Source organism: Sarcophilus harrisii, chromosome 3, assembly GCF_902635505.1.
Source record: "Sarcophilus harrisii chromosome 3, mSarHar1.11, whole genome shotgun sequence".
NCBI classification, from domain to species: Eukaryota; Metazoa; Chordata; class Mammalia; order Dasyuromorphia; family Dasyuridae; genus Sarcophilus; species Sarcophilus harrisii.
Window position 1 is genome coordinate 610,701,033 of NC_045428.1, and position 72,089 is coordinate 610,773,121.

Sequence of the window (72,089 nt, forward strand, 5' to 3'; positions counted from 1 at the left end):
ATTTTAATATCTATTTTTTCCAATTACATGGGTTTTTTTTAATTGAGTTCCCAATTCTATTTCTCCCTCCCTCTTTTGTCTTTTACCTAAAAAGGATAAGGGATTTTATATAGACTATACATTTATAGTCATACAAAAAGTATTTCCATATTAGCCATTTTGTGAAAGAAAATGGAGAATAAAAAGAAACAACAACCACACACACATACACGCACAAACAAGAAAAAAAAGCTTAAAAAATAAGCTTCATTTTGCATCAGATTTTACCAATATTTTCCTTTGGAGATGGATAACATTTTTCATTATAACTCCAATGGAACTGTTTTGAATAATTGTATTGTTGAGAAGAACTAAGTCATTCCTGATCTTTCACTGTGAAATATTTACTTTACTATACTCAATGCTCCCTTGGTTCTGTTCATTTCATTTTATATCAGTTCATGTAAATGTTTTCAGGCAAAACTATATGTGTTTCAAAGGAGGAATTTAGTAGACTCTTTCTTTCCTTTTTTTCAAATAGTTTACACAGTATTGGATTAATTGTTCCTTAAACATTTCAGAGAATTTACTTGTATCCATCTGGTCCTAGCAATTTTTCTTATTTAGCTCATTTGTTGCTTGTTTAATTTCCTTTTCTAATACAGAATTATTTAAATGTTGTAATTAGTTTTTTAATTTGAGAAATTTAGATGGTCAATTTTCTTAGTATAAAATTAGGCTAAATAACTTCCAATAATTATACTAATTTTATCTTCATTGGAGGTGAATTTACCTTTCCCATCTTTGATACTGATCTTTTTTTTTGAAAAAATCAAATCAATCAATCATTTATACATCTTATTTGCTTTTTCATAAAACAAGTTCCAAGTTTTAAAGTTCAATTACTTTTTTTTTTATTTTCCGTTTTATTTATCTCTCTCTTTTAATTTTTAGGATTTCATGAGGATATTTAATTCATTATTTTTCAAGGCTTTTTAGGTACATGACCAATTCATCAGTTTGTTCTTTTTATCTTATTGATGTACACATTAAAAGATATAAATTTCCCCATAAATACTCTATTCTTCCATGGCATTTGGGTTTTTTTTGAACCACACATTCTTTGGGATGCCATTTCATTGACTTTTAATTTATGTTTACGTGACCTGCTACTGAAAGTAATTTTATTGCATTATAGGTCTGAAAAGGCACATTCAATATTTCACCTTTTTTGAATTTGTTTTGTGAGTGGTTATACCATAATACATGCCCTTTTTGTTTTGCAAAAAATTCTTGAATAACTGTGAAAATGGTACAATCTTTTGCATTCCTATTCAGTTTTCTACATATGCATATCATATTCACTTTTTATAAAATTCTATTCATCTTGGGGGCAGTTGGTAGTGGTACAGATCGAATACGGTGTCTAGAGCCAAGATGATTTCTATTAATGAGTTCAACTCTGTCCTCAGACACTTCCTAGCTGTATAATCTTGGGTAAATCATTAATTCTATTAATCCTATTCACTTTAATTCATCTGTAAATTTAGCTGGAGAATGAGATGGCTTTTAAAACCATTTAAAACCAAGCCAGTATATGTGCCAAAATAACCATGAAGGGAGTTACCAGAAATCAGACATAATTGAAAAACAACATTTTTTCAACTTTTTAAAAAATTTATTTTCTGGTTGGATATATCTGCTTGTAGGGTTAGGATTTTCTCTTTTACCTGGGAGCTCATAAACTTAGTTATTATAGTCTTAGAAATTTTATTTTGGGATCTCTTTCAGGTGGTGACCAGTAGATTCTATTAATTTCCATTTTACCTTTTGGTTTTAAGATATCAGGGAAATTCTTCTTTATATTTTCGTAAAATATGATGTCTATATTCTTTCTTTCAAAGTGGCTTTTGGGTAATCTAATAATTCTCAAATTTTCTCTCCTTGGTTTATTTTCCAATTTAGTTGTTTTTCTGAAACATATTTTTCTCATTTTCTGTTATGTTTTCATTTTATTTTATCATTATTTGACAATTCATGGAGTCATTAGCTTCCACTTGCTCACTTCTAGTTTTTAAGGAATTATTTTCTTCTGTGAATTTTTGTACTTCCTCTTCTATTTGACAATTTTTAGGTAGTTGTTGATGTCAGGGAACTTTTGTACTTTCTTTTCGTTCCAGCCAATTCTATTTTTAAGGAGTTGTTTTCTTTTGTAAATCTTTGTACAGCTTTTTCTATTTTCAGTATTTTCAGCTGTTTTCTTTTTGATTGTCTTCCTTTCTATAATTTTTCTTCTTCTTCTCTTATTTGCTTTTCAAACCATTTTTTGAACTCTTCCAAGAGTGAGCTTTTTTTTTCCTGACTGAGATCAATTCACATTTTTCTTTGTAGCTTATCTTGTAGCCATTATCACATTGAAATCCTCTTCTAACTTTGTGTCTCAATCTTCCCACTCATCAGAGTAACTTTCTATGGTCAGGTTCTTCTTTTTTTTTTTTTTTTTTTTGTACTTTGCACATTTTCTGTTTATTTTGTGGATGTGTTTTATATGTAAAAACTGGAAACTCAAGCTTCTTGTGCTAGGGCTCAGGGCCTTGACTTGCACTGACTTATACTGTATGGTATACTTCCTGTTGGCATGCTTTAGGGGGAGTCTCTTTGCTAACCTGTCCATGGGTTGGAGTCTCACTATTGGCTTGAACAAGGGGTAGGGATTTGCTTCTTGTTTATTCTGAGGGCGGAGCCTCACTGCTGGTCTCTCCCAGGACAAAATCTTGCTACTGACTAGCATTGGTTATGGAACTTTCTTCTTGTGCTCACTGAGGGTGAGACATTGTTGCTGGCTTGTTCCAAGACTCAGGTCATTGCTGTAGACCCTTGGAGTGTGACGTGCCACTGGATATTTCATCTACTGTGTTTCCCTCCCACTCCAAGGAGACAGGCATTTCCTGCTGACCTTCCAAGCCATACTGAACTAATAAGCTGCTTCACAAGTCCAAAAATAATTCTAAGGCATTATTGTAAGGTTTTTTGTAGAAGAATTTGGGAGAACTCAGGCAGGTTCCTGTCTTATTCCACCATCTTGACATAAGAAGCTATAAGCATGCATTTCTAATTCAATATTGAATAAGTGGCAATAACTTGCAGGCTTGCTTCACTTCTAATCTTAGTAGGACTTCTAGTTTATTCCATTAAAGATCATGGTTGTTCTTGGTTTCAGATAGAAATTACATATCATTTGAAGAGAGGCTCCATTCCTATGATTTCTAGTGTTTTAAATAGAAATGGATGTTTTATGTTCCCAAAAGCTTTTTCTGCATCTCTTGTCTTTGCTATTTATGTGACCAATTATGCTGAGAGTTTTCCTGATATTGAACCATCCCTGGTCATAGTGCATAGTATTTGCAATACATTGTATAGTTTTCTTTTGCATTATTATTTCATTTAGAAATTTGCTTATCATTTTTCTTCCTCTGAGTTTTGTTCTGCCTAGGTTTAAGTGTCAAAACCATATTTGTGCCATAAAGGAAAATAGTATGAACCCAGAAGTTTGGATTTTTTTAGTTAAGACTCAAGGCACCCATAAAATGTCAGTAGCTGGAACAGAGGCAGAGCATTCCAGGCATGGAAATAGCAAGATGCCCAGATATAGAGTGTCTTGTTTCTTAGAATAGCCAAAAGTGGTAGTATCATTGGACGTAAGTAGTATATACTGTTGAAGTGAGGTAAAGGCCTGGAAGGTAGGAGTGGCAGGGTTATGGAGGGCTTTCAATGCCAAACTGAGTGGTTCACATTTTATCCTAATGGTAATAACGAGTAAGTGAGGGTTTATTTAGAAACGAAGTGTCAGAGTCAGATCTACCTTTAGGAAAAGTAAGGTTTTTAGTTGGAAGAAGAATGGAGTGGAAGGGAGAGATCTGAGGAAGGCAGACACCTACCCCAGGTACTGCAATAGCCAGACTGGGGTGATGATGCTTATGAGAGTGTCATTTGTTCTCTTCAGCCAGGATAATAGAGTAACGGCAGGGGCTCAAACTCATCAGCTCTCCCCAAACCTTCAAAATACCTTTAAATAATGAATCTAATCACATTTTGAGTGTCAGAAGCCAAAAAGATGGAACAGGGCAATTTTTAGCTGAAGACAACTTGGAGGATCGGCAAGAAAGACTCATTGGATGCAGTCCTGGCTACAGCCTTCTAGCACATCCAGGGACCCACCAACCCAGAGGTATCCTTTTGAGGATCTTAATCAGCAGGCATGGTGGTCATCAGAGTAGTCCACGATTACCAGGGACTCTGAAAGTTTGTCAGAAAGGATTTATCACACTAGGGTGGAGGGCCCCAGAAAACTAAGCATTGAGCCTTGGAAGCCACTGATTAACAGTCGTGGTGGCACAGCAGAGGCAGATTCCAGAGCTTTCACTCTCATAGATTGCTAATGGTGACTCACAGTCTTGTCTAGACAGATCCTTGAAGACAGCTGCATAAAACCACTTGAAGCTCAGGAGTTAACTTTTCACTCTGGAAACAGAGTCCTATTTTAGAAAGGTTAAAAGCTGAGTAGAGGCTGGGGAAAATGAGCAAACAATGAAAAGATCTATCTTAGTCCTGGAGGAAAGTAGGAAAGGAAAGGGATTACAAGAAGCAGAGAAGGCTGATAAAAGAGAGCATGGAAATGAGGGTGATCAGGATGAAATATTTGAGGAGGGACAGGATGAAAGGAGAAGAGAATAGAATTCAACAAGGGTGGCATGCAGTTACAATAGTACTCATGAAATGATTTTGCAAGCTAGTTTCTCTGATGAAGGTCTCACTTCTCAAATGCATAAGGAACTTATCCACATTTATATATATATAGGTGTGTGTGTGTTGTGTAGTGTGTATTTACAGATATGCATATAATCAGCTCTTTTCTCAGAGCAAAGAATTGAAAATTGAGAGGAATGTCCATCCAATTGGGAATGGATGAATAAATTGTGGTATATGGTTATGAAGATATTATTTTCTGTTGGATGCTATCAGAGTAGGATGCTATCAGAAAACCTAGAAATCCTCCACTTTTAAATAGGAGCTGAGGCTTAGTTGATGCACTGTAGTCCCAAAGCCACATGAGGCTAAATAGTCATTGGACTATACTCTATTAATATAATGCCTGGAGAAAGAATGGAGCCTCCTCCACTCTCTGTGCAAGTCCTGATGTATAGGACAATGACAATTTTGGTGAGGTGGAGGCAGAGAGCAGGAAGAGGCAGCAGAGAGAAGAAGACGGACTGAGCTGGAGTTCTGTTCTGGTGGCTGCTGGTCTCATGAGCTTCTGGTCTGCTAGCTTCTTGACTCAGCTGCACACATGTATTGCATTCCCTTCTACCTCTGAGTCTTTCTTCACTCTCTACTGAGAATAAGATTGAAAATTTTCCCCTAACTTAGATTCTTGACTCGGCTGATTTTAAAATACACAGTCATCACATCCTCAAGAACAGACATTAGTATAGAGGAGAAACACAGATATTAAGATGCTCCTCCAAAAACAAAGAAAGGGAGCAACAGAGTAACCTAGAGAACTTCTAAATCTAACCTTATACTATGAACTTGATTTTTGACAAAGATGCACTGGCTCTGGCAGACAGGTTTTATAACCCACTGGAAGGGCAGTGTCCAGTACGGACAGCTCCACTATCTTTAGATAATCGCCTAGTGATGTGAATCCAGAAAGTTGTGGAATGGAAGGACCAGATAGGCTTAACTGCTTGGGGAGAGGGTTTGCTTGTATCTCTACAGTGGAGAAGGAATCAGATGGGTGCCAATAAGCCATATTCACCATGTCCATCACACAGAGAGGAGCAGACCCTTGAAACAAAGGAAGAGCCAAGAAATATTGGGTGGTTCTGTTGCATGATCGTGCTCACCGATTGAAAGAGCGTGCAGTTATGGTGTTTGACTCATGGACATCAAAATTGATATGGACTTCAAACCCTCAGGAATCACTGGATTCTCTGATACATGATAAGACTGTTACAGGACTTCAAAATCTGCTGGAATCATTGGATTCCTAACACATAAAAGACTTTTCAGGACTTCAAAAACTTAGGAGGATCATTGGATTCTGACATGTGAAGCAATGGACAATAGATTGGTTTTGGACTATCTCTTGGCTGCTGAAGAAGGCGAATGTGTGACTGTTGTTTCATACCCTCCTTCTAGGACTTCTGAGCGATCTTTACAACAACATGTTGATTTATATTGTTTGCTATTCTACTACTTGTGTGCTACAATTCATGTTTGTTACATCACATCGAGCTTGCATTGACTGAGGGAGGGTCATCCCTAATAGCCTCTGTGTTATTGCTATGTGCTTGTGTAAGACCTACCATGCTGATGGGTTTGTGCATATAAGACCCTTCAGCCCAGAAACCCACTAAACCCCACTTCCCTTTGGTGCTTTTCATCTCCTTCCTGTGACTGTCAGGAGGGCATGATCATCTCCTTTTAGTGCTTATCACCTCCCTTCCTGAGAAGTCAGTGGGGTCACGATCACCTACTTTTCAGTGCTTTCACCTCCTTTCCTGAGAAGTCAGGAGGGTGGGATCACCTCCCTAGGGCCTCTGACCTCCCTGAGGAGTCAGGGATGGCATGACCACCTGTGTTCTAAAACAAAAGAAAGCAGGAGATGTAATGGGCTGAGTCTTGAGTTGATGCACTGAGGTCCCTAGCACGTGAGGCAAAATAGTAATTGGACTATACTCTATTAATATATATGCTTGGAGAAAGAATGGCTCCCTCCATTTTCTGTGCAAGTCCTAATGTGTTGTATAGGAAATGACAATTTTGTAGGGTGGAGGCAGAGGAACAGGAAATGAGATGGAGAGAGAGATGGCTGGCTGGGTTCTGTTCAGGTGGCTGCTGGTCTCATGGCTTCTGGTCTGGCTAGCTTCTTGACTCAGCTACACATTGCTATTGCCAATTCCTTTTCCTCTGATCTTTCTTCATCTCTACTGAGAATAAAAGATTGAAGATTTTCCCTAACTTCCTGACTCCAGATGTTGTTTTTAAAATGCACGGTGATACACTCCATGAGCCAAAGCAAAGTAAATGTACTGTGTATATAATAATAGAAAAGTTGCTGGATGATCACATAGCTATGAATGAGCTTCACTATTCTCAGCAATACAATGATCTAAGACGACTCTGAAGGATTTTGATGAAAAATCTTCTCACCAATGAGAAAAGAAATGATTGTGTCTGAATACAGATTGAAGAATAGTTTTTTAAAATTTTATTTTTAATATAACTTTTATTTACAAGATATATGCGTGGGTAATTTTCAGCATTGAGAATCGCTAAAACCTTTTTCCAACTTATCACTCTCCTTGTCACACCTTCCCCAGATGGCCGGTTGACCAATGCATGTTAAATATGTTAAAGTATAAGTTAAATACAATATATGTACACATGTCAAACAGTTATTTTGTCTGTACAAAAAGAATCGGACTTTGAAATAGTGTACAATTAGCCTGTGAAGGAAATCAAAGATGCAGGTGGACAAAAATAGAGGAATTGGGAAGTCTATGTAGTGGTTCATAGTTATCTCCCAGATTCTTTTGATGGGTGGAGCTGGTTCAATTCATTACTACTCTGGTGGAACTGATTTGGTTCATCTCAATTTTGAAGAGAGCCATGTCCATCAAAATTAATCATCATATAGTATTGTTGTTGAAGTATATAATGATCTTCTGGTCCTGATCATTTCACTTAGCATCAGTTTATATAAATCTCTCCAGGCTTTTCTGAAATTATCCTGCTGGTCATTTCTTACAGAACAATAATATTCCATAATATTCATATACTACAATTTATTCAGCCACTCTTCAATTGATAGGCATCCACTTAGTTTCCAGTTTCTGGCCACTACAAAGAGGGCTGCCACAAACAAAGAATAGTTTTTAAAAGAAAAACTACTTATCTTGATAGTTTTTTGTTGGGGGGTGGGGGGAGAATGTAATGGGCTAGACCTTGGAAAAATATATTTGAGGCAAGGATTCTTACAAAAAGGTGTTAAGTCAGTGGAATTGATGAGACAATGGTTATCTAGTTTAGAATGGTGATTAATAGTTCTCTAGTTCAGTATGATTGATTCAATCTTACAACAAATAATCGTTCCCTAGTGATATAATGATTGGCTTATACTCAGTATGATGAAGGGATTTATGTAATAGAGTATTTAAGAGGTCAGAGTCAGACCTAGAGGAGGACTTGAAGAAACATGAAGACAGAGACCCTTGTTGTGGCTGGCCTGTCCTCCTTCACTTCTCCACTAAGTGGACCAAGTAAGACCAAAGTCAATCTGAAGGTCCCTCAGAAAGTTAGCCTGGTCCCAGGCAAAAGAGACAGACTGTGAAGGAGCAAATAAAGATGTTGGACTTTATTCCTGACTATTCTTGTGATGATTATTCTGCTGAATCCAAGGCTTGTTCAGAGGACCACCCAAAAGCTAGCCAGAACATTACAGGGGAAGATCTGTTTTCTTTTGCAACATGATTTCTATGGCAAAGTTTTATGTAACTTCTTATGTGCCTTCTCAATGAGGAGGGAAAGGAGGGAGAATGGGAAAGAATTTGGAACTCAAAGTTTTAAAACAAATGTAAAAAATATTTTTTATATGTAAGTGGGAAAGAAAATATTTTTAAAAAAGGAAAATAAAGACAACAAAGAAAAAGTGACTTAGATCTGCCTCCAGGCTCTATCAGTTCTTTCTCTGGTGTATCTGGTGATACATCATGTCCTTTATTCTAAGTTTTTTAGAATGGTCTTGGATCATTATATGGCTGAAAATAGCGGAATTATTCACAGCTGATCAACATACAATATTGCTATTTCTGTGTGTAATCTTCTCCTGGTTTTCATTTCACCTTGCATCAATTCATGTAAGTTTCAAAGTTGTCCTTAAAACAAAATCACTGTTACTATATGCAATATTCTCTTGGTTCTGCTCCCTTTGCTCTTCATTATTTGATGCAAGTCAACCCATGTTTTTCTAAGGTCACTGAACTCATCATTTCTTATAGCACAGTAGTATTCCATTAGAATAACATATGACAATTTGTTCAATCATTTCCCAATTTTTAGGTGTCTATAAATTCCAGTTCTTTGCACCACACAAAGAGTACTCTAAATACTTTGGTAGATAGGGGGTCTTTTCCTTTTTTTTCCTGATCATTTGAAAAAATAGACAAAGCAGTGGTATTGTTGGGTCAAAGGGAATTCTCTCTCTCTCTTTCTATTTCTCTCTCTCTCTCTCTCTCTCTCTCTCTCTGTGATATGACCTTCTTCTGAGAACTGTCTATAATATTCCTCCTCCCAATTTTCAGCTTTACTTCTGATTTTTGATACATTTGTTTTATTTATACCATCCCTTTTTAATTGAATGTAATTACAACGATCCATTTTACACTTTACTGTGTTTTCTCTCCCTTATTTGTTCATAAATTGTTGCCTATCCATCAGTCTGATAAGTGACATTTTTCATACTCTTCAAAATTTCTGGTAATATATATTTTTATAGCTAGGTCATATATACATTTTTAATCTTTTCTGGGTAAATGGAATAAGACAATAGTCTGTGCCCATTATTATGCCATATTGCTTTTCAGTTTTTCCCAAAATTTTTATCGGAAAATAACTTCTTATCCTGAAATCTTAAGTTTTCACATTTGTCAATTACCAAGTAACATAATTATTTGCTGCTATAAATTGTGTCTACTTTCTGTCACTGATCTGCATTTCTATTTCTTAGTCATACCAGATAGTTTTTACAATTACTGTCTTATAAGATACTAGTACTATTAACCTGCCCTCCTTACTTTTTTTTATTAGTTCCTTTGAGATTCTTGACTGGTCCTACAAATGAATTTTGTTATTTTTTCTAATTCAGTAAAATGATTTTTTGGTAATTTGATTAGGATGGCATTGAATTTGTCAATTAGTTTGGGTAAAATTATCATTTTTATTATATTGCTTCTGTCTACCCATGAACATTTAATACTTCTCCAATTTAGATTTGATTTTATTTTTATAAAATGTTTTTAATGTAATTTTGTTATATACTTCTTGGGTTTGTGTTGACAGACATACTTCCAGGTATTTTATACTATTTAGAGCTATTTTAAATGGGGTATTTCTTACCATTTCTTCTTCCAGAATTTTGTTTGTGATATATAGGAATGCTGATGAATAATATGGATTTACTTCACATCCTGCTACTTTCCTAAAGTTATTGTTTCTAATAACTTTTTAGTTGAGCTTTTGGGATTTTCCAGGTGTACCATATTTCTGTAAAGACAGAGAGAATTTTACCACTTTGTTTTCTATTCAGATCCCTTTTATGTCTTTTTGAGATAGTTCACTGTGAGTTAGGTGGTCTGCAGGCATTTGTACATCTAACTTAGTCTCTGCTTACAGAGCAGCAGGGCTCAGGGGCTCAAGGCCCATTAAGAGGGGCAACACTCTCCATGAGAGAAGAGTGAGGCTTGGAGTAGCTTCACCTGTCCCTGCCCAGAGGAACAAACAAGGCTGCAGAAAGGAGCAGATTGGAGAGCAGATTGTGCACAGGTAGACCATCAAGACAGGCAAATACCAAACTTTTAGGTGCCTGATTTCAAATTACAAGCATCTTTGAGATTGCTGAAATCCTAATTAATGAACTGGAGTTATAGGACTGGAAAAAACAGATCAGAGAGACTGCCAGTCCCAAGACAGGTGTCTGATTTCTGCTATAATCTGGATAATAATCCCCCAAACTGAATTCACCAGGGCAATTCTGACAGAATAAGGTGTTCCTATTAGAAAAATATACCAGTTTTCCCCAATGTTCTATTTCTTCCTCCCTTTTTCTTTCATGGAAAGGAATTGTCAAATGACCATTCCACATATAAATACCAAGAGTGAATCAAAATCCCTATACACAACAGACTAGTGCAATAGCATTTCCTAAAAATCCCTCAAACATAACAGCAACAGTTACATAGTTTTAACAATTTCCATCCCAAATCTTAAACACACAGTAATAGATGACCCAGTCGAGGGTTAACAGTCAGCTATCAACCATTCCCAAAGTCCTCCATAACAGTCCAAAGTTCACTAGAAGCAGGGTCCATAGTTTCATTTAAAAACTACTGCAGGTTGAGAAATGGTCAGAGGCTCTCATTCCATGCAGAGGGTGGGTGTGCCATGCTGACATTCAAAGTTGATCAAGGTCCCAGAAGCGAGTCAATATTCATGATTTGACACAAATCTAACAAATAAAGGTTAGAACAGTCTGAGATAAAAAGACGGGTCCACAAGACAGCTGCAAAATGTGAAGAGCCAGCAGCTTCCTATGGGAAGAGATGACTGCTTTACAGGACAGGCACCAGCTGTAGTTTCAAGTCTTAACAGCAGTTAGATCTCACAAACCACTCTTAAGGTTTAGAAACATTAAAAAACAAAACACAAATACCCAATAATAGACAGATGACCGGGCTAAATACTGATTTGCCTAAGCATTTAGGATGCAATGATTATATATAATCAGGCTGAAAACAGCAAGGTATAACATAATTGAATTGCATTAACAATACCATTGATCATTGCTCTGACTATAGAGATCAGTTATGGGAGGAAAAATTGCAAGAACTTAACATAAACAGTCAAAACTCAACCTTTAGCACATATAGGATAAAATAGCTTTACCCCAGTTTTATTCCAATAAATTGTCCCACTAACTGTCAGAGAGTGGAGTTTTAAAACTCCCATAAAGCATTAACTAATTAACTTATTAGCCCAAGAAATTTTACCTCCAATAACAGGTTCCATTAATCAAATTTCAGACAAATGTTAAAGAGTTATTTACCATAAGCTTATAGTGATAATAGTAAAAAAAAAATTTCCCAATAAGTTCACAACTGAAACAATTATCCAAGTAGATGTTTCATAAGTGAACATCATACATACAAATCAGTTTGCTTTGAAAATACCCAAACATAGAAAAATCTTCCAAATTGCATATTGTCCATAAGAGAAACATTTTCATAAGGAAAAAGAAAAACTATTAATTTCAGAGGCCCTTTAAATAACCTCAGGATGACCCAATAGAATCAATTTAAAACTCATACAGAATGTCCAAATACCACGTAAGAGAATCTGAAAGATTCTTTCAACTTTTAGACACAATCCTACCAAAGTATGGATCACATTTATGACCATATTCCTCAAACAAGAAAACCATTATGTACCAAGAAACAAATATTTAGTCAATTAACCTAAAAGTAAGCCTGTCCCTTTAAATCAGTTTGCTGCACTGGCAGTAACTTGATTAAAGTAAAAAGGGCTGGGACACACTTAGAGGGGTGAGGGGAGGAGAGGATTCCATGTGGCCACCCTTCCCCCACTCCTGCACTCCTGGACAAAAATTTTCTCAATTTTTTACACAGGAAAACCTCTCAAGATGTAGTCCATCAGTTTCTTCCCAAGTCTACCAGATTCCCAACTTTCTCCTTCTTTCATGCTCCAACAACTTTAACTAGATGCTCCCCTGCTAAGATAGCAGAAAGCAGTGGGGGTGGGGCAGGTGAGTCGAATCTTTATCTTTGAAGACAAAAGATCCTTTTCCCATTTCTCTCTTCCCCACCTCTTCTTCCTGCTGCCAAAATCCTTTCTCTTACTTCCTAAAATCATGCAAACGTTTAATTGATCCTCCAAATGAATCCTTCATAAATCACCTGCATTCCGGTTCTCTTCCAAACTTTTAAGATTCACAATATAGAGAATAGCTAGATAACTCCATAAAACACAACTTACAATGATAAGAAATAAACTGAATCAAACCAAACTTCTTCTTCTTCTTCTTTTTTTTTTCTTCCTGAGTGTTTGTCTGACCACAATTAGCATGTCTCTTATGTGTGCAGGCAGAGCTTGAATTCTATTGCTCTTTCCCTTCCTCCTTAACTAAATTAGACTGCCTTTTTTTTTTTTTTTTTAGTAATAAACGTATCAATATTTAAACAAATTCCAAGATAAACAATCTAGCATGCAAAGGCAATACCAAAATTCTGTTTCCCATAATTTCAGAATCCTCCCAATATTTCTAATCAAATGTTTTCTCCTAGCCTCAGTTTCTATCAGATAAGGTTTTATTGTCCTCTACTCTAGCAGGCTCTGAAAACTGATTTAAGGGAAAAACTTTCCTGTCAGTTTAAAATGGCCAAGTTCCATTTACTTACAAATTAGTACAATAGGTTATAAAGTTTAAAATCACAAGCAAAATTTTAAATAGCCAATTCCCAAATTTTTTAATCATTATTCTTCAAATTTAACAGAGCTCTTAAATGAACAAAACAGACAAATCACACAGAACACATACATCTAGAAGAATGCCTCCAAAAGAATCAGATCAGACCAGATGTGTCCAGATTTAGATACCCATGACCATCACACAGCATCCTGTGGAGGTTGGCAAGGGGGCTTTTTTGCTGCATCCCGTTTACCCCACTTGCTAAGATACAGGAGTACTCACCAGACTAGACAGGTAGCTGCAAGATAGTTAGGCAGTTGCAGGGGCCCCTCAAAATCTTATTAACCAGAACTGGCTTTTAGGATGCTCTGTACCAATTTTGAACCAAATTCAAAAATTTGGGTCTCACTCTCCTGGTCCTCAGAAACTGGGGCCAAGGAACATCTATCTCTTGGTGGCCACTCCCTAGGATCCATAACTTCTTTAGCCGTCCAGGGAGAGAGACTGTCTGTCATTCTGAGCCATATTTTATCTCGGTGGAACCTCCAAATGAAATGGATAGACATGAGATAGACAGCTCAGACCAGATTATTTAATGTAAAGCATCCTTTATCGGCTGGCCAGCCAGTGACTGACCCCACTAGAACAGGCTAGTAGAGATCAGCCCCAAACCTTTAGTGAGGTACACTTTTAAGTGCATTTGCCACATCCTGGTACAGCCTTGTGGTTACAAATTTCGGAAATCACTGACAGTTTCTCCTTTACAATAGGGAAATGTCTGGATATGAGTGAGCACACAGCAGAACCTGTTGACAGAGTGTGAGCATCCGTGGCAGAAGTAGTCTTAAACTTAGATCATAATACTAGTGGACAAGGTTGTAAGAAATATGTGTGGCAACGTTTGACTCACATTGTCTTCTCTGGAATTTCTCTCTGTGTAGAGACTTCATGTGGTATCCTTGTGATTTTTGTTAGTCCTTCTTTCTCAAAGAGGTCACCCCCCCCCAGGGAGTTTGCCCCAAAATCACTCTGTCTCATCAAATTAGATGTAGAGTTTACTCAGGGAACAAATTTGAATGGAGCTCTTGGTATGGGATAGCCTGTAGTTTATTTCATATAGTCTTTCCCGGTGACCACAGCAGTGACCACATTTCACAGTCCCTAGATATCCCCCAAATTAGCAAAGCCACAAGCAACAAATGGGAGAGTTGGAAGAGGTCAGTTCTAAACAAGACTAACCTCTCTCTGTCTCTCTCTCTTTCACACACACACACACAAACACACACATAAACACACATGCTTACACTGTCTCCAAGGTTTGCCATATGGCAGAAAAATTAAACATATGATTGCTTTTCTGACTACTTCTTATGGAATCTATGGACACTAACTGGTTCAATTACTCCTTATTCAGGATATGTCCAGGTTACAATAGTGAGTCTAGTTTGGTTCACTGGGCCCCAGTTATAAAGATTTCCCTTTTGGGCTTCAGTTCTGAATTAAGCAGCACATTAACCTCTCCAGGATAACTACTTTCTGTGTCCTTCTGGTTGTGAGTGAACTAGCTTTCATTCATTTACATTATGTAAATGTCATCAGAATGTGATCATATCCTTTATGTTTAATGATGAATTTTTTTTCTATCAGAATATGCTAAACAAATTACAAGAAAAAAATAAAAACACATGAAAAATTTTTAGTGGCAATCATTATTGACTGGGACCTTACTCCTTTTGCTGTTAAACTGAAAACAACTGTGGCTTGCCCTGAGATGCAGCAAGGAATTTGTGATACATGGTAAAGGCTCTTAAAAGAGCCTTTGACTTGTTTCCAGTGATAGATCCAAGTATACGAGGTCTGTACTTACAGAAGGATAAGAGTGTTCGCTTAAAGCTACATCGGTCTTATATATATCCAGTCATAAGGCAAAGTTGTCCAAAGCAAGGTTCTCCTTCTCCTTTGAGTTAAATGCTCACAGTCCCAGTTGCTAGTCTTGCAATGAATGACCAGAGTTAGGAGCTAATCGAGCAGCTCAATAGTGGGAAATTCCTAAGAGACAACCTTAAAGGGTTCAGTTTCCAACATGGCTTCCCCTTAGCTTCTGTGCTACTCAAAGGCAGATTCTCATGTCGTTGTTATTTCGTAATGGATGGTCTCTGTGAACTAGCAGAATGTACCAGGTTTGTTCAAGGATGAAGCTCTAAGTCCATTAAGGGAGGACAGCCTGTAGGGACTTCCTAGTATAACCACTTCACAAACATAGGGTTGTAGGACAATAACCTGTCACAGTAGTCAGAAAGTCAGTGTCTTCCTCTTCTATGCTCTATCGAACTTTGCATTGCAAACAGAGACAGATTTTCATTATACCTGACCCAGAGTTGCTAAAGTTTATGGATGCTGAGAATAATGTTAGTGCGTCTCATCTGTACATTGAAGCTAAAAGAAGCAGATCTGTTTCTCACACATGCCTTCACAAGTCTTAAAGCTCTCATTCATAAGTGAACATGGTGTTGCTACTTCAGTTCTAGTAAATCTATGGATGCCAGGTAACTTCAGTCAAACATCAGGGTTAAGTGATAGAATCATATGTCATCAGTTATGGAGAATTCAATTCTGTTCTTACTGCTCTTCCTATATCTTAATCAGAACGTTGGTCATTGCAAAACTAATGACAGAGTTGTTTTCATAATAACACTGTAACCACAAGTCAGATAGTTCAGTAGAAAACGTGTTCATATGAGACACTGTGAGATCCACAATTCCTTTCAGTATCTCCCTTCTCAATCATGTCCTTGAACTCAAAGAACAAGAGATTCTGATTCTCTCAGGTGGACATGCCTGTCAGTGACCAGTCTTAAGTACATGTACAGGAAAAGCTGACTAAGAATATCTCTTAGTCAGCAAATCGTTATTGTGTCCCATGTTTCTTAATTCAGCTGACTCTCGAGAAAGACGTGATCCTTGTTAGATCATGCTTATATCAACCATTGCTCATGGATCCCAGTTAAAGGAATAATTGCAGATGGAAAACAAGAGACATGGGAGCTACAAAGTATCAGAGAAAAAGTGTCACCCTAAGTGACAACTGTCCCCATGGAGTTCAAACTTAAATTCCTGCTAGGTAATTCATGATGTGGTAAATCATATTCAAAACAAGTATTTGAGTTTCAGGTGAAATATGTAGTGATCCACCCCAGTTAGGAGTCATCTGGTAAAATCAGTGAGATGAGTGCTAGAACATTCAGCTTCTGTTTCTCATCTTATAGGCCAAGAACCTCAGAACAAGAGACTTTGTGCAGGAATTGTAAGAACGAAGTGTTCAAAAATGAATAACAACTCAAAAGGATCTCTGAGAAACTAAGAGACTCTGCAGGACCAAAAATCCAAGGCCACAAAAGAGACTTAACTAGGAAGACTGATAATCACTGATCAATCTCACCGTCCTCTGTTGTGTAAGCTTTCCCTCAGATTCTCCTACATCTTAAAGGAAAAGTGTTGAGACCCATGGGTAGCAATTCACCATTCCGAGGATCTGTGCCTGGTAGACTCAGGAAGAGATTGCAGGAGAGTGAAAGGACTATAACTCAAAAACTAGAAGTGAGACTGATGACATCTTCAAGAAGGCATACAGGAGAAGACATTCCAACGACTTCCTGACTCCACGTCCCTACACTCTTCCATTAACACAACACTCTAGAGATCTCGGAGAGGTCACCTAGGCTTGCATGCAATCTACAACTGGGATTAGAACTCAGTCAGTCCTCAGACCTAGACAGAGGCATGTATCATGCCTTGCGGTAGCGCTCCACACACCACATCCAGAAGGCCAGGGAAGCAGCTTCAGCACAGGCCCTGATTAACCATGTCTAAACACTCTCTGCTGGCTCCTCCTATGTGTATTCAACTGATAGCACAGACCTCAAATAGATATGGCACTTCCATGCCCATCTTCATGGCAGGCCTAGGTGGTAAGAGCACTAGCTCACCAGCCCTGAATTAATGAAAGCTGCTGAGTTCAAATTGCTGCCACAGACACTAATATCTATAGTGAGAATGTCACTTCAGCCCATTCTCAGTGGAAGAACAGCTAGAGAACTAAGTTCTGTGATAGTCTTACCAGCCTGAATTAAGAGTCCGAGTTCAAATCTCTAGCAGACTAACTACTAATCCTAGCTTGTGACCTTGGAGTCACTAACCCCAGTTCTCTCAGGAATCAAAAAATCTAATTCTCTAGGTGTAGTGCATGTATACACTCACTTTGCTGGACCAGAATCTCATGCCTTAATTCTGTAACACATCAGGAATGGAGCTGTGTCTCTATCTGAACTCTTTCTCTCTGTACATCTCTCATACAGATCTTTCAGGCAGTGCTCTCCATGCTGAGGTTGCATTGTTCTCACGAACTGCACCTGCCTGGGTCCACCTCAAGCCATGATTGTAAGCAACATGATCACCTTCCTGGGACCACATCTTGTGTCTCTAATTCTGATCACTGATATTCACTTATCATCTACATAGCTTAGACTTTGTACTGCTGTCTCTCCCATGGCTGAAATGGTTTTCTTCCTCATCTTGGTCTCATACCTTCCCTGGTTCCTGCAAGACCTGAGGCTCAAATATCACCTTCCTGCACCCATTCTTTTGTCACTTATATAACTGGATTATTCACATTTCTCCTCTACCTTAGATTATGAGCACCTTGTGGTAGAGAATGAGTTTCTGCCTCCTTTGATCCTAACATTTCAGCACAGATGCAACTGGCAACTGTAGAGTGCTCTCAACCAGATGCATTCTGGAATCACATAGTCTCTTTGGTGTAGCCACCCACCTCTCAGGCATATTATTTCATCTCAACTTAGTCAATCCATGCAGCCTGTCAGGTAGAGCTGGGGAGACCTTGCTTATCTCCCTCCTGATTGAAGATTCTTCCACTGGCTTGACTAAAATGGTTCAACGACTGAAATTCATGAGGTCTCATCTCTCAAGTGTCTGATTCTGTGAATAAAATAATCATGAGACCCTAATCCTATCTCTTTATTTTATTCTATACAGGAACCATTGGTGATACATATCCTCAGCTGATCTACTCAAAGGAGACATACTTGGAGTTGGAGAAATCTGTCCCTATTGGAAACGATTTCTCCTATTTCTGGATAGAGATTAGGCAAATCTTAACATGGACAATGGCCTCAATAATCTCACTTAACTTCCTCTCTATTCACTTCCATCTCTATCCATCTTGTACTAAGGTCTATTTCAGCAAATGCCAAGGTGAGCATGAGGACCCCAATTAAAAGAGAAAGAACATCAGATATCTGAGGAGTTTGGGTTAAAGAAGATGTGAGGCAGATTGGAAGCTGGACCAAATTCTGTTACTCATATTTCATAGGAATTCAGGGATTCGAGGAGGAGATGGAGGCTTCTTCTCCTCCATCATTTACACATGCCTCATATATTCTCATGCTTTGTTCCTTCTGACTATGTTCTGTCACTTCTGACCTCTGGTCGAGGAAGGGTAAAGGTTATTTGAGAACATTCAGGATTGAGCATGGACTGAAGGAAGTAAATGAACATGGAAGCATAGTAAGAGGATTGTGCAGATAGGCTTCCCTAAAGAAATGCTGAAAATCTTATTGAATGGGAATTTAGTAAAGTGAATTAGCCAAGGTTCTTGGAGAATGATTCATAGTGGAAGGTATCTTTTCAAGAGACAGAGGAATACAGTCTTAATATTGAATATTTTAAAGGCCTAATATATATAAGTGCTTAGTGGGTTTTTTTTAATGAACGTTGTTTGTATTTATCTCTCGAATCAATAGGCAAAACTTTCAGAGCAATGTTAAGATTTGCTCCTGAAAGTACATCTATTTCTGTAGACTAGAATGTCAGGATAGCAATTCTAATAACAGGATCTGTCAACTGGATGAATGACAGGTCTTCCCAGAAGAGATGGTTACAGAATTTAATACACCTGGAAGGTTTTCAAATAAAGTTGAGGAGGATCCAATTTTTTCCTATGGAATGCTTCAAGGGAATTTCTCTGCTTGATTCTTATAAACATTGCATGAAAATCAATGTCCTTAATGGTATATGATATTACTTTTTTCCTAGAATTGATCCAGATTCTAATAATAAAGTGAAACAAGTAGATGACAGATTATTAGGAACTATTTAAGATGATTATTCTTCAGAGATAATTCATGCATAGTCTTTTTCTGTATCAAATGTTAGATAATACCATCTTCTTTTGCTCCTTAGTTATCAATCTTATACTTCATTTCTTGTAATAAGAATGCAGGCATAGTTATCTGGTGAGTTCTGAGAGCGAGCTCAGTTGTCAACTCCTGATCTGAAAAATGCCTGAGCGTATCTCGAAGAATTTATTTTTCTAGTCCAAATTTAGGATAAACTTATTGGTTCAAAATAACAGTGGAATGCAATGACTCACTCTCTCTGAAGAGTTCTCAATGATTAGCTCATCCATGATCTCACTCTGTCATTTCCAAAGGGAGATCCTAGTGCTCTTTGACATCTTTAGGGAAATATCTATTAAAATTTGTACTAGAAAATCTATGTCCTGAACTGGTTCTTCAAAATTCATTTTATCTTTTTTTCTTTCCATTTAGCAAAATTGATTCCTTGATTCTAGCATAGAAAATACAAAACATTGGTAATGAAAAATTTTATTGGAGTCTTATTTAAATGCTGAATTCTCCAGGCTGACATCCTCACTGCTTTAGGTTACTTCTTCAGTTCAATTTCTAGATAATTTTCTGCATCAGATTTCTCATTTGCTTCCTTGTTATTGATGCTTATACTGTTCTCTTCTTTTTTATAATATATGATGGTTCTCTGGGAGCAGGTTTCTTGGGGAGGTTTTCTGGAGGCAGCCTTAGTTTCAGCTCAAAGTACTAGTCATCTCAAACACAGCCAGCTGATAAAAATTCAAATCTTTTATTTTCTCTTCCAAAATAGGCCAGTAAGTTTTCTTTGGTTCAGAGAGATCTTATTGCTAACTTCAGCCTCCAGCTCTCTCTGAATCTTGGTTCTGCCATACTGCAGATTAGCTTCTCAATCTCCTTAACCGACTTCTCACTCTGTCAATGTTCCAAACTGAGTGACTCCACTGAGTCAGCTCCTTTTGAAGCTCTTTTAGAGGTATAAACTCAAAGGTTGACTCCTCCTCCAAGAATGGGATTATGGGAGGTGTAATTTGTGAATCTCCCTGACTTGTGAACTCTAATGTGTGAGCTCTAATGTGTAAACTCTCTTAAAGGTGTGAGCTCTAATGTGTGAACCAATTACCTAAGCATTGTTTCTATCAACTCTAGTGAGTTAACACTTTATTTCAAGTTCTGGCTCATAACAGATGTTTTTCAAATTCTCCTCCTGCTCCTCTTCTTCCTCCTCATTTTCCTCTTCCTCAACCTCCTTTTCTTTCTTCTTCTCTTTTCTCCTCCTCCTTTTTCACTGTCATCATTATCATTTTCATCATCCTCCTTTCTCTTATGGAATATAACATTGGTTATTCAGTCATGCAGTCACGATGGCCTTGTCATAACCTGTCATAATCCTATGGACCATAACATACTAAATTCTTCTATCCTCTACTATCCCTTAAGGTCTGTCCAAGTTTATGTTCATTGTTTCCTCGATTCTACATATTCATCTCATCCCTTGCTGCTTCCTTTTCCTTTGCCTTCAGTCTTTCTCAAAACCAGGTTATTTTCTAACAAGTCCCATCTTTCCATCAGATGATCAGAGTATTTAAGCTTCAGCTTCAGTATTTAACCACCTGGTGAATAACCTGAATTATTTTTTAAATGTGGAATGATTTGATCTCCTTGCTGTCCGAGAGACTCGAAAGTCTTCTTCAGGACCACATTTCAAAATCATTGATTCTGCAACACTCAGGTTTTTTTTTTAATCTCCAAATCTCATAGCTATACATTGCTATTAGAAAACCATAATTTTGACAGTACATACCTTTGTTGATGTCTCTGCTCTTTTGCATACAGCTTAGATTTGCTATAGGTTTTCTTCCAAGGAGCAAGCATCTTTTATTTGCATGACTGCAGTTACTGCCTATAATGATCTTTGAGTCCAAGAATACAAAATCTGTCACTGCTTCCATTTCTTCTCCTTCTGTTGCCAGGAAGGGATAGGACCAGTTGCCAAGATATTAATTACTTTTATGCTACGCTTCAAGTCAGTCTTTACATTCTCTTCTGTCACCTCATCAAGAGGTTGAATAATTCTGCTTTACTTTCTGTCATCAGAGAAGTATTGTTTGCATATCTGAAATTGCATATCTTCCCCAGGAACCTTAATTCCAGCTTTTCATTCATATAGCTTGGCTATGTACTCTGGCTATGATTTATGTAAACAGGTGATAATAGACAGCTTTGTTGTACTCCTTTTCCAATCTTAACCAATTAGTTGTTCAGTGTTCACTTCTATCTTGCTTCTTAGACAACACAGAGTTTCTTCATGAGACAAGTAATATGGTCTGGTAATTCCATCTCTTTGTGAACTTGCCAAATTTTGTTTTGATTCACACAATGAGAAGTTTTGGGAAGTTGTCAAAGCAGAAGTAGATTTCTTTTTTCTAGAACTCCCTTTCTTTCTTCATAATACAGTGAATTTTGGTCTATATTTTTGAAAACCTGTCTTTGCTTCTGGTAATTCTCATTATACTTACTATTAAAGCCTCCTTTGTAGAATATTAAGCATAATTTGATGGTATGTAAAATAAGTGCTATTGTTTGATACTTAGGACATCTCTTGACACTGATCTTCTCTAGGATGGGCTATAAATTGATCTTACCTCCACTAGCCTTATTTTTTTGTTTTTAAAAATTGATCTAAATTCAAAATAAAAAATGACAGAATAGGAAAAAAAATCAGAAAAGGAAAATAAAAAAGCAAACACACAAAAAACATTATCATGTGTTGAGGACCATGCTTAAGGAAACTGTGCCTTTAAGGAGCAGCTCAGTTTTCCAAACCCCCTTTCCCCCCAGTTGTGAATGCCAGCCCCCCACAGCTGTGACTCACAGCACACTAGAGAAACTAAAGGAATGTTTTGGTAATCTTTATCTAACTCTGAGCAGAGCTGACAAACTTAAGGAAAGACCACATTACCCAGAGAAGTCAGAGATACTTGTTTGGAGGTCATAAAACAAATTTCCTGCTGCAGATGTTTGTGAAAGAATGTATGCTTTTATTTTAATAATCATACTGTACTTAAAATACTTTTATATATTCTGTATTAATAATGGAATAAAGAAAGAGGTTCAGAGATTTTCACTGCAGCTGCCTCTCCATCTCCTTGTTTCATTATTGTCCTTTCACATGACATGATCTATTCTCCTGGTCAGAATTAGATCCCCAACAGCCACTAACAGGTGGCTTCGATAGCAATCATGTGCCCAGCAGAACATCAGAGAGGATTCAAAATATATAACAACTAATTTCTATTTCAAGAGAGTATATATAATAATAGAAGAGATTATATTCATGAGTGTCCATCTTTTCTTTGTTTCCTTGTAGGTTATTCTTTTGTTTTCCACTATGTACTTTTACTTTATTCTTTTTTTCCCCTTTCATTCCTCCCATCTCCCCTAGGCAGACTATAGTTAAATATACACACATATTCACAAATATCCTCATATATATATGTATACATAATAATATATGTATATGAATATGTATCTATACATGAATATAAAAATGTATATATACATACATATTTGCATCTATCTATATGTAAAAATGTATCTAAAACAATATTAATGTGTCTGGTCGTTTTGTGGAGTTTGTATATATTTCTTATTCTCTATGTCTGATAACTTTTCTATTTTAATTCTGCTCCTTAACTTCCCTTGCTATTGGTTAACTTTCTCCTATTTCTGGATCCCTTTCTATCTTCTTTCCCCATCCTTACAGTCCTTCTTTATCCATCTACACACTTTGGCTTACCCCGTTAAACTAAATACCCTTCAGTAGCCTACCTTATCTCTATGCTACTCTTTCTTCCCTCTTTATAATCTTTTCATTAATCTACACATCCTATTCCACTTCACACCCTTCTATACCCCACCTTATCTTTTATTCCTTGCCCATTAATCTGTACATCTTGTTCTACTGCCATAAATCTACACATTCTTCTGTATCCCATCTTTATCTTATTTCCTCCACCCTTTTTTCTTCATTTCTGTGGTGTGGTGGTTTTCCTGGAGGCAGCCTTAGTCTCAGTTGAAATAAATAATTACTCCAAAATCCCAGCCAGCTGGCAAAAATGCAAGACGTTTATTTCTCCTTCCAAATTAGCCTGGTTAGTTCAGAGACCTATCTCTCTGCTTGAGCTCTTGCAGCTTTGTCCTTGGCTTCTGCCTCTGCTTTCTTCAGCCTCCAGCCAGCACCAAGTTGGAAGATGCAATGGATCTCTCTTGCCCCAAAGATAGGGCTTGTAGGCTTTTCTTCCAGAGTGTTCTGTCTCAGAGCCCTGTCGATGTTCCGGAGAAATTCTTTTGAGTCGCTCACTGGAACTGTATTTATGCTACTTCTCTGAGAGTGAGATTGTGGGATATCTCCCAGCATGCTCTCTGAAATCTCCCAAACATGTGAACTCCATTGAGTTCTTAGATACTTATGAGCTTTCTAAAGGTGTGAACACAAGCATTGTTTCCATCAGTTGTACTTAGTACCTAGTTCAAGTTCTGGCCCAAAATAACTCTTTCTAAGATTAAATCAACTCCAATGGCTTAACACTTTGTAAAGATTCCAACACTGTAGTGCTTTACCCTTCATGGAAGTGTGTGTGTGTGTGTGTGTGTGTGTGTGTGTGTATGTGTGTATTCCCTATTTAACCCATTCTTGATGGGAATAGCTTTTCAGAACTATGAACACTCCTTCCCCTTCTAATGCTTCTGTGTCTGTTTTTCTTTCTCTGCACCTCATTTATGTTATTTCCTGTTTTACTTATTACTATTTTATCTTTCCCTAGAGGGTTTTGTTTTTTTAGAATCAGATCATACTCAACTCTGCCATAATCTTTCTTTTGGACTACTCACTTATTGATGTTAATCTTAAACATAAGCTATACATTTCCATGTACAAAACATAGAGGCTTTGTCCATGTTGAATTCCGTTAACTCACCGGGGAGAGTTCTGACAAAAGGTGATCCACTAGAGAAAGAAATGGCAAATCACTTTAGTATCCCTGCTAAGGAAACATCATGGACAATACTAACACAATAAAAGAGATTTTAAATAAATTAATGTAAATAATCATTTTTGAAATCTGAACTCATTATAATACAAGATTTCATTATGAGTCAATTCAGGAGGGGGAAAATGGAGAAAAAAATTGGGAAGCAGGTTTTTCTCAGTTCAAGCTGTCTAATATCCCTTCTGTTTCTATTTTTTAAAATAATATTTTATTTTCCCTCAACTGTGTATAAACAATATGTAGAAATAATATTTTAACATTCTTTTTATTAAAATTTTAAGTTCCAAATTTTATCCCTCCTCTTCCTCTCCCTCCTCCCTGAGACAGAAAGCAATCTGAACAGGTCATATATACAAACATGTAAAATATTTCCTTTTTATTTATTTAGTGCAATAAGAGAAATGAAAGAAAGAAAAAAAAGAAATAAAAAGAAGCAAGATAAAAGAAGGAAGGAAGGCAGAAAAAAGAGAGAAAGAAAAAAGAAAAAGAAAGAAAGAAAGGAAAGGAAATAAACATGAAATGAATGAAAGAAGAAATGGAGGGAGGAATAGCATCTTTTAGTCTGCTTTCAGAAAACATCAGGATTTCTCTAGAGATTGATTTTTTTTTTTTATCACTAGTCCTTTTGTAATTGTCTTGAGTTGTCATGTTGCTGAGAAGCAATGTCAGTTCTTCATCATACTATATTGTTGTGACTGTATACAATGTTCTCTTGGTTCTACTCACTTCGATTTCTACCAGTTCATGTAAATCTTTCCTGGTTTTCTAAAATTATCCTGCTTGGCATGTCTTATACCACATAATGTGCCATTACAATCAGATGTAACATTCTGTTCAGCCTTTCTCCAATTCAGGGGCAAACCCTTACCACTTCTTAGCCATCACAAAAGAGCTATTATAAATAATTTTATGGAAATAGGTTCTTCCCCCTGCCCTTTTTATCTCTATTGGATACAAGCCTAATAGTGTTACTATCAGATCAAATGATGCAAAGTTTTTTATTCTATTGGGCATAGTTCCAAATTGCTCTTCAGAATAGTTGGATCAGTTCACAACTCTACCAACAATGTGTTAGTGTCCTAGTTTTCCCACATCCCCTCCAACATTTATTATTTTCCTAATTTTTTTGTCATATCAGACAATCTAATAGGTGTCAAGTGGTACCTCAGAGATGTTTTAATTTGCATTTTTCTGATCAGTAGTGATTTAGAACAGTTTATATGAGTACAGATAGCTTTGATTTCTTTGTTTGAAAACTGCCTGTTCATATCCTTTGACCATTTATCAACTGAGGAATTACTAGTATTCTTATAAATTAGTTATTTTTATATATGACTAATGAGGTCTTTATCATAGATGGTATAAGTTTTTATCCTAGTTTTGTGTTTTTCTTTTAATGTTGGTTGCATTGATTTTGTTTGTATAAAAACTTTTGATTTTTGTAGAATCAAAATCATGCATTTTACATTTTGTAATGCTTTCTATATCTTGTTTCATGTTCAATTCTTGCATTATCCATAGATTTGATAGACAAATTATTCCATGCTCTTCAAATTTGCTTATAGCATCACCATTTTTTGTATAAATCATGTATACATTTTGACCTTCTCTTGGTATACAGTGTGAAATGTTGGGCTATAGCTAGTTTCTGCCATTTTGTTTTCCAGTCTTCCCAGCAGTTTTTATCAAATAATGACTTTATGTCCAAAAAGCTTAAATCTTTGGGTTCATTAAACATTAAATTACTATGGTCATTTACTACAATGTCTTGTATACCTAATCTATTCTACTGATCCACCAGTTCATTTCTTAGCTAGGGCCAAAGTGTTTTGATAAGTACCACTTCATCATAAAATTGAAGATCAAGTATGATTCATCAAGATAGATGAAGCCATCTATCTTCACATTTTTTCCCATTGATTTCCTGAATATTCTTGACCTTTCATTCTTCCAACTGACTTTTATTTTTTCCAGCTCTATTAAATAATTGCTGGTATGGCAATAAATAAATTAATTTAGATAGAAATGTCAGTTTTGTTCTATTGGCTCAGCTCTTAATAAAAGATCATTAAAGTGATCTTTGTTTCCCAAGCTTTTCAGCACTCTGGGCAACCCCTAATTTCTGCTTCATCAGACAAAAAGTGATCTGCAAGATCTGGCTCAGGCCACTAATATTTTATTCATCAACAATTCCTTTGTGATTCCATGGTTCAAAATAAAATTATAATGTTAGGCTTATCAGGGTAAGCAGCTGAGAAATTCACTTAAAGACTTTTCAAGTAACTTAGAATAAATTTATCATATACTAGAATCATATTTGTGTGCAGGCTGTGAATCAGACAACTGGAAGCAGGAGAGGAAGAGGGAAGAGGAGCAGCAGGAGGACGAGAAGGATGCAGGACCCAGAGAACAGGCACTAAAATAACAAATATTCCATTAATGTATGGGTTTGATTGGATGGCTGCTTCTCTTCCCTTCTGCCTCTCTTATTTTGCAATGCTAGAGCTTTCTGAAGAACATCTTGACTTAAAGCAAGAAGAGAAGAAGGAATTAAGAAAAAATTCTCAAGAACAGAAGATGAGCAACATATAAATGGAAAAATAGAAAGTTTCAGGCTGAAGCTGGAAAAAAAAGTACATCAAGGCTGTGACATATTGTGTCCAACCACTCCTCTAAGAGAACCCTGAATGTCTGGGATATCTGAGGAGATGCTCACATTTTTACTGTGTGGAACAACACACTTGCTGGAAGATGTCTGAATAAATTGTCCAGTCATATTGAAGATATTAGAATATCCTAACTCTTTCCTTTATTGCCTTTCCCCTCCATTTTCCCTAAGTCATCTGGGCCCATTTTCAGTTTTAGTGTACATTCTCTGTGTTGTGTCCTTATTTGCATTGTCTGCACTTTTTGTTAATTAGTATATTTCCAGAGCACTTTCATCTGCTTCTTCTGATCATAATCCCTTTACTTCTTCTAGTCAATCAAATGAAACATTTGATAAGCATTCAATCTGTCCCTAGAATTGTTTCCCTCTGTGTCTTTTCTTTATACAGAATTTCCACTCCCTCCAGAATAGACATCTCTTCTATTGTTTACTACCTAATTCCCTTTCCCATACTTTTCAGTTGAAAACTATTTTAATTTAAGTTACAACAATTTAAGATAATTTAAGTTACAAGTTAATTTGTTACTCCTGCCATACACATTATTATCTGTTCTTTTTTTGAAAGCCTTCTTCAGCCAGGATATTGTCATGCCTTTATTCTAAGCTATTGTCTAATAAATGCTTATTTCCTTTATTTCCCTTTTTTTCCCTTATTGCTAAGTAAATGACTATATTTGACATCTAACAGTGTCATTATTGTGAATAGCTACTTTGTATTAATAGATAGACATTGGCGAGGACTCAAAAAACTAAAGTCATGAAAGAGGAAATTATTTTTCCCACAAAAGAATCACAGGTAGAATTTTGACAAAATCTAAGTGTAACTCTAATTTTGAGGTGGTTTTTCTATGAGAACCAGGACCTGATATTATGAGAGCACTTAGGAAGAGCAATCTAGTCCATGGGGTGAGTAGATGTTCTCATGACTATAGCAGAAGTATGCAAAGTTACCAACATGACTGATCCACTCTACTGAGTAATTACATACAGCTGGGGAAATAATCAGTAGAAACAGTTTACTCAGTAGCAGCAACTGACAGAGATAATTAAGTCAGCCATCCAAAAAGCATTAAGTACTACTACATGCAAGCACAGTAGTAAAGATTAGCGATATAAGAAATGGATGGAGAAAGCAGCTGCCAAAAAAATGGTTCAAAAGTTCTCCCTGCTTCAAGAGGAAGGAAAATGGATGTGCTAGCCACCCAAAATTCCAATTTCTCTTTCAGATTCTGTATGTTGCCAGGAATCCAAAGGATATCCTCGTATCTGCATTACATTTTAGAAATCATTTCCCAATTTTTCCATCATATTCAACTTTTGAGCATTTCTTTGAGGACTTCCTGCAGGGAAATGGTGAGTGAAGAAGAAATGATGGAACTGCATCCTACTTCCCATCCTTATCACTTTTCCCTATATTTATTCCACATCCTTTTGCCATCATAATGAAGATCCCTATTTTATTGATGTTCTTCCATTTCCCGGGAGGCACATTCCTTCCAACAGCTCAACAATATAGATAAGACAAAGACTCTCCCCCAACTTAGAAAAGAGTGTTAGAAGTGAAGACTGCAAAAGTGATTTTTTCAAGACTATATGACCAGAGATGACAATAATTGGGGCCCAGGCCTTTTGAATTTAAGATCAATGCTCTTTCTGAAAAGCAGAGTCTCAAGAGACCAGCTCAGGACCTGGATTGAAATGTAAATCATTCAAGTTCCCCTACTTCCTCCATAGTGAAGTTTTAAGGTCATTTCCTTCAAGGGGCCCAACCTACTCTTTTCTCTTGCTGAGAACTCTCAGACTAAGGCCAGCACCTGAACCAAGTTCTTGGTTGTATTTCTGACTTCCTTGGGGCTCTTCTCCTAGCTAGCCTTCTCATGGATGACATTTTTCTGTGGTTAGGAATCAAGCTTCCTTTCCACTCCTTCCCTCTCCATTCCCCCTGCATCCTCCTAGACACACACTATAAGGTAAGAGCAGAACTTATTTCTTTGTCCATGACTCTCATTCTGACAAGCATCTAGGGCAGAGTAAGCACCTTATCAATCTGAAACGGAAATAACCTGGGCTTCCTTCTCTCCTTCCCAATTCATTTCTAGTACCATTTGGATCCTGGTTTGACCACATCAAAGGATGGCTACCCATGAGACATTCAGAGAATTTCTTGCTCCTAACCTATGAGGAACTTCATCAGGTAGAGACCCTGTCCTTTTTCCTTTTCATCTTTCCAGGTGTCCCCATTAATGTTACTGCCTTCCCTTTCTCAATTATTTCCAATTAATCTTGCATATATCTTAGTTCTTCATGACAAATTACATATTGTTTCAGTCAGAAAAAGAAAAACATTTTCTAAGGAAGCATTATGTGCCAGGTATTTTGCTAAGTGCTAGGAATACAAAGAAAGGCAAAAGATAGTTCCTGCCCTCAAACAGGATAAAATCTAATTGGGAAAAAAATGTGCAAACAACTTTGTATGAATAAGAATAGGACTGTGTAATAAGTTGGACACATTCAGGAGATGAGCAGGTGCTAGGAGGAGGAGGGCTTGGGAAAGGCTTCCTGTAGAAGGTAGAATTTCCATTAGGATTTTTAAAAAGCCAGGGAAATCAGACAGAATGGACAGTGAAGAATTTTCCAAGCATGGGGAAAAGTCAGAACAAATGCTCAAATCCAAGACATCTATGGCCCTGTTCATCAGAGGCTGACACTGGGTCAAGAATGAGGGGAAAACAGGCACAAACATCTAGGAATATGACAGAGCACCCAGATCTAAAGAGGAAGCTTAAGCATAAACCCAGCATGTCAGAAACTGTATCAACAGAGCAACTGAGAAAGAAAAAGGAGGAGTGAGTCCCAGTTCAGACTTCATATGCCACCGTTTGGTTCTGAAGGTACCATCATATCATGTAGTAATTCATTAAAAAAAAAAGACCATTAAGTACTCTTTAGAGTACTTGACAGTTCTGATCCTGGGTCCATCCTCTGGTCCAGTCATGTCCCCTTCACTCTGAATCTCTTCCATGGAGAGGTCCTGGCATTTGTCAAAAGATCTTTTCAGGATATCTTTCATATCTGTCAGAAGCTTCTCCCTGTGACAGCCACATGAGGCTGATTTTCTCTGTTTGTTTGGGAACTTGGTGGGAGGAGCTTACTCAATCCTGAGTAAGAAGAATCTCTTTTCTCTTTCTCAGGAATCTCTTGAACTTTCCCTTACCCAACCTCTATGTGTACTTTCCCTCCTGTCTGATCTCTTTCCTTTCCTTTCTTTATGGTTTTCTCAACCTTCTCTTTCTTCTTCTGACCATCCTCCTTCTCCTAGTCCTTTTCTTCCCTCTTCATTTCTTAGCTTTTAAAAAATTTCCTCAGAGATCTCTCGCATTCTCCTCTATGACCTTATCCTGCTGGTTTTCTTTTCTATGTTGTCTCTAATCCCTTTTCCTCTTTCTTGCTCTCCTCAACCACTCTATCTCTTATTAACATATATTTGGTTTTTTCCACATCTATTCAGCATTTGTTAAATTCCCCTTCAAACTCTTCTTCTTCCTCACATTTCCTCCTCTTTTTCCTTCATATCTTCTTCCTGTTTTTCTCTTTTTCCTGTTTTCTCCTTTCTGTCTTTCCTTTTACCTCCCTTTCTCTATTTTTTTTTTCCTTTCTGTTTTCTTTTTTTTTTCCTTTTACTCCAATATTTTCCCTTTTTCTATTTTCTTTCCCTATCTCTTCCATCTTTCTTCAACCTTCTTTCTATTTTCACAAATTTCTTTCTTTCTCCCAATTCTCTTATTTGTTGTTTCTTCCTTGTCTTTCCCTCTATTTCCCTTTGTGTTTTCTTCTTTTCTCCAGCTCTTCTTTTTTCTTTTCCCTTTTCTCCTCATCTCTTGTTTTCTTCTTTCATTTGCTTCAGTTCTTCTCTTTTTTTTTCTTTATCTCCACCTCCCCTCCAGTTCTTCATCTATCAATAATATCATTTTTTTTATATTTTATTTTAATTTTTTAAAAAGTATTTTTTACACCTTTTCATTTATAAGACATATGTATGGGTAATTTTACAGTGACCCTTTCAAAACCTTCTATTCCTTTTCCCTCCTTCCTCCCCCCTCCTAGATGGCGGTAGCCAATACATTTAAATATGTTAAAGTATATGTTAAATCAATATTGTATACATATTTATACAGTTATCTTGCTACGAAAAGTCAGACTTAGAAAAAGGACAAATAACCTGAGAAGGGAAAAAAATGCAAGCGGCAAAGGGAGTGGAAATGTTATTTACAGTCTACACTCGTTTCCCATGTTCTTTTTTGGGTTAGCTGGTTCTCTTCATTACTGAACAAGTGGAACGTTTGGTTCATCTCATTGTTGAAGAGATCATCAGAATTTCCATCAGAATTGATTATCAAAGAATTTTGTTGAAGTGTATAATGATCTATTTCTCTTTCACTCAGCATGAAAAAGTTCTCAGGTCTTTCTGAAATCATCCTGCTGGTCATTTCTTAAGCAATTTTCCAAACTTCATATACCAAACTTTTCAATTCTCCAATTGATGAGCCTCCATCCAATTTCCAGTTTCTAGCCACACAAAAAGGGTCCACAAATATTTCTGTACATTGGCATCCCTTTTCCCTTTTTACGATTGCTTTGGGATTAAGCTCAAAATAAACTTGGATCAAAGGGTAAGCACAGTTTGAAATTTTGAGCATAGTTAAATTGTCTCTGGAATGGTTGGATGCATTCACAATTCCACCAACAATGTATCAGTGTCCCAGTTTTTCCCCATCCCCTCCAACATTTCATTATCTTTTTCCTGTCATCCCAGCCAATCTGGAAGTGTGTAGTGGTATCTCAGAGTGGTCTTAATTCATTTATCTGATCATTAATGATTTGGACATCTTTTTCATGGCTAGAAATATTTCAATTTCTTCATCTGGTTTCATATCCTTTCCATTTATCAAGTGGAGGTCGATTTTTATAAATTAGACTCAATTTTCTATATATTTTTTGAATTGAAGCCTTTAGAAGGGCCTTAACTGTAAAATGTTTTCCCAGTTTATTGTTTCCTTTCTAGTCTGCATTAGTTTTGTTTGTACAAAAACTTTTTAACTTCATATAATCAAATTTTTCTATTTTGTGATCAATAATGATCTCGGTCTTTTTGGTCCAAATTCCTTCCTCCTCCACAGTTAAGAAACTATCCTATGTTTTCTAATTTACTTATGTCATTCTTTTCTAGATCTTGAACCCATTTTGACTTTATCTTTTGTACTGTGTTAAATGGGTCAAGGCCTGTTTCTCCATACAATTTCAATTTTCCAGCAGTTTTGTCAAACAGTAAATTCTTATCCCCAAAGCTGGGGTCTTTGGGTTTGTCAAACACTAGTTCTATGTTTTGACTATTTTGTCCTTTGAACCTGACCTATTCCACTGATCAACGAGTCTATTTCTTGGCCAGACCAAATGGTTTTGGTGACTGCTGCTTTAAATATGTTTTAGATTACGAAGAGGCCACCTTCCTTGATTTTTTTTTTTCATTAGTTCCCTTGAAAATCTTGACCTTTTCTTCTTCCAGATAAATTTTATTTTATTTTTTTCTAGGTCATTAAAATAATTTTGGGGGGATCTGATTGGTATGCATTAAATAAATAGATTAGTTAAAGTAATATTGTTACTTTATTATATTCCAAACCCTATCCAAGGCATTAATATTTTCCAGTTGTGAGATCTGTCTTTATTTTTAAAGTGTTTTGTAGTTTTTGTTATAGTTTCTGACTTTTTTGACAGAAGATTCCGAAATATTTTATACTATTGGATTATTTTAATTGGAATTTCTTTGTATCTCTTGTGTTGGATTTTTTGTATGTATAAAAATTTGAGGATTTATTTTTGTATCCCAAACTTTGCTAAAGTTATCAATTATTTCTAATAGCTTTTTTAGTAGAATTCTGGGATTTCTAAGTAAAACATCATATCATCTGTAAAGGTGATTAATTTGGTTTCCCATTACCTACTCTAATTCTTTTCATTCTTTCTCAATTTATTGCCTAGGGAAATTTCTAATACAATATTGAATAATAATGGTGATAGTGGACAATCTTGTTTCCTCTGATCTTACTGGGAATGGTTATTTATCCCCATTAATATGAATACTTCCAACAGAAATGGTATGACAATTTTTCGGAAAAGTCCTTTATTCCTATATAAGTGTTTTTAATAGGAATGGATGTTGATTTATCAAATGTTTTTCTGCATCTATTAAATGATCATATGATTTTTGTTAATTTGGTTATTATATAGTCAATTATGGTAATATTTTCCTATTGAAAAGGGTCCTGCATTCCTGTATAAACCTACCTGGTCATAGTGTATTATCCTGGGATGATTTTTGAATCTTTTTAATATTTTATTTGAGATTTTTGCATCAATATTCATTAGGGAGTTTATCTTTTTTCCTTCTGTTTTCATCCTATCTGGTTTGGTACAGACTATTCTTGTCAAAAGGAATTTAGTAGTTTCCTTCATTCCTTTTTTCAAATAGTTTATATAAATTTGGTTACTTGTTCTTTAAATTTTGGTAGAATTCAATTAAACCATCTGGTCCTGGGGCTTGGTTGATTAAAACCTGTTCTATTTCTTTTTCTAAAATGGGACTATTTAAACAATTTCTTCCTCCTCTGTTAATTCAGGGTTATTTTTAAGGTATTCATCCATTTCATTTAGGTTATCAAATTTAGGATAAATTTCGGAAAGCAACTCCTAATTATTGCTTTTTAATTTCCTCTTCAATAGTGACGAGGTCTCCCTTCTCATTTGAAGACTAATAATTTATTTTTCTTCCTTTTTATAATCAAATTTACCAAAAGTTTATTATTTTGTTGTTTTTTCATAAAACAACTCTTAGTTTTATTTATTAATTCAAAAGGTTTTTTTTTACTTTCCATTTTATTAATTTCACGTTTTTATTTTAGAATTTCAAGTTTAGTATTTGATTGGGGTTTTTTAATTTGCTCTTTTTCTAGCTTTTTAAGTTGCAAGCCCAATTCATTGATCTTCTCTTTCCCTATTTCATGCAAGTAAGGCTCTAGAGATACAAAATTTCCCATTATTACCGCTTGGGCTGCCTCCCCCAAATGTTGGTATGTTGTCTCATTGTTGTCATTCTCTTGGGTGAAATTATTAATTGTGTCTATGATTTGCTGTTTCACCTATTCATTCTTTAGAATGAGATTATTTAGTTTACAAATACTTTTTGGTCTATACTCATGATAATTTCTTATTTCATCTTCTGTTCCTCTTCCCTACTCTGCCTTCAGAAATTCTTCCTTCTCACTTTCCCTACTTGTTTGCCTTTTCCCTCCTGCTTCAGATCTTGTCCTCCTTCCCATTCCTACTACTCCTTAGCACCCACTCCCTTGTCTTTTCTGCTTGTACTTATTGCTTTCACTATTTCCCTCAATCTTTCCCTTCAGATTTTTCTTTCTCTCTTCACCTAAAACTCCTGTTTCTGCTTCTCTTAAACTTTTGGTCTCTCCCTTCCCCTCCTTTTCTTTCTCCAAGACTTTTTCATGCCAGCATTATAAGTTGTATTTTTTCCTAGAATCTTAAGGTCACTGTGGAAAAAGTTTGCCAATTCTTGGGCAAGGAGCTGAGTGAGGAAGAAATCAATTCAGTCATGGAGAATGCTTCCTTCCAAGTCATGAAAAACCACATTCTAGAAAACAAAGAACTTGTACCAGCAGAAGATATGAAATCTTTAAAAATTGTTTTGATGAGAAAAGGTGAGAAGCAATGGTCTAGGACCACAAGGAAGTTAAATAGGTGGTTTATCGTCCTCCAATCAACTGCCATCTAGGCACTCAGAAATAGAATCAGAGAAGGTGTGAATTAAAAAACAGTAGGACAGAAAAGAGGCAGTCAAAGAATTTGTTCCATTAATGTAATTGACAGTAGTATTTTTTATGCAATGAAACACTCAGAGATAGGATGCATGAGTATCTAAGAAAACCTCTCCTAGGTTTTCTGCATCTGAGGAAAAACAAGCAGAGAAAGAGTAAAAGGAAGAGGTAAGGCTCCCTGTCAATATTACATGAATGATGAGTGATGAAGAGAAGAACTAACTGGTTTCAGGAGAGAATGCTGTCCCATAATTATTGGTTACTTCAGTCTAACCATATCTCCTTCCTGAGCCAAGGATGGAGGAGAGAAGGGGATGGGAAAAAATGATCACTAAGCACTTGTTGCCCTCATTCCATATGTGACAGGAATCTGTGGAGACTGGAAAAATCACTTCACAGTGACTCAAATGGAAACATTCAACAAGCAGTACCAAGAGAAGATGAAGGGGATGGACCAGAATCTGTTCCCCTGGGATCAATGCTGAGGTGGAGATTATCTGGTGTTCCCTAATTCACCCATATATGATTGACAAAGAATGATATTTCTGCCTACTGCTCTGTATCCCTATTTTCCTACTTTTTACTCTCTTAATGCTATAGCTCACAGAAAGAAAAGTAACATTGGGACACAGTACACCTATGCTGCTTCCCAAAGGAAAGCTTCCAGTGTGGATCCCTTATTCAGCTTGCTAACTGTACCTTTGACAGACATACTTTGGATGCTGTTGTGCAAAGAGCCTTTTAAGTCTGTGATTTAAACATACATGAATGTGGAATGTTGTGGGCATGTTCTTCCTGTTGATAGAGTTGGTGACTGTAATCATTTCTTAGCAAATACATAATGCTGAGATTATGTAATGTTAAATAATGCTTGCCTTGATGAAATAAATTCAATGACTCCAACCTGGTCCTGATGAATAGTTTGCAAAAGGAGATATTTTTGCATTACAGTTGATCCATTGATTTCTGGAACATTTCTAGCTTAAAATAACAGCACACAATAAAGGATAAATTATATATAAAGAAAACTTGTGAGGAGAACTTTTTCTTGGAATTTGGCAAATATAACCTGAAAAGCTTGAAAGGAAAGGTAAAAAAAGAAAACTGTCCACCTATATTGACCAAAGTTAAGTCTATAGAGAATTACAGCCAGGTCCTGTAGTGTGTGCATATTAGTGTGCATAATGAATCTTATAAATGCTCACATGATTCAAATTCACATTCCATTTTTCCATTGGGCTGTAGCCAGTGGATATATTTTTCACAATAATAGCTCTAAATAATGAAACTTAGAAGGCATAGGACCCCTTTATGTAATTCATCATTTCATTAATTAGGCCCTAATTGTAGCCCAAATTTAGGAAAAACAATAGAGGGTGAGATACTGAGGAATTCAGAAGAAACAACATTGAAGAAAGGAGTGAAAGCTATGCTATCACATATCCATAAATAAAATTTAAAGTATAGGTATCAAGCTGATGAATTAGCCTAATATAAGAAATCAATTTTGAATAAAATAATTTAAAATTAATGAATGAGAATTTTGGCACTCAATCTATGTCAGGCACTTTGCTAAGTGCTAGAGTTACAGATATAAAAAGCAAGATAGTTCCTGTGCTGAAAGAGTTTACATTTTAATAGGGGAAACATAGTCAGGAGTGAGTATTGGCCAGAGAAGCCACAAGATATGGGAGTGGGAGCTGGAGAGTGTCTGAAGCAGGCCGATACAGGCTGGTATTTTAATCATCAGTATATATTATTTTACCATGACAAACCCTAATAGGATCAAAGAAAACTTAAATAAAGACCTGGAGATCTTCACCATCAATGTGCTTATAATTCTGGGTGACTTCAATACACGAGTAGGCACAGACTATCAGTCATATTCCTTAAGAGCAATAGAATAAGAAACAGCAATAGCAGCAATCATTTATTACTGAAGACTTGCACATCTCATCTGCTCATGACCTACATTGTCTTCTGTTTACCTAAACTTAAGACTTCGCAGATGCACACTCACAGCAGTCATTGATACTTAGTAGACTATATCCTTGAAAGAAGAGACAGAAAGGATGGGAAAGTGACAAAGGCAATGTGTGACTCACACAGAGTACTTGACTGATCGTAAACTCGTCCACTTACTTTCTTTTTAAATTTTTTTTGTTTATTAAAGCTTTTTTATTTACAAATCATATACATGGATAATTTTTCAACATTGACCCTTGCAAATCTTTCCATTCCAGATTTTCCCCTCCTTCCCCTTCCTCCCTCCTCTAAATGGCAGGTAGTCCAATATATGTTAAATATGTTAAAATATATGTTCAATCCAATATTTGTATACATATGCAGTGTCTACTCACAATGTGTTGATCCTAAAGCAAGACTTAATTCCAACACATTAGAGAGTTTCTTCAAGCAGGAACACTTCACTGATAACATGTAGGGAAAGCTGAGCCAGCACCCAGTTGGCAACAGAGACCAGGAAAGAAGTGGACAACTTTCAGAGGTTAGTGTACAGAATCTCATTGACTCATTTGGGTCAGAACAGTCACAAACATCAAGAGTAGAAATGAGAACTCCACAGAGTTTACAACCAGCAGTACAGGTCATCTGCCTCTAAGAAGACAGCATTTAACTCCATAGGCACTAAAGTGCAGGGGTAGCTAGATGGCACAGTAGATAAAACATGGACCCTGGAGGAGCTCAGTTTAAATTCAGCTTCAGACACTTATCACTTCCCAGATATGTGACCCTGGGCAAGTCACTTAATCCCAATTACTTCCCCCAAAAAAAAGAAAAGAAAAAGACAGTGCAAGCAAAGCTAGGAGAGATACAGGATTCCTGGCTCAGGAAGAAAGTAGCTTTACACTGATAGCAACAATCCAAAGTTTAATTATGATGCCCTGAGGACCATTCATGCCTCTGGTGCATTTCACCTACTCAGAGCCACATGGATTAGTCATAAGTACATGATCCTGGAGACATGGACTAAATGTTTCCATGGTGGTTTGAGTAGACTATCATCAACAAATGCAGATGCCATTGACCATATAACTCAAGTTGAAGATAATTCCTCTCTAGCTAAAATTCTGATTAAAACAGAGGTTTTGAATGTCACTAGGCTCCTCTCCTGTGGCAAAGCATTGGATGCTAATTCTATTTCAGCTGTGATTTACAGGGCAAGGGTTCCACTACTCAGATCAAATCTGCACAATTTTCTAGATTAAATGGCAAGAGGAGGTTATCCCCGGCAGTTAAAGGAAGTCTCTACTGTTCATCTCTAAAAGGAAAGGATACCAGAATGTCCTGAGATAATGACAGTGGGGTGCTCTCTCTTAGTCACTGCTGACAAAATTCTTGCCAAAGTTCTCCTTAGTAGGCTGACCTTTCACCTGGAAGATGGTCACCATCTACCTGAAAGCCTGTGTGGCTTCAGAGGGCTGAGAAATACTTAATATGATGTTTGTTGCCCAATAACTCCAGGAAAAGTGCCAGGAGAAGCACAGAGGTCACCACACAATGTTTGTTGTTTTGATTAAGGCCTTTGATACCACCATTCATGAGGTCTTACAGAAAATCATAGGTTGCTCAGAGAGTGACATCCATATTTTGCCTCAGTTTCCTGACTGCCTGTTTGCATATGTTCCGGATAATGGATGATACTCACTCTTCGATTTTATCGATTAGTAATAAAGTGAAGCAAGGCTATGTGCCGGCCCCCACACTTCTTAGTAACCTTTTCATCAACACTTTCAGATGTCTTCAAATAGGATGAATAATAGAATCAATGTCAGCTATGGCACTGACAGAAAATTATTTAACTGAACAGTTACATACCAAGAATAAATTGGGGGAGACTTGGTGAGTCACTCATGCCCAATTCTACACTCAATGCAGTGTCTGAGGCTGAGATGTCGCAAAGTGTGAATTGATCCTCTTCTGCTTGTGCTCATTTTGGTATGACAATTACCATCAAGAAAACACAGGTTCTCCACCAGCCCACACCGCAGCATTCCCACATGGAAATACCTGCAGATACAGCAGATGGAGAAATAGCAAATGCTGTGGATACGGTTCCTTACCTGGAAGAATACTTTCCTGGGATATACACATAGGTGATGATGTTAATGCCTGCATTTGTAGGAGGTGGGAGGCTTCGAAGGAAAGTGTGGGAAAGAAGAAGAATTAGACTGTCTACCAAAATAAAGACCTGCAAGCTGTTGGGCTAACTTTATTGCATTCAATTTATTTATTTATATTTAATATATGTTTGTGAAACTTGGAGAATATAAAAAGTGTCATCCTGTCATTTGAATTGAAAATCAAATGTCATTTGAATCATCTTAGGAAGTTACAGAAAACCAAGTGGTAAGATAAGGTACCTGACAGCTCTTTTCTTTTCTTTTTTTTCTTTTTCTTTTTGCGTGTGAGGCAATTTGGGGTAAGTGATATGCTCAGGATCACACAGCTAGGAAGTGTTAAGTATCTGAAATCAGATTTGAAGTCAGGTCCTCCTGTTTTCAGGGCTGGTGCTCTCTCCACTGCACCACCTCGCTACTCTTCTGAGGTTTTTTCTTGAGTTAAATTGCCAGGCATTCAAACACTCCTAGAAGAGAGCACAACTCCAAAGGGCTGACCACGTTGTTCAAATGCCAAAAGTAAATTTTTCTAAAAGATTATTTTTAAAGTATTCATCCAAAAAAGGCGACCACATGGAGGACAGAAGAAATGATACAAGGACACCCTTAAGGTCTCTCTGAAGAACTTTGGAATCAATAGTGAAACATGGGAAAACAGGCACAAGACCATTCAGAATATTTTGTTCACCCAAAGAAGATCATATGCTCTTTAAGAAAAGCAGAATTGTGGTAACTCAAAAGAAATGTGAGATGCCTAAATTTGGGGCCATTGTAACTCCAGGGGTTCACATGAATTATTTGGACCAAACTTGTGTTAGAGCTTTCTGAGATCTTATTAATCTGATCAGCCACAATCAGATACAATATACCCTGACCTCAACATAGTGATGTCATTCTGGTATTCTTTGAAAGCAAGGGACAGCAACCAAGCATTTATTACCTTCTCCATCAAAAGATGGGGAAATCAACAAGGGAAAATTTCATTCTAGATGCAACCTTTATCAAGAGGGAAGAGTTGGTTCCTGGAGTGACAATATGGGAACATTATATGGTGAGGGAAGCCAACTGATTCATTTCTGAGTTAGAAAGTTAGGTATATATAGTATATAAATAAGGTTTATATATATAAACCTTAGAATTTGAAAGAGCAGACTTCACAGAATACAGAGGAAAAGTAATCAGGATCTCAGGAACTAAAATTCTGAGAGAGAATACAGCCTGGAAAGAATGAGAAACTCTCAAGAAACTCACAAACACAAGTAATGCTGCTGAGGAGGAGAACATCTACTGTAAAAAGAACAATATAGAAACAGAGAAAAATCATTTACTTCATTGAACTCTTAAAATGCATGTTTAGAAGGTGGAAACAAAGGCAGAGAATACAGGACGGGTAGCAAAGAGCTACATCTTTTGTCTGAATCATTTCAAGGAATTTCAAAGGTAGACCAATAGAATAGAATAGATATGCAATGCACAGCACAAAAAGACACAACAACATTGCATTTGACAAGTGTAAAGATTTAAGCTTTTGGGATAAGAATTCATTATTCAGTAAAAATTGTGGAGCAAACTGGAAAACAGGGTCAAGGAAACTGGATATGGACAAAAAATCTCACAGCATTTACCAAAATAAGGTCAAAATGGAGACGTGACCTAGTTGTAAAGAGAAATTTTACAGTAAAATTACAAGAACACAGGATAATTATTTATGAGATTTGTAGATAGGTGAAGAATTCATGAATAACAAAGTAACAATGTTCAGTATAGAAGGTACAATTTTGATTACATGAAGATGAAAAGGTTTTGGTAAATAAAACAATTTTTCTTGTAACCAAGATCAGAAGGAAAACAGAAAATTGGGGGGAGATCTGCATAGACATTTTATGAGATACAGGTTCATATCTGTGAAATCAACTTTAAAAATCCTGAGCAACCTCCAAAGTCTAGCTTTGTGAAGGAAAACAAGAGTTTCTGCAGGCAGAGACCACAATATAAAATGAAATTATACCAATTGTCATGCCTGGCAATGCCCCTTAGTCTTCTCTTCTCTCGATGATATCCAGAAGCTCCCTTCAACTCTGTGTAATATTTCCTTTTTTTATTTTTTTGTAATCATAGCTTTTTATTTACAAGCTATATGTATGGGTAATTTTTCAGCATTGACAGTTGCAAAACCTTTTGTTCCAATTTTTCCCCTCCTTCCCCCACCCCCTCCCCCAGATGAAAGGTAGACCAATACATGTTAAATATGTTAAAGTATATGTTAAATACAATACATATCCAACAGTTATTTTGCTGCACAAGAAGAATTGGACTTTGAAATAGTGTACAATTAACCTGTGAAGGAAATCAAAAATGCAGGTGAACAAAAATAGAGGGACTGGGAATTCTATGTAGTGGTTCATATTCATCTCCCAGAGTTCTTCTCTGGGTGTAGCTGGTTCAATTCATTACTGCTCTATTGGAACTGATTTGTTTCATCTCATTGTTGAAAAGGGCCACGTCCATCAGAACTGATCATCATATAGTATTGTTGTTGAAGGATAACCCTGTTCAGGCACCAAAATGTTGGATGTTTTTCTTCTTTAAAATAATAATAATAGTCTCTCTGGGAGAAAGCAGGTTTCTCGGGGAGGTTTTCTGGAGACATCCTTAGTTTCAGTTACAGTTTCAGTTACAAGTAAATAATTACTTCAAAATCGCAGCCAGCTGATAAAAGTTCAGAACTTTTATTGTGTCCTTTTTTTCTCTCTCCCTCTTCCTCCGCCTTCTTTTTATCTCTCTCATCTCAATTTCTCAGTCTCTTATGTTTCTTTCTTGCTTCTCTGTCTCTCTTTCTGACTCTATTTCTATCTCTCTGTCTGTTACTCATTTTCTCAAGTCTCCAACTCGCTGTGTATTTCTTCATTGGTCTCTGCATATGTTTATCTCTCTCTTTTCTGATTTTGATTCCTGCAGGCAACCTAGCAAAGCTTTTATGACTTCTTCTGTCCTCCTTGTGAGTGCTTGTCTCATGGGAGTTCTCCATAAAATAGTCTTTTGGGCAAAAGTACTTCTGTCATTCATATCAGGAAATTTTCATGACAAGTAGTATTATCTCAAGTAGAGTTGGGCAGCCTTCCTTCACTCCTTTCCTGGAAGTCTTTCACTGGCTTTTTCCTCCATGGTCTAGATTGATGACTCTAATACCTCTCCTATCTCCCTCCCTTCCTCTTATTCTATGTAGGAACCCAAAGATGATAGATATCCTTAGGCATTTGGATCAACTATGTCCCTTCCTGGACAGAGAAGTGCGGAACTACAAACTTGGGAAGACTGAAGTATGTCTGGGATGATAAACAAGAGGGGACAAGTGCTTTCCAGAATTTTTCAGAAAACTTCCCAGACTTTTTTGCCTCCAGCTTGCTGGCTCCTAGTCAAAGATTCTTTTACTTTTGTGAATGCACATCTTTGAAAAGTTTTTCCCTGATGGTATTTGAATATATTATGATTAAAAGGACTATTTGTTTAAATCTTTATGTTCTGAATAATGCAACACACCAGATCTGAAAAGGACACAACTGAAATAACTGAATTTTGAACTCTTTAAATAGGATATCAATCGTCAAGAGCAGATGAAGACAATAGAGATAACTCAGTGTCAAATACACTAAACAGTCCATTGTCACAACAAAAAGAGTTGAAAAGAGCCAAGAAAGGACCTTAGTCAGCAGACACATGATGTTCTTTCCAAGAGAAGAAAGATGATCATTTAAAATAAATAATTTACTTAAGGTGATAGGGTTATAAATAAAATAAATTTAAAATGAAATTATACCAATTTCAAAGAAAAAAGAAACCAGATTAAGAAGGCTTGAGGATTACAATCATAGCATTTCATAGTAGGGATAAGCAGTATGAGGAAAAACTATTGAGAGGATCTTAATACGATATCTAAAGAAACAAAATCATGGCAAAACATATTTAAGGAAGAAAAAGGAAAGAAAAGAAGAAAAAGAAAAGAGGAGGCTTCTCATGACAAACTATACACTATAGAGGACAATACAGCCACCATACTTGAAGTGTAACACCAGGGTCCCTGTGATGAGGTCCTGAATGTGAGAATGTGTAGCAGAGAGAAACTGAAGAATTGATAAAATTGGTTGCTGAGGAAGGCAGAGAGAAGTCACTCACAGAGATCATTTTAGCTCTTGGTCCTACTCTCTAGGGAGGTTGTCTAGTTAGAATTACAACTAACGTCAAATGCCAGAGGCCCACCCTCTATAGGGGTCTAGATCAGTCTTGCCTTACCATGTTTTGTCAGAAATCCCAACCATATCCCTGAGGAAAATTTTCCCTATAAAATCTATGGCCCGTGCCATATTCCCTGCCCTCCTTTGGGTCAGTCTGCCACAGCACTCTGACTCATACTATCATTTTCCCTTAACCTTTCCACTATGCCATGTAGTATTTCCCCTAGTCCTACGTTACTTGTCAACTCCATTTCTCCTCCTTTTAGGTAACTAACTCTTTTAAGATGGTAAGTCCCTTTCAGGATTTAGCTCGCCAATTAAGAGTATGCCGCAACCTCATGGAGTATTTCCTTTCTTCTCAGAAGTGGCAAGTTCCTCTAGGAACTTTCCTTTCCATCATTAGTTATTTTAATAACAACTTTCTATGCTCTCCCAAACCTATTTTATATTTACCATTCTTGGTGTCCCTCTAATTTTTTCTATAACCTATTCCCCTAAATAAATCAACTTTTGTCAAAGAGAATGGCCATGGTGAATTCTCCCATGACTGAATCCCAATATTTGGTGCTTACCATCATTAGCCACATCCTTGAGTCCAGAAATGCCAGTAAAGAGAAGAAAGATTGGAGAAGCAGCCAGATTGGACCAAATCTAGTTATGAGAGATCTATGTGTCAAACACAAGTTTAATTTTGTTAAGAAGTCAATTTATAAAGTCTCTGAAGGTGGAGAAGATAGCTCATTGAGGAGGGAGAAATTTCTGACTTTATTAAAACAAAGAAAAAAGAACAAAATAACCAAGAGAAAAACTATTGCAAACTTACTTGTCTAGTTTATACAGAGCTTTGTGAAATTTGAGGATATCCTCAAGGAGGGTTTTAGTAGGAAAAAGAAGGCTTTCCTAATTGGTATTTTATAATGAGTCACATGTTTAATGTCACATAAGTGACTGAAAAGTACAGAGAATGCCACATTCCACTCTGTTTATCATTTGTTGTTTTTGGAAGTGTTTCATTCAGTTCAGTGAAAATGCCACTTTGTGGGCTCTTTTTGTAAACATTATCCCCTGTTCGATATTGATGAAAATTGTTCAAAATTCCTTGAAAGGTGACATAACAGTAATCGTTTTTCTTCAGTAGCATTAACAGTAAACATCAGATGAGGACTTATCCCTATCTTATCTGAGGTCATGTTGTGCCTTCCTAGGAGAATCAGATGTCCTCAACGGCACAGAGTGTGTTGTGTTTGTCTTTGTATGCCCAGTACCAACCTGCTGTTCCTCCCAAATCAGCCCTAATTCAGACTCACTTCTGTCCTGTAATCAAGAGCCTAACCCTAACACCAGTGCCACCTCAAACTCTAAATCTACTCCTCCATTAATAAACATTATTAAGTGTCTTCTATGTACCAGGCACTGTGTTATAAACGCTGGGAGTCCTAATGGAGGTAAAAAGACAGGCCCTGTCCTTAAGGAGTTTACAATTTAATGGGGAAATGATGAACAGCCAAATGTACAGAAAACAAACTACAGCCGGGATAAATTAGAACTATGTGTAGCAATGGCAAAGCTTTAAGATGCATGCAGTATGGAAAGATTTTTCATAGTATCCTCAGAAAAGATTAAATGTAAAACTATTTTCTGCACCATTAGAGTCACACTCTTTCCTCTTTAAAACTAGCTTGCCTTAAGGCAAAGAGCTCCCTAACAGAGGCTCTTTCTTCAGTGTCCTGCTATGAGTCTGGATCCATGGCCCAGGTCATTGGCTCCTGGGGGGAATTCTCACTGATCCTGGCTTGGAGTCCCATTGGGGAGTCATGTGAGTGACTCTGGAAAGTCCTGAAAGTGGAAACTTTCAGATCTAGACTTGCCCTCACTAGAGAGTGTCCTGGGAACAGGCTGCCATAAATTTCTGGAGGGTACCTTCTGTAGGAGGATCTTTTGCTTAAATAGCTGCAGGTCCAAGTGGACCCACACCTTACCTGCTACTCCTATTTTTTTTACTTTACCTGAACCATAATATATTCTGCTCCAGCCTTTTAGCTTCACTCTGTATGTATCACTATGCTTTAAATACATTTCTTGTAAGCAACATATTGCAGGATTCTGGCTTTTAATACAATATGCTATCTGCTTCTGCATTGTGAGCCAGAACTCTGTATTTGAAACAAGGATTCTTACAAGTGGCTAACTCACTGGAATTGATAAGACAAGGGTCATCTAGTTTAGCATGGTAATTAATAGCTCTTTCAAGGGATAGAAAATCCTATCCAAAAATGACTACTCAGAGACCTCTCAGAAGGAAAAAGCAGAAAAATTGTTTATTTAATTAATTCTCATGAGAATGAGCAATTCCAGCATGAGGAGGGAAAGAGAGAGAGCTCACGGTAGGAGGGCTAAAGAAGGGGATAAGGTATACAGTTTTTATAGGTTTTAGATATAAAGGATTACATCATGAGTTGGAGAACATTAAGAGATAGGTGCCCCCCCCACTTCTTAATTGGATGTTATTTGTGCCAAAAACAGCAGATTCCCTAGTTCCAGGAAGAACCATACATCAGGCAACTAATTGGCCAGATGTTGATAACTTGAACAGCGATAAATGTCATCATTTGAGGTTAAATACATATGTCTAAAATGTAAGTATATATTGGCTACCACTCAACATACTCACACAGGTCACAGAGACCTAGAGAAACTAAAAATACAGAAGAGGAAGTTAAATGTCCTTGGAAGTTCAGCTGCTGGAAGTTCTTCACCTTATCTTTACTACATACAGCTGCTGGAAGTTCTTCAACTACATAACACACACACACACCTCTCTCTCTCTCTAGTTCAGTACATGTACTTAGTACTTAATATAGTTCTACAAGATTCACACCTATTCTACAAGATTCACATATAATTAGATAATGTAATTAGAATAGAGCATACAAGCTGGGACGAACTCAGCCAGATTCATTCCATCGCCCACCTCTGTGGTGGCTGGAGGCTGAAGCACAAGCCCTGCGACTCAGAGACAGATTAATTTCATCTCATACCACCCTGGTGGCTGACCTCCTGCACTTCCTCCACTGAGACCAAGGCCTCTCTGAAAGGCTCTCTGGAAAGCTGCTCAGCCCCAGGCAAGAAGATAATAAAGAATGTGGACTTTATCCCTGGCTATTCTTGTGATAATTACTCTACTGAAACAAAGCCTGCTCCAAGACTTCCAGAAAACCAATGAGAACACTACAGCAGAGTTCATCCTGTTCACATTCACAGTTAAAATAACTAATTCTATATTTCCTGCCACCTTATTTACCCTAAATTTTGCTTATCTCTTTCCTTCCCCTTCTCTCTTCCCTAGTATTTTCTTTTGATGATCACCTTCCGCAAACATTCTTCCCCCTTTAGAGCTCCTCCCCTTTCTTACACCTTTCCTCTACAGTGGTTCTCAAAGTATGGTCTAGAGAATCCTGGGGATTTCTGAAACTTTTTTAGAGGGTCTACAAATTCAAAAGTAGTTTTATTTCCAATATGGTAAATATCTATAAATATAATCCAGATAAACAAAAAGGCTTTGGAGAGATCCTCAATAATTTTTAATATGATAAAGATACTGAAAACAAAAGTTTGAGAACCACTGCTTTATTACTTCTGTTTTCTCTTCAATTAGTCTTTTCTTTTCCCCCTTTCCCTTCCACTTCCCTATAAGGTGACACAAGTTTCTCTGTGAAATCAAATATGTCTGATATTCTTTTTTAGAGCCAAATCTGATGAGAGTAAGATTCAAATTCTATATCTATATCTATATCTATACCTATATCTTTATCTGTATATATATATATATATATATATATATATATATATATATATATATCAGCTCTTTTTTCAGAGCAAAGAACTGAAAATTGAGTGGATGTATATTAATTGGAGAAAGGCTGAATAAAGAATGGGTATTTGACTATGAAGAAATATTCTTCTGTAGGAAATGATGAGTAGGATGTTATCAGAAAAAGCTGGAAAGTCCTCCACTACAGGTATCCAGACTCTGCAAGGGGGTCCAGGGTGCTGAGCAGGAGGAATAGGGTCAGCGTCAAGGTAACACAGGAGTCGTGAGGTAGTTTGAGTGAGGAACTGGTGGAAGTGATGCTCCCACTTCTCCGGTTCCTTCAGGCTTTATTTTTATACTATATCATGAATATATACATTTCTTTAGATCAACATAGTCTTCAGACATATGTCTGACTTATTGAACTTTATATGTTACTACATTTGACATTTAGTATTTGAATAAGTTTTTTTATGGTAAAATGTTAATTATATATTACATTACGTGAAGCTAATAATGAAAGGTAAATGTTATGCAAAGTTAAATGTCAGTGAATTTTGTTAGTTTACTTATGTCTTCTTTGTCAATCCTATGGATTGTTTCATTCCTCTATTTCCCTGACTTGGAATCGTGTACATAAGCATTTAGGGCAATTCCTAGTTATATTTTAACTGTAATACCAAAGAAACTGAGCAAGACAGAGATTAGAGATCAATTCAATAGTTTATTAAATGGAGAGAAATACTGGGACCAATGGATCCATGTTGATCCCAGGGCTAGATGAGACTGTCATCTCAAAGAGTCTAGCTCCGAGTATCCGGGCAGCAAGCTTTTTATAGAATAACAAGAACAATGACATTACTGATATCCTAATAACATCTAAAATGGATAAACCTTTATCTCATCAAACATTAAGAAATGCCAAAAAACCTTTATCTCAAACATTAAGAGGGAACGGTTATAACCTAAGGCAGAATAACGAAATAGGACAATTGGAGGAACTGGGTCACCACATTAAAAGGGAACTTTGGCATAACATAACTGCCTTGTGGTTCCTACACATACTGTTCTTTTCTGAGTCTAAGTTGGTAAACACCATTATTTCATAGTCCTTTGGATCTCTCCCATACTGACAATGCTTTCCATGGTGTTCTGTCCTTTATCATTTGTCTCAGTGAGAAATTAGTTTTATTAGCACAGGATATGCATGTGGAGTCATTTCTAGTTAACTTGCCCAAATTCCCCTTGTCACTAGATTTTTTAGATAATGTTTAATGCTGTAATCAACGCAATTATAAATAATATAGGAAATAGTAGTCCACTAATGAGAATCATAGAAGGAAATGTTCTTGCATGAGTGCTGTGCACATTTGATCTCAGTGCTGGGCTTTGCCAATCAGTTTAGAGATTGCGGCTTCCAACTCTCCATGAGCCCAAGCAAAGTGAAATGTATTGTATATATAGTAATAGCAAAGTTGTGGGATGATCAGCTCTGAATGACTTCATTATTCTCAGCAATACAATAATCCAAGATTACTCTGAAGGACTTATGATGAAAAATCCTCTTCACACCAAGAGAAAGAACAGATTGTATCTAAATACAGGTTGAAGAATAGTTTTTTTTTTAAGAAAAACTATCTTGATGGGGTTTTTTTTTGGGGGGGGGAGATCTATGTTTTCTTTTGCAATATGATTTCTATGACAAAGTTTTATGTAACTTCTCATATGCATCTCAATGAGGAGGGAAGAGAGGGAGAAAGGAAAAGAATTTGGAACCAAAGTTTTAAAACAAATGTAAAAAGATGTTTTATATGTAAGTGGGAAAGATAAAATATTTTTAAAAAGGAAAATAAAGACAATAAAGAAAAAATAACTTAGATCTGTATCCAGGCTCTATCAGTTCTTTTTCTGAAGACAGATCATGTCCTTTATCATAAGTCCTTCAGAATTGTCTTGGATCAATATATGGCTGAGAATAGCTAAATTATTAAATTAAACATCTGATCATCATACAATATTGTTATTTCTGTGTGTAATCTTCTCCTGGTTTCGCTCATTCATTTCACTTTGCATCAGTTCATATAAGTTTCAAAATTATTCTTAAAACAGAATCATTGTTACTGTATGCAATATTCTCTTGGTTCTGCTCTTTTTGTTCTTCATTATTTGATGCAAGTCTACTCTTATTTTTCTAAGACCTCTGAGCTCATCATTTCTTATAGCACAGCAGTATTTAATTACAATAATGTACCACAATTTGTTCAATCATTTCCCAATTGATATGTGTCTGCAAATTCTAGTTCTTTGCACCACACAAAGAGCTACTCTAAATAGTTTAGAAGATATGGGATCTTTTCCTTTTTTCTGATCATTTGAAAAAACAGACCAAGTAGTGGTTTTTCTGGGTCAAAAGAAATTTAATAATTCTGAATATAATTTTAGATTGCTCTCCAAAATGGTTAAATCAGTTCACAATTTCATCAAAAATGAATTAGCATCCCAATTTTTCCACATTCCCTCCAACATTTGTTGCTTTTCCCTTCAATCGTTTTAGCCAATCTTGTTGTTCTATAATGACACCTCAAAGTTGTTTTCATTTGGATTTTTCTAATCAATGATTGAGATAATTTTATCATATGATCATAAATGTGTTCCTAGAATAGAAAAGTGCCTGTTCATATGCTCTAACCATTTATCAGTTGGATGGATAGTGACTCATATTCATATAGATTTGACAATGTTTTATATATATATATATATTTGAGATATGATACCTTTTTTCTGAGAACTCTCTATAAAATTCCTCCTTCCAATTTTTAGCTTTTCTTCTGATCTTGGCTATATTTCTTTTATTTGTACAATCCCTTTTTAATTGAATATAGGTAGAACTATTCATTTTACAGTTTGTTGTGTTTTCTCTTTCTTATTTATTCATAAATTATTGCCTATTCATAAGTCTGATGAATGACATGTTTTATAGTCTTCAAAATTTCTGGTAATATATCTCTGTATAACTACATTATATATGCATTTTAATCTTATCTGGGTAAATGGAGTAAGACAATGGTCTGTGCCCATTACTATGCCATATTGCTTTTCAGTTTTCCCCAAAATTTTTTATCAGAAAATAACTTCTTATCCCCAAATCTTAAGTTTTCACATTTTTTCAATTACTAAGTACTATATTTATTTGCTGCTATAGATTCTTTCTACTTTCTGTCACTGATATGCCCTTCTGTTTCTTAGTCACTACCCAATAGTTTTTACAATTACTGCCTGATAAGATACTAGTACTAATAGACTGCCCTCCTTACATTTTAAAAAATAATTCCTTTGATATTCTTGGACTATTCTTACAAATGAATTTTGTTATTTTTTCTAATTTAGTAAAATGATTTTTTGGTAATTTGATTAGGATGGCATTGAATTTATAAATTAGTTTGGGTAAAATTATCATTTTTATTATACTGCTTCTGTCTACCCATGAACATTTAATATGTCTTCAATTTATATTTGATTTTATTTATATAAAAAGTTTTTTATGTAATTTAGTTATATACTTCTTGGGTTTGTTTTGGCAGACATGCTCCCAGGTATTTTACACTATCTTGAACTATTTTAAATGAGATATTTCTCACTATTTCTTCTTGCAGAATTTTGGTTGTAATACATGGGAATGCTGATGAATTGTGTGCATTTACTTCACATCCTGCTACTTTCCTAAAGTTATTGTTTCCACTAACTTCTTAGTTGAATCTTTGGGATTTTCCAAATAGATCATATTGTTTATAAAGAGAGAAAGTTTTATCACTTTGTTTTCTATTCAGGTCTCTCTTATGTCTTTTTTTTTTCTTATTGCTATTGCTAGGATTTTCAATACAATATTGGTGGCAATGAGTATTTTTGTTTCATATCTGATCATACTGGGAAGATTTCTTTGCTTAATCCCTTTACAAATAATACTAGATAATAGTTTTAGATAGATGGATTTTTTTTATAAATTTAAGAAAAAATCCATTTATGCTAATATTTTCAAGGATTTTTAAAAATAATCTGTATGTTGTACTTTATTAAAACATTTTCTGCATCTGTTGAGATAATCATACCTTTTCACTTTTATTATTGATATAATTAATTATGTTAGTAGTTTTCCTTATAGTAAACCATACCTGCATTGCTGGTATAAATCTCATTTTGTTATATTTTGTTGTGATCTTTTAGGTATTATTTTGTTAGTTTATTAATGAACTTAGCCCACAGTTTGCTTTCTCTGTGTTTACTCTTCCTGGTTTGAATATCAGTATGATATTTGTTTCACAAAACAAGTTTGGTAGATTCCTTCTTTGCCTTTTATTCCAAATATTTTATTTAATATTGGAAATAGTTGACCTTTAAACATTTGATAGAATCCATTTGTAAATCTATCTAGTCCTGGTAATTTTTTTTAGGAAGCTCATATGTAATGTATTCAATGTCTTTATCTAAAATAGAAATCTAAACCACTTTATAAAAGCAATGGTTTGCCTCTTCCTGGGTCCTCTTTGCAACTGAATAGGAGGTATAGGATCATATAATGTCCTTTGTCTAGAGTTGCCTATTATATGCCAAATGATACAAGATGGCTCCTCTGGCAGGAGAGACAGAACACAGGGGTTTCTGTTGCTAAATGGTCTCACCCATTAGGTCTGCCACATTCACAAGTGAACCTGATCAGAGGAAATGAGAGTAGCAGCTAAGGCAACCTGAAGTCCACTCTCCCCAAGGCTGAGGGTTCAAGAGGGGAAACTGTGTCCACAGTTCAAGGGGATGTGGTTCTGCTTCTGTTCTTGTTTAGTCTTCTCAGGAACTATACCTTTGGAGAAGTTAATCAATGATGATTGCTTATCAGTGATAATCACTACCCATTATATTAGTCATTAGAAAGTGTTTCCAGACACCCCGCCCAAATCAGACTTTCTAACTCTGACCCTAGAACCAAAATAGCCATGCCTCTTCTCTTTCCTATAAGGCAGTCTTGCAGTAGTCTTAAAGACATATGCATGCCATAGGCACTGATTCAGGGAAGTGGTATCATTGAGCTAATAGTTTTGTTCCTATCCTGTGTATTTAGGATCAGCTGTTCTTTGTGCCAGAAAACCTCAGAAATTCAGATTCCTTGGCCCTATTCATGATTATACCAGACACCCCAAGTTCTAAACCTTCTTAATGAAACCACTCTGTTCTCTCCAGAATGATTAGGCATGTGGAATGGGGGCAGAGGCAAGAAATCAGGAGCAGGAGCAGCAATTAGAAGGATTCAAGATAAAGTACTTACCCAACCTGGAGAACCCTGCCTACATGGAGAATCTCAAAAGATTTGGACAGCAAAGGTTCTTAAATTAAATTAAATTAAATTAAAATTTCCAATCCTCATCCCAATCCCCCGCCTCTATTCATAGTTCTGGGTGTCCTGGAGAAGACTCCAGAGGACTTCTGGATAGCTGAGCCATGAGCTTTCCCTAGTGCCAATAGCAGTAACGTACTGCAGAGATTCTGCCCCGGTTTTAAAGGTTTCCCCTTTGAGCCTAGGGACTGACATTAAGCAGCACATTAATCTATCCAGGACAACTACTTTCTATGCCCTTCTGGGTTGTGAGCAAACTGTAATTCAATTCCATTATGTAAATGTCACCAAAATATGATAATTTCCTTTATGTTTAATGATGGATTTTTTTTCTATTACGCTATGCTAAACAAATTACAAAAAAATAACCAAGTGAAATGTTTTAGTAGAAATCATTATTGATTGGGAACTTACTGCTTTTGCTGTTTGAAACTGCAAAGCAACTGCGGCTTGCCCTGAGATGCAGCAAGGAAATTTGTGCTAAATGGTAAGGACTCTTAAAAGAGCCTTTGATTTGCTTTCAGTGATAGATCAAGTATATCTGTTTGAACGGTTGTTAAGCCAACTTTACCAGTCAAAGGCAAAGGCCAAGAAGTGTTCTCCAGCCTTTCAGAAGAAAGTCCCCCCAGTCTGCTTATATAAATATGACCCAGTGCAGACTGCATTCAGCTCTGGGAGACCTAAAGCAAATGGTTCTTCAGTTTCTCCCCTTAGTCCTGCAAGGTCCATGTTTTTCTGGAGGGCTACAGACCAAGTTGAGTGAAGGAGGATAATCAGAAGGAGCAGCCAATAGCTTTATAGGGCCCCAAATTCCCCAGAACAGTCCTTCACAAGATCAATTTCAGAAAGCAGTGGCTTCCCTCTTGTTGCACCTTTGTTGCTACTCAATAGAGGACAGAGGATTTCTCATTTGTCCAGAGTTGCTAATTATGGGTTGGGAAATGTAGGGTGGTCTCTCTGGCAAGATAAGGGGAATGTATGGGCTTCTATTGCTCAATGGCTTCATTCTTAAGCTCTGTCACATTCAGACGTTTACCTGGTGGGGACCATTCCAGGTAAAGTAAGCCAACTCTCCACAAAGATAAATTCAACACTTCAGGGGAATTTGGTTGTACTTTTGCAAAAATTAATGGTTGATGATTGCTTATCATTAATAACCTGTAACCATAACTATAGTTGTTAGAAAACATTTCTGGACATTTAGCCCCAATTACCTTTTGTATCTCTCTTCCACTCTATCCTTGAAGCTAAAACAAACAGATCTGACCTCTCTTTTCCATGACATGCTGTCAGAAGCCTTAAAGATATATGTGCCATGGAAACTGACTCAGAATATGGTTTTGTTCATCTAATATTTGTTGTTCTGATCCCGTGTGACCATATTCAGCTGTATTTCTTGGCAGGAAGACCCAAGGTTTCTTGGATTTGATCATTCCTATATCAAAAAACTCAATTGCAAAGTTTCTTAATCTTCCCACCTTCCCTTTGGCTAATCAACAGGTGGATAGTTGACTGGAGCTTAGGCAGAGTCAAGAAAACAGCAGCAGGAACAGGAGGAGCAGTGACAAAGATCCAGGAGAAAGCTGTCACTTAACCAGAAGCCAACTGCTCACATGGAGAATCCCACAAAATTCTTATTTTTCAAGGGAGTCCCTCTCCTTCCCCAATTTCATGATGTGGAATATATTCAAAGAATGCAGGATGAGTTTGAACTTCAGGATGAAGATGTTGTAATAGTGACCTACCCCAAATCAGGTAAGGAGCAGGGAAAGGAAACAGGACTTGGGGACGGAGGCTAGAAGAGATGAGCTTTCTTCTATTCTTCCACATTCCAGGCTTAGACCTCTGAGAATAAAGAGACTTCAGACAGCAGGTAACCCAGCCTTCTCACTGGTGGCCAAAGATTCTAAGCTTTAATACATCTTGGCTTCTCTGGCAGGGAGTTTGGTGAAGCTCATAGACCTCTTTTCAGAATAAAAAGTTGAAATAATTAAACTAATTTTTAAACTTTAATAAGAGATTGTTTAAAACAAAGTTGTCCCCCTCAACTTCATGGATCCTCTGAAATCTCTCTACACATAACCCAGGAGATTCATGGACCTCAGGTTAAGAACCCAAGATATAAACAGAGTGTCTTAGGCACTTAGGTACAGTAGAGTGAGAATGATTCATCTTTGTGAGTTCAAATATAGACTCAGACACTTCCTAGATGTAGTGTTTACCTGAAAAAGTCCTTTAACCCTGTTTGCCTCAGTTTCCTCATCTGTAAAATAAGTTGAAGAATGGATAGCAAACCACTTGAGTATCTTTGCCAAGAAAACCCCAAATGGTGTCAGGAAATGTAAGATAAAACTTAAAAAATTGAACATCAACAACAGGGTCTGAGAAGGAAAGAAGCTGACCAGGAGCCAAAAGGTCACCAAAAAAGAGACAGAGAAGAGCAATAATCCTGACACCATGGTCCCTCTTTGCTTGTGCTTGTCCCTCAGGAATGTGTCCTGATCCTCTTTAAAAGAAGAAGTGTTTGAGACATCCCAGGAGGGCCAGGCTAGATTCATGCTCCTGTTCCCAGAGGTCAGTGTCAATGGTAGTCAGGGAAAGAGTCAATTATATTAAGAAGTCAGTTGGCCAGAGAGGCCAAGATGTACCAAAGTTTAGGAATCTCTGGTCACCAATGAGAAGACACTATGTTCAAAACAGACTTAAAACCCAAAGTGTATTTGACATTTCAGCAGAAGACTTTGGGAGAAGCAACATTCCAACCCAGGACTTCCTGACTCTACATCCAATACTTCGTTAACTCCAACATTCCAGGACCTCTGGAAGGTTACCTAGTTTGCATGGAAATGGTACAACTGGGATTAGAACTCAAGTCAAGTCCTCCAACCCACAGGGCAAATGGGCACTTGTACATATGCTGTGCTACAGTCTTGCAGACCCACCTCTGGAAATGCTCCCTACTGCCCTCCTCCCATACCTTTGCTTATGCAGAACTCAAAACACAGAATACACTATCCATACCTATTTCTCTGGTAAAGTCAGAGACAGCTAGATGGTGCAATGGATAGATCCCTAGCCCTCAAGACAGGAGGAACTGAGTACAAATTTGGCCTCAGACACTTAAGACTTTCTAGGTGTGTGACCCAGGGCAAGTCACTTAACCCCAGTTGCCTCAGCAAAAATACCAAACAAACAAAGGAACAAACAAAACCAAACTCACTGGTGAAGTCTTATTCTTTCTTTGTGGCCCAGAAATCTCTGCCTTAACTTCTCAATCCCATCAGGGATGGACTTTCCCCATGACAGCTCTTTCTCTCTTACATCTCTCATGGAATCTTCCAGGCAGGTCTAATTTGTGGCATATGTTGCACAGAATTGCACTGTCTGGGTCCACCTCAAGCCATGATAGTGAGCAATATGAACTCTGGGAATACATGCTTATGTCTCCCAACTCTGATCACAATACACTGATATACCATACACTGTACACTAAGCTTAGATTTTGTACTGGCCGTCTCCCCCATGCCTGAAAGGTTCCCCTTCCTCATCTTGGTCTCATACCTTCCCCAGCTTCCTGCAGGACTGAGCTCAAATATCACCTTCTACTGGAAGCTTTCCATGAAACTCCCAACTCCCTGCTCTTTCCTCTCTGACATCCCCCTGCATCCATTCTTTATGTCACTTATATGAACTGAGTTGTTCACATTTCTCCTCTTACCTTAGATTATGAGCCCCTTGTGGTAAGAGACTGAGTTTTTGCCTTCCCTCTGATCCCTAACATTCAGCACAGTGCCTGGCACCCTGTAAGTGCTCCAAAGATGCTTGTGGAATCGCCATAGTCTCTTTGCTAGCCACCCACCTCTCCAGGCACATTCAAATTTCATCTCAACTTAGTAAGCAGCACTCTGTCAGGTAGAGCTGGGGAGACCTTTCCCCTCCTCCTGTGGAAGTTTTCCACTGGTTTGTTCAAATATGGGCAAGACTGAAATCTGTGAAGTCTCTGCTACCTCAGAGTGTCTGTGATTCTGTGAATAAAATAATCATGAGACCCTAACCCATCTTTTGTTTTTTATTCTATACAGGAACCCATTGGATGATACATATCCTCAGCCTGATCTACTCAAAAGGGGACCCCACTTGGGTTAAATCTGTCCCTTCTTGGAAACGTTCTCCCTGGATAGAGACAAAACTTAACATGGAAATGGTCAAGAACAAGGCAAACTCCCATCTCTTCACTTCCCATCTCCCAGCCCATCTCTTCCCTAAGTCCTATTTCACCAGCAAGGCCAAGGTGAGCATATGAGGGCCCCAGTTTAAAGTGAAAGAAACAGATATCTAGGAGTTGGAAGGAGGATGAGACAGAAAGAGGCTGGAGTGTAATGTTCTTGTTTGGTTTTCTGGAGGCCTTGGAAGCACTCTTCCTTTCAGCTCAGTAATCACCACAAGAAAATAGCCAAGTCCAAAGTCCAAATTCTTTATTTTTTTTTTCTCCTTGCCTGGGGCCCAGCTAGCTTTCTTAGAGGCCATCTGGAATCTTGGTTTCAGTGGAGAAGTGCAGGAGGCCAGGCCAGCCACCACAATGCTGATAAAGATGGAATGAATCTGTCTCTCCTTGGCTCTGAGAGCTTGAGCTCCCACTTCCAGTCTGTTTGTCTTCTCTGGCTCTGTCTCCCACCCTCTTCGTCACCCAGGAGAGCCACCAAGAGCCTGACTGAAGATGGAATGAATGTGTCTCTGGGTCCCTTCCAAGTCTGTGTCTGATCCTTCTGTGTCTGTCTCTAGGTATGACAGGCCTTGGTCTCAGCGGGGGAAGTGCAGGAGGCTAGCCACCATGGTGCTGGGAGATGAAGTAAATGAATCTGGCTTTCCGAGTCTGTGTCTGGCCCTTCTGAATCTCTCTCTGAGCCCTTCTGAGTCTGTCTCTGGCTCTAACTCTGGCTGAGTTTGTCAAAGTTTTATATGCTCTATTTTGAGTATAAACCAATCATTATATCACTAGGAAACCATCATTTGTTGTAAGATTAAATCAATCATACTGAACTAGAGAACTATTAAGCACCATGCTAAACTAGATAACCACTGTCTCATCAATTCCATTGAATTAGCATCTTGTGAGAATCTTTGTTTCAAGTACAGAGTTCTGGCCCATAACACTGGAGCAACATTTCTGTTCCATATTTCATAGGAATTCAGGGATGGGAGGAGGCAGATGGAGGCTTCTCTCTGCTCTCCATGTTTTATACACTGCCTCATAATTCTCCTGCTTGTTCCTTCTGCCTATGTCACTGTTCACTTCTACCTCTGGTGAGTAAGGACAAAGGTTATGTGACAGCATTCAGGATAAGAGCATGAAATAAAGGAGGAGGGAAAGGAAAGAAAATGGAAGCATGAAGAGGATTTGAATAGGTTTGAAGAAATGCCAAAAACTGTACTGGAAATTGTTGGAATCTTTACAAACTGTTAAGCCATTAGAGTTGATGGAGACAATAATTATCTAATCTGGCATGGTTCAGTGATTGATTTGATCTTGGAAGGAGATGTTTGGGGCCGGAACTTGAAACAAGGTACTAAGTACAACTGATAGACAATAATGCTTGTGTTCACACCTTCCTTGAAGTTCTTGGGGCCAGAGAGCACTCTGGGAGATAACCCAGAATCCCATTCTCCCCAGAAGGAGGAGTTAACCTTTGGGAGATCATATATAGAGAAGAAGCTCTTAGAGCTTGAAAGAATTTCTCCTGAACATTGACTGGGGTCGGATAGGAGCATGCTGGAGGAGGCCCACAAGCCCTATCTTTGAGGCAAGAGAGATTTATTGCATCTTCCAACCTTCCAAATGTCTGTTCTGTTTGTGGAGAAAATCTGGAGAGCTTGAAATGTTCTGACCTGCTCTGCCACCTTCCCAGAGTCCTCCTACTAGCTTTCTTTTTAGTAAGGCTTCCTAAGACCCATTTGACTTTATCCTCTAGAATACCTAGCTCTAGATCAGTAGCCACACCATCCTGGTTATCAGTAATGATAAGAGATTTTTTTTTTTGTCTGCTTCTTTTGTGTATTCTCACCATCTTTTCTTAATCTCTTCTGCTCCTGTTAACCTCCTACAATTTTTGTCTTTTATCTTGTCCATTTTTGCATCAAACTTGCCCTTGAAATCTCTAATTTTCTTGAGATCTCCTGTCTATCCTTCTCTATTGTTTTCTTGTATTTCTTTCCATTGCTCATTAAAGAAAACCTTCTTGTGTGTCCTTGCTATTCTCTGAAATTCTGCATTCATTTGGGCATATATTTAATTAACCTTTTTCCCTTCCATTTTCCCTCTTCCCTCAGCTGTTTGTAAAACTTCAGCAGACAACCATTTAGCTTTTTCACACTTGTTTTTATCTAGAATACTGGAATGCTTTTTCTTTGTTGCTGCCTCCTAGACAATATTTCGAACTTTTGTCCAGTGATCTGTAGGCACTTTATATACCAGTTCTCATCCTTTAAATCTTTCAATTCACCTCCATTTCATATTCATGAATGATGTAAATTAGTTCATACTTATAGGGTCAGATGGTTTCCCCCTCTTTTTAAGTATAAAGTTTGCTAGAAGAAGCTCAGGATCTGAGCCACAGTCAGATTTTATTTTAGCTGACTACACTTTTCCACATTTGAATGCACAATATATAAACAATGAGATCTCTGTATTGACCATAAGGTGATATTTGCGTATAGAGGTTCTTTTTAGGTTGTTGAAAAGAAGTGTTTGCTATGACCAATAAGTTATTTTGACAAAACTCTATGAGTTTCTGCCCTGGTTTGTTTTCTGTACCAAAATCAATCTTGCCTGTTAGTCCAATTATCTTTTAATTTCCTACTTCAACATTCCAGTCCAATTAATGTGATTTTTTGTATTATTTCTAGAAGATATTATAGATCTTCATAGAACTGATTCACTGTGGTCTCTTTAGCATCAGTGGTTAGAGAACTTGCTTATGTTTCTGTGACCTTGAACAGTTTGTCTTAGATTTGAACAAATATCACTTGATATCCACAGTAGCATATGTAGGGATCATGTGAATCAAATTCAGCCATTCCCTTCCAATCCAGTTCACTGACATCTAACATATGAATGTTTAATCTTTCTATCTCGTATTTGACCATATCCAACTTATCTTGGTTCATAGATCTTATATTCCAGATTCTTGAGCAATATTTATCTTTATAATATCAGCCCCTTTTTTTTTTCACTAGATGCACTCACAGCTGGGCTTCCCTTCAAGTTAGGCCCAACCATTCCATTAGTACTAGAGATTCTTGTAGTTGTCCTCCATTCTTCCCCGGGAGCATATTGAACACCTGATCCAAAGGATCATCTTCCAGTGTCATCCCTTTTAGCTCTACATTGTTGTGGAAGGAGGAGATTCTGTAACTTAATGAAATTATGACCTGTGTTTTGGAGAATTACTCAAGATGGACGGCTCACAGGGGAGAGTTCTGACAAAAGGTCTTCCGCTGGAGAAAGAAATGGCAAATCACTTCAGTATCTCTGCTAAGAAAACATCACGGACAGTACTAATACAGTAAAAGAGATTTTAAATAGGCTCATGTAAATTGATCATTTTTTTAAATCTGCAGCATCATAATACATGGTGTTTCATTCTGAGTCAGTTTAGGAGGGAAAAATGGAGAAAAAACTTGGGAAAGAGTTTTTTCCCAATTCAAGCTATTTGATAACCCCTCTGTTTCTATTTTTTTAAATATTATTTTATTTTCCCCAACTATGTTTAAACTACGTGTAACAATAATTGCTAAACATTCATTGATTTTTATTAAAATTCGAGTTCCAAATTTTATCTCTCCTCTCCTTCTTCTTAGTCCTCCCTGAAGCAGAAAGCAATCTGATATGTCATATGCACAATATATGATTGTGACATTTCTTTGTTATTTATTTAGTGCAATAAGGCAAATGAAAGAAGGAAGAAAAAAACAAAGAAACAAAAAGTAGCAAGACGAAAAAAGGAAGGAAGGAGGGAAGGAAGGAAGGAAGGAACGGAAAGGAAATAAAGGTGAAATGAATGAAAAAAGAAATGAAGGAAGGGAGGAATAGTATATTTTAATCTGCTTTGGAAAAGCATCAATACTGGGGCAACTAGGTGGCACAGTGGGTAGGCCAACAACCTTGAAGTCAGGAGGACCTGAGTTCAAATCTGGTCTCAGACACTTAAGACTTCCTAGCTGTGTGACTTTGGGCAAGTCATTTAACCCCAATTGCCTCAGCAAAAAAAAAAAAGTCAGTACTTTCTCTAGAGATGGATAGTATTTTTATTATGAGTTCTTCATAATAGTCTTGGATCATTATATTGCTGAGAAGCAATGTCAGTTCATCATACTATATTATTATGTCTGAATACAATGTCCTATTGGTTCTACTCACTTCAATTTCTATTGGTTCATGTAAATCTTTTCTGGTTTTCTAAATATGCCATTACAATCAGAAATCACATCCTGTTCAGGCATTCCCCAATTCATGGGCGTACCCTTACCAGTTCTTAGCCACCACAAAAAGAGCTGTTATAAATAATTTTGTGCAAATAGATTCTTTCCCCTTTTTTTAACCTCTGTTGGATACAGACTAAATAATGTTACTGTCAGATCAAAGGGTGCAAAGTTTTATATTCTATTGATAATAGTTCCACATTGCTCTCCAGAATAGTTGGATGAGTTCACAACTCTACCACCAGTGTATTAATGTCCTAGTTTTTCCATACTCCCCCCTACATTTATGATTTTCCTATTATTTTGTCACATTAGACAATCTGATCAGTATCGGGTGGTAATTCAGAGATGTTTTAATTTGCATTTATCTAATCAGTAGTGATTTAGAAGTTATATGAGTACAGATAGTTTTGATTTGTTTATCTGAACTGCCAGTTCATATCCTTTGACCATTTGTCAACTGAGGAATTACTAGTATTCTTATAAATTTGTTATCTACATACTTGACAAATGAGGTCTTTATCATAGATACTCATAAAATTTTATCCTAGTTTTGTTTTTTCTTCTAATTCTGGTTGCATTGATTTTGGTTGTGCAAAAACTTTTCATTTTTGTAGAGTCAAAATTATGCATTTTACATTTTGTAATGCTTTCTATGTCTTGTTTCATGTTAAATTCTCCCACTCTCCATAGATTTGACAGTTAAATTATTCCCTTCTTCTTCTAATTTCTACTAGTATCCACCATTATTGAATAAAACCATGTTAATACATTTTGACTTTCTTTTCGTATACAATTTGAAATATATGTCTTAACTAGTTTCACCATAATTTTTTCCAGTCTTCCAAGCAGTTTTTATCCAAATTTAATTTTGTCCCAAAAATTAAATCTTTGGGTTTATTAAACATTAAATTACTATAGTGATTTATTACAATGTCTTGTATTTAATCTACTGATCCCACCAGTCTATTTTTCTTAGCTAGGGCCAAAAACTTTTGATAATTACCACTTCATAATGGAAATTGGAATCCCGGGAGGCTTAGACCACCTACCTTCCCACATTTTTCCATTTGATTCCCTGGATATTCTTGACCTTTTTCTTCCACCTGAATTTTATTTTTTTCTAGCTCTATTAAATAATTGTTGGCATGGCAATAAGAAAATTAATTAACATGGAAATTCGGTTTTTTGTGTTGGCTCATTTCTTAATAAATCCCATTAAAAGTGATCTTTGTTTCCCAGGCTTTCAATTCTCTGGGCAATCTTTCTGGTTCATCAGACAAAAAGAAGATCTCAAATTGGCTCTGGCCACTAATATTTTATTCATCAATAATTCCTTTCCTGATTTCATGGTTTAAAGTGAAATTGTTAACATTAGATTTATCTGGGGAAGCATCCTGAGAACTTCACTTTAATACTTTTTTCAAGTAGTTTAGAATAAGTTTAATCATGTACTTGAAGCAAATTTTTTACCGGGCTGTGAATCAGAGAATTGGAAGCAAAGGAAAGAAATAGGGAAGGGGAAGAAACAGGAAAGAAGAAGAAGGGGGCAGCACCCAGAGCACATGGCACTAAAAAAAGAACAAATATTCTATTAATGCATGGGTTTGCCTGGAATGGTCTTCTCTTCCCTTCTTGCCTCTCTTCTTCCCGGCAATGCTAAGTTTTCTGAAGAACAACGAGGTTAAAAAGGAAGAAGAAGAAGGAAATCGGGAAAATCCTGAAGGGAAAGATGATGAACATATAAAGGGAAGAATGAAAATTTCAGGCGAAGCTAGAAAGAAACATCAAGGCTGTCACATATGGTGTTCCAATCATTCCAGGAAACCCTGAATGTCTGGGTTATCTGAGGAAATCTAACATTTCTATTGGGTTGAACGGTACATTCACTGAAAGGCTCTGAAGAAGTTGTTCAATAATATTGAAGATATTAGAGTATCATTTTTCTCCTTTACTTGCCTTTACCCTCCATTTTCTCTATTTTCTGGCCCATTTTGAATTTTAAAGGGTAAATTCTCTGTGACGTGTCCTTCTTTTGCATTGTCTGCACTCCTTTTGTTAGTTAGCATATTTCCAAACATCTTCTTCTACTTCTTCTGATCCTTAATCCCTTTACTTCTTCTAGTCAATTAAATGAAATATTTGATAACCACTCAGTCTGCTTCTAAATTGTTTCCCTCCTGTGTCCTTCCTTTATCAAATTTCCCTTTCTCTCCACCAATAGGCATCCTTTCTTTGATACTTCCCTTTCCCATACTTTTTCAGTTGAAAACTAAAAATTGGCCAGTTGAAAACTAGTTTTAATTTAAGTTACAAGACCTCCTGCCATACCAACATTATCTGTTCTTTTTTGAATGAATCCTCCAGCCAGGATATTGTCATGCCTTTTATTCCCAAGCTACTGTCTAATAACTGCTTATTCCCTTTCTTTCCCTCTTTTTCTTTTTGCTAAATAAACGACCTTTTTTGATATCTAATTGTTCATTATTGTGAATAACTGGGGTAATTTAATAGACATTGGAGGGACTCAAAACAAAAGTCCATGAAAAGAGGAGATTATTTTTCCACAAAAGAATTTTGACAAAAATTGAAGTGTAAGCACTAATTCTGAAATTGGTTTTTTAAAGAAGCCAGGACCTGACATTATAAAACAGTTGGGAAAAACAGGTCTAGCCCATGGGTGAGTAAGTTTTCCCATGGCCATAACAGATGTTGCAAAGTTACCAAGATGGTGATCCCTCTACAGTAATTACATACAGCTGGGAAATGAAAACAATTTCCAGTAGCAGCAACTGCCAGAATAATTTAGTCAGTCAAACCAAAAGGTTTATTAAGCACCCACCGCACCATTAGTAAAACAAAGATAAAAAATGGATGGGAAGGCAACTCCAAAAAAAGGGGTTAAAATTTCTCCCTGCTAAGGATGCTTCATGAGGAAGGAAAAATGGATATGAAACCCAATATTCCAATTTTCTCTTTCAGATCCTGTATTGTAAGGAATCCAAGGGAACGTCCCTTGTATCTTTATACCATTTAAAAATCATATTCCATCTTACCCGTTATGCCCATCTTTTGAGCATTTCTTTGGAGGACTTCCTGCAGGAAATGGTTGAAGGTGAAGAAGAAATGATGGAACTGCATCCTACTTCCCATCCTTATCACTTTTCCCTATATTTATTCCACATCCTTTTGCCATCATAATGAAGATCCCTATTTTATTGATGTTCTTCCATTTCCCGGGAGGCACATTCCTTCCAACAGCTCAACAATATAGATAAGACAAAGACTCTCCCCCAACTTAGAAAAGAGTGTTAGAAGTGAAGACTGCAAAAGTGATTTTTTCAAGACTATATGACCAAGAAATTTTCAGAGATGACAATAATTGGGGCCCAGGGCTTTTCAATCTAAGACCAGTGCTCTTTCTGAAAAGCAAAGTCTCTAGAGACCAGCTCAGGACCTGGATTGAAATGTAAATCATTCAAGTTCCCCTACTTCCTCCATAGTGAAGTTTTAAGGTCATTTCCTTCAAGGGGCCCAACCTACTCTTTTCTCTTGCTGAGAACTCTCAGACTAAGGCCAGCACCTGAACCAAGTTCTTGGTTGTATTTCTGACTTCCTTGGGGCTCTTCTCCTAGCTAGCCTTCTCATGGATGACATTTTTCTGTGGTTAGGAATCAAGCTTCCTTTCCACTCCTTCCCTCTCCATTCCCCCTGCATCCTCCTAGACACACACTATAAGGTAAGAGCAGAACTTATTTCTTTGTCCATGACTCTCATTCTGACAAGCATCTAGGGCAGAGTAAGCACCTTATCAATCTGAAACGGAAATAACCTGGGCTTCCTTCTCTCCTTCCCAATTCATTTCTAGTACCATTTGGATCCTGGTTTGACCACATCAAAGGATGGCTACCCATGAGACATTCAGAGAATTTCTTGCTCCTAACCTATGAGGAACTTCATCAGGTAGAGACCCTGTCCTTTTTCCTTTTCATCTTTCCAGGTGTCCCCATTAATGTTACTGCCTTCCCTTTCTCAATTATTTCCAATTAATCTTGCATATATCTTAGTTCTTCATGACAAATTACATATTGTTTCAGTCAGAAAAAGAAAAACATTTTCTAAGGAAGCATTATGTGCCAGGTATTTTGCTAAGTGCTAGGAATACAAAGAAAGGCAAAAGATAGTTCCTGCCCTCAAACAGGATAAAATCTAATTGGGAAAAAAATGTGCAAACAACTTTGTATGAATAAGAATAGGACTGTGTAATAAGTTGGACACATTCAGGAGATGAGCAGGTGCTAGGAGGAGGAGGGCTTGGGAAAGGCTTCCTGTAGAAGGTAGAATTTCCATTAGGATTTTTAAAAAGCCAGGGAAATCAGACAGAATGGACAGTGAAGAATTTTCCAAGCATGGGGAAAAGTCAGAACAAATGCTCAAATCCAAGACATCTATGGCCCTGTTCATCAGAGGCTGACACTGGGTCAAGAATGAGGGGAAAACAGGCACAAACATCTAGGAATATGACAGAGCACCCAGATCTAAAGAGGAAGCTTAAGCATAAACCCAGCATGTCAGAAACTGTATCAACAGAGCAACTGAGAAAGAAAAAGGAGGAGTGAGTCCCAGTTCAGACTTCATATGCCACCGTTTGGTTCTGAAGGTACCATCATATCATGTAGTAATTCATTAAAAAAAAAAAAAGACCATTAAGTACTCTTTAGAGTACTTGACAGTTCTGATCCTGGGTCCATCCTCTGGTCCAGTCATGTCCCCTTCACTCTGAATCTCTTCCATGGAGAGGTCCTGGCATTTGTCAAAAGATCTTTTCAGGATATCTTTCATATCTGTCAGAAGCTTCTCCCTGTGACAGCCACATGAGGCTGATTTTCTCTGTTTGTTTGGGAACTTGGTGGGAGGAGCTTACTCAATCCTGAGTAAGAAGAATCTCTTTTCTCTTTCTCAGGAATCTCTTGAACTTTCCCTTACCCAACCTCTATGTGTACTTTCCCTCCTGTCTGATCTCTTTCCTTTCCTTTCTTTATGGTTTTCTCAACCTTCTCTTTCTTCTTCTGACCATCCTCCTTCTCCTCTTTACCTAGTCCTTTTCTTCCCTCTTCATTTCTTAGCTTTTAAAAAATTTCCTCAGAGATCTCTCGCATTCTCCTCTATGACCTTATCCTGCTGGTTTTCTTTTCTATGTTGTCTCTAATCCCTTTTCCTCTTTCTTGCTCTCCTCAACCACTCTATCTCTTATTAACATATATTTGGTTTTTTCCCATCTATTCAGCATTTTTAAATTCCTTAAACTCTTCTTCTTCCTGCTTCCTTTCCTCCTCTTTCCCTTCATATCTTCTTCCTGTTTTTCTCTTTTTCCTGTTTTTCCTTTCTGTCTTTCCTTTTTCCCCTCTTCTCTATTTTTTATTTTTTCCTTTCTGTTTTTTTTTTTCCTTTACTCCAATATTTTCCCTGTTTTCTTTTTCTTTCCCTATCTCTTTCCATCTTTTCTTAACCTTCTTTCTATTTTTCACTGAATTTCCTTTCTCCATATCTCTTATTTGTTTTTCCCTCTGTCTTTCCCTCTATTTCCCTTTGTGTTTTCTTCTCTTTCTCCACTCTTCTGTTTTCTTTTTCCCTTTCTCCTCATCTCTTGTTTTCTTCTTTCATTTGTTAGTTCTTCCCTCTTTTCTTTTTCTTTATCTCCACCTCCAACCGTTCTTCATCTATCAAATTTAATATCATTTTTTTTATATTTTTTTTTAATTTTTTAAAAAAGTATTTTATTACACCTTTTCATTTATAAGACATATGTATGGGTAATTTTAAAATATTTCAAAACCTTCTATTCCTTTTCCCTCCTTCCTCCCCCCTCCTAGATGGCAGGTAGACCAATACATTTAAATATGTTAAAATATATTTAAATGCAATATTTATACATATTTATACAGTTATCTTGCTCACAAGAAAAGTCAGACTTAAAAAAGGACAAATAACCTGAGAAGGAAAAAAATGCAAGCGGGCAAAAGGGAGTGGAAATGTTATGTTACAGTCTACCTCGTTTCCCATAGTTCTTTTGTGGGTTAGCTGGTTCTCTTCATTATGAACAATGGAACTGTTTGGTTATCTCATTGTTGAAGAGATCATCAGAATTGTCCATCAGAATTGATTATCCTAGAATTGTTGTTGAAGTTATAATATCTAGTTCTGCTCTTTCCTCACATAGAAGGGAAGTTCTCCAGGTCTTTCTGAAATCATCCTGCTGGTCATTTCTTAAGCAATAATTTCCATAACTTCATATACCAAACTTATTCAATTCTCAATTGTGAGCCTCCATCAATTTTATTTCTAGCCACACAAAAGGGTCCACAAATATTTCTGTACATGCATCCCTTTCCTTTTGATTGCGGGATATAAGCTCAATAAAATACCCTTTGGATCAAAGGGTAAGCACAGTTTGATAATTTTTTGGATGTTCCAAATTGTCTCTGGAATGGTTGGATGCATTCACAATTCCACCAACAATGTTCAGTGTCCCATTTTCCCACATCCCCTCCAACATTCATCATTATCTTTCCTGTCATCCCAGCCAATCTGAGAAGTGTTATGGTATCTCAATGGTCTTAATTTGTTTTATCTGATCATTAATGATTTGGACATCTTTCATGGCTGAAATGTTTCAATTTCTTCATCAAATTTTCTATCCTTTGGCCATTTATCAAGTGGAGAATTTGATTTTTATAAATTAGACTCAATTTTCTATATATTTTTTGAATTAAGCCTTTAGAGGGCCTTAGACTGTAAAAATGTTTTTTCCCAGTTTTTTTTCCTTTCTAGTCTCATTAGTTTTGTTTGTACAAAAACTTTTTCTTCATATAATCAAAAATTTTCTATTTTGTGATCAATAATGATCTCAGGTCTTCTTTGGTCCAAATTCCTTCCTCCTCCACAGGTCTGAAGTAAACTATCCTATGTTTTTCTAATTTACTTATGTCATTCTTTTGCTAGATCTGAACCCATTTTGACTTTATCTTTTGTACTTTTAAATGTGGGTCAAGGCCTGGTTTCTCCATACCAAATTTCCAATTTTCCCAGCGTTTTGTCAAACAGTAAATTCTTATCCCCAAAGCTGGGGTCTTTGGGTTTGTCAAACCACTAGATTGCTAATTATTGACTTTTTTCCTTTAACCTGACCTATTCCACTATCAACGGTCTATTTCGGCCGACAAATGGTTTTGGTGACTGCTGCTTTAAATATAGTTTTAGATTACGACAGCAGGCCACCTTCACTTGTTTTTTTTTCATTGGTTCCCTTAAAATCTTGACCTTTTCTTCTTCAGATAAATTTTATTTTATTTTTTTCTAGGTCATTAAAATAATTTTGGGGGGATCGTTGGTTGCATTAAATAAATAGATTAGTTAAAAATAATATTGTACTTTATTATATTCCAAACCTATCCAAGGCATAATATTTTCCAGTTTGAGATCTGTCTTTATTTGTGTAAAAAGTGTTTTGTGTTTGCTCTATAGTTTTGACTTTGCCTTGACAGACAGATTCCGAAATATTTTATACTATTGGATTATTTTAATTGGAATTTCTTTTGTTCTCTTTTTTTGGATTTTGTTAGTGATGTATAAAAAATTCCCGGGATTTATTTTGTATCCTAAACTTTTGCAAAGTTATCAATTATTTCTAATGCTTTTTAGTAGAATCTCTGGGTTTCTAATAAAACATCATATCATCTGTAAAGGTGTTAATTTGTTTTCATTCCTACTCTAATTCCTTTCATTTCTTTCTCAATTTTTTGCCTTGAAATTTCTAATACAATTTGAATAATAATGGTGATAGTGGAAATCTTGTTTCCTCCCTATCTTACTGGGAATGGTTCCAATTTCCCATTAATATGATATTATTTAAATAGGTGCAGCAATTTTCAGAAAAGTCCTTTTCCTATACCTCAAGTGTTTTTAAAGGAATGGATGTTGGATTTTATCAAATCTTTTTCTGCATCTATTAAATGATCATATGATTTTTTAATTTGGTTATTGTATAGTCAATTATTAATACTTTTCCTAATTGAAGCAGTCCTGCATTCCTGTATAAACCTACCTGGTCATATTTATTATCCCTGGGGATGATTTTTCGAATCTTTTTTAATATTTTATTTGGATTTTTATCAATATTCATTGGGGAGATTTATCTGTAATTTTCCTTCTGTTTTCATCCTATCGGTTTTGGGTACAATATGTCTGTTCAAAAGGAATTTAGTAGTTTCCTTCATTCCCTATTTTTCAAATGTTTATATAACATTTGAGTTACTTGTTCTTTAAATTTTGGGAATTCATTAAACCATCTGGTCCTGGGGTTTTTTCTTGGGTTGATTAAAACCTTTTCTATTTCTTTTTCTAAAAATGGGACTATTTAAACAATTTCTTCCTCCTCTGTTAATTCAGGGTTATATTTTTAAGGTATTCATCCATTTCACTTAGTTATCAAATTTTTTAAATTTCCGAAACAACTCCTAATTACTTTTTAATTTCCTCTTCAATAGTGACGAGGGTCTCCCTTCTCATTTGAAGACTAATAATTTGATTTTTTCTTCCTTTTTATAATCAAATTTAAAAAGTTTTTATTTTTTGTTTTTTCATAAAAAACCAACTCTTAGTTTTTTTATTAATTCAAAGGTTTTTTTACTTTCAATTTTATTAATTTCTCCTTTTTATTTTTTAAATTTCAAGTTTAATTTGATTGGGGTTTTTAATTTGCTCTTTTTTCCTTTTTTAAGTTCGCCCAATTCATTGATCTTTCTTTCCCTATTTCTTAAGTAAGGTTCTAGAGATACAAAATTTCCATTATTACCCTTGGGCTGCCTCCCCAAATGTTGGTAATTTGTCTCATTGTTGTTTCCTTGGGTGAAATTATTAATTGTGTCTATGATTTGTGTTTCACCTATTCATTCTTTAGAATGAGTTATTTAGTTTACAAATCTTTTGGTCTATACTCATGATAATTTCTTATTTATCTTCTGTTTCTTCCCTACCTGCCTTCAAAATTCTTCCTTCTCACTTTTCCCTAACCCTTTCCCTCCTGCTTCCAGATCTTCCTCCTTTTTCCTACTACCCAGCACCCATCCCTTGTCTTTTCTGCTTTCTTATTGCTTTACTATTTCCCTCAATCTTTCCCCTTCAGATTTTTTTTCTTTCACCCAAAACTCCTGTTTCTGCTTCTCTTAAACTTTTGGTCTCCCCTTCCCTCCCTTTCTCCAAGACTTTTCATCCAGCATTATAAGTTGTATTTTTTCCTAGAATCTTAAGGTCACTGTGGAAAAAGTTTGCCAATTCTTGGGCAAGGAGCTGAGTGAGGAAGAAATCAATTCAGTCATGGAGAATGCTTCCTTCCAAGTCATGAAAAACCACATTCTAGAAAACAAAGAACTTGTACCAGCAGAAGATATGAAATCTTTAAAATTGTTTTGATGAGAAAAGGTGAGAAGCAATGGTCTAGGACCACAAGGAAGTTAAATAGGTGGTTTATCGTCCTCCAATCAACTGCCATCTAGGCACTCAGAAATAGAATCAGAGAAGGTGTGAATTAAAAAACAGTAGGACAGAAAAGAGGCAGTCAAAGAATTTGTTCCATTAATGTAATTGACAGTAGTATTTTTTATGCAATGAAACACTCAGAGATAGGATGCATGAGTATCTAAGAAAACTCTCCTAGGTTTTCTGCATCTGAGGAAAAACAAGCAGAGAAAGAGTAAAAGGAAGAGGTAAGGCTCCCTGTCAATATTACATGAATGATGAGTGATGAAGAGAAGAACTAACTGGTTTCAGGAGAGAATGCTGTCCCATAATTATTGGTTACTTCAGTCTAACCATATCTCCTTCCTGAGCCAAGGATGGAGGAGAGAAGGGGATGGGAAAAAATGATCACTAAGCACTTGTTGCCCTCATTCCATATGTGACAGGAATCTGTGGAGACTGGAAAAATCACTTCACAGTGACTCAAATGGAAACATTCAACAAGCAGTACCAAGAGAAGATGAAGGGGATGGACCAGAATCTGTTCCCCTGGGATCAATGCTGAGGTGGAGATTATCTGGTGTTCCCTAATTCACCCATATATGATTGACAAAGAATGATATTTCTGCCTACTGCTCTGTATCCCTATTTTCCTACTTTTTACTCTCTTAATGCTATAGCTCACAGAAAGAAAAGTAACATTGGGACACAGTACACCTATGCTGCTTCCCAAAGGAAAGCTTCCAGTGTGGATCCCTTATTCAGCTTGCTAACTGTACCTTTGACAGACATACTTTGGATGCTGTTGTGCAAAGAGCCTTTTAAGTCTGTGATTTAAACATACATGAATGTGGAATGTTGTGGGCATGTTCTTCCTGTTGATAGAGTTGGTGACTGTAATCATTTCTTAGCAAATACATAATGCTGAGATTATGTAATGTTAAATAATGCTTGCCTTGATGAAATAAATTCAATGACTCCAACCTGGTCCTGATGAATAGTTTGCAAAAGGAGATATTTTTGCATTACAGTTGATCCATTGATTTCTGGAACATTTCTAGCTTAAAATAACAGCACACAATAAAGGATAAATTATATATAAAGAAAACTTGTGAGGAGAACTTTTTCTTGGAATTTGGCAAATATAACCTGAAAAGCTTGAAAGGAAAGGTAAAAAAAGAAAACTGTCCACCTATATTGACCAAAGTTAAGTCTATAGAGAATTACAGCCAGGTCCTGTAGTGTGTGCATATTAGTGTGCATAATGAATCTTATAAATGCTCACATGATTCAAATTCACATTCCATTTTTCCATTGGGCTGTAGCCAGTGGATATATTTTTCACAATAATAGCTCTAAATAATGAAACTTAGAAGGCATAGGACCCCTTTATGTAATTCATCATTTCATTAATTAGGCCCTAATTGTAGCCCAAATTTAGGAAAAACAATAGAGGGTGAGATACTGAGGAATTCAGAAGAAACAACATTGAAGAAAGGA

The 72,089-nt window shown here is 36.6% G+C and overlaps 1 long non-coding RNA gene across 1 annotated transcript; it reads left to right on the plus strand.

Annotated features, from left to right (window-relative positions):
• Window positions 1-28,374: 28,374 nt before the first annotated feature.
• LOC116423076 lies at window positions 28,375-34,975 on the plus strand. The gene is made up of 3 exons (XR_004233555.1): window positions 28,375-28,497; window positions 29,244-29,338; window positions 34,733-34,975. It is a non-coding gene; the product is annotated as an uncharacterized LOC116423076 (long non-coding RNA).
• Window positions 34,976-72,089: the final 37,114 nt, after the last annotated feature.